General features: G+C 43.6%; 1 protein-coding gene across 1 annotated transcript; it reads left to right on the plus strand.

Moving 5' to 3' along the window:
* Positions 1-8755: 8755 nt before the first annotated feature.
* Positions 8756-46611, plus strand: LOC139226204 (myosin-4-like). Its single transcript, XM_070856834.1, has 39 exons — positions 8756-8956; positions 9064-9207; positions 9289-9445; positions 13466-13493; positions 14641-14755; positions 14871-14963; positions 15136-15199; positions 15308-15406; positions 15564-15667; positions 15985-16123; positions 24156-24274; positions 24376-24525; positions 24628-24798; positions 24886-25186; positions 25283-25353; positions 25536-25623; positions 25777-25894; positions 26004-26127; positions 26906-27042; positions 27156-27411; positions 27504-27746; positions 27860-28036; positions 28132-28277; positions 28793-28883; positions 28991-29380; positions 30250-30376; positions 30472-30590; positions 30901-31097; positions 31187-31370; positions 33007-33172; positions 33403-33527; positions 40587-40895; positions 41281-41484; positions 42122-42247; positions 42381-42557; positions 42705-42809; positions 42923-43018; positions 46291-46425; positions 46597-46611. The coding sequence occupies exons 1-39, from the start codon at positions 8756-8758 to the stop codon at positions 46609-46611; spliced, it is 5811 nt and encodes a 1936-aa protein (XP_070712935.1).
* Positions 46612-72089: the final 25478 nt, after the last annotated feature.

A 72089-nucleotide genomic window follows, 5' to 3' on the forward strand; every position in this document is an offset into this window, starting at 1 on the left:
ACCATCCTGGCTTGTAAATATATGCTTCATCATCACTGGGTCAAAATCCTGGAATTCCCTACCTAACAGCACTGTGGGAGCACCTTCTGCACGACTGCAGCGCTTGAAGAAAGCGGCTCCCCACCACCTCTTCAAGGGTAATTAAGATGGGCAATAAATGCTGGACTTGCCATTAACGCCTACATCACATGAATTAATAAAAAATGAAAAATCATGTACAGAAAGCAAAATAAAAAGACAGAAAAAGATAGGATTAAGAGAGAGAGATTCATGAGACATAAAGATAAAGTAAAAAAGTTTTCTCTAAATTTGTTTATTTTTTAAAAATCTCCAACAATAATTAACATCTGAAGCAATTAGACTCCACACTTGTATAATTAATTTTCAGTGCCAGAGAGGTTATTTGGCAGTAATTAAGATTTATCATGCCATTACAAATGTAATTACACTGGAATGGACAAGCCCTCACTTTTTCTGGTGAGTTTAGTGTGTATATATCAGGTAAATACAGCAGCTTCACGCTGTTCCATCTATTTCAATGGCGAGTCTCTCAGCGAGATACCATTCTCGGGAAGCTTTTGGAGGAGCAGGTCATCTCGGACAGTAACTTCCTGATTTAAACATTTAACTGCGCATGTACAGCCACTGGACGTTGCTGTCCGAGTTGCATGTTAATAATGGTGAGCGCTGTTAGCCTCACTCATATTTCCAATGCAAATTCTGGACCAATGATTCACTTTTGGAATCATGGGCTCAATTTTCCCCATTGACCAGAAACCTAACTGGACCAGCCACATGAATACTTTGGCTACAAGAGCAGGTCAGGGCTTGATATTCATTGTCAAAGAAAAATCTTCCAAGTTTCCACATTTGACTTATTCCAGCCTGTCCTTTAGTTTTGGGAGTGGAGCCTTGACCCGCGCCAAAAAGATTGGGTTACCATGGTAACCAGGGACACAATGCGGGCTGAGGCTGGAAAGTGAAACATACAGCCAGCTCGCAACATGCACAAGCACATCAAAATACATTGCAGCAACTTACCAAGCACAAGCACAATACAGCAACTTACCTCCATCAAATTATTAAAGTTTTCCCCCGCACCCCTACCCCCTCCTGATGCCGGTCTCTGCTCCGATCCCAGGCCGAATGGCCTCCTCTCTCCCGATCCCCGCACCTGTCCCAGACCAAATGGCCTCCCGGTCCCGGTGCCTGCACCTATCCCAGGCCAAATGACCTGCCGGTCCTGGTCCCCGCATCTATCCCTGGCTGAATGACCTCCTTCCCCCCCCCTCCCCCCCACCTATCTCTGACCAAATGGCCTCCTCCCTCCTGGTCCCCGCACCTATCCCAGGCCAAATGGCCTCCTCCCGCCCAGTCCCACACCTAACTATACCCAAAAGGCTTTCCCTCCCGCTCTCCCATTCTTTCTTGCCTCTCCTTTGCTGCTGTCCGGGCATCTGTTGCGCTGATTTACTTACCGCCGATTTCCTTTAGTCACCAGAAGGTTTTTCTACAGAGGCCACATACGCTGGCCTAAGAAGAACTGGAGTAACTCTGAGCTGGCCAAATTAGCCTAACTGGCCAGAATTGGCGTGGGTGGCAGGTTATGCCCCCTTTGACTGAAAAAAATCAAACGTAAAAAAGTCATAACTAACTGAGTTACGCTGGTGCAAATTGATTGGCGAAACTTGTAGTTTTTAATTTAGGCCAAAAAAAGCGACCTGCGCCAAAAAAACACCGTAAATCACTGGGGAAAATTGAGCCCCATGTTCTTTGCTTGCATACAATTTTTCAACAATTTGATTGAAGATACAAAAATCTTTGAAATCTTGCTTCATAACAGCAACTTGCAATTGTATAGCACCTTTAATACAGAAAAACATCCCACATCACTTCACAGAAACACATTCAAACAAGAATTAGCACAAAGTTAAATAAGGAGATATGAGGAGAAGTGAATAAAAATTTTGGTCAAAGAGGTAGGTTTTATGGCAGATTTTAAAGAAGAATAGAGATGGAGAGGCATAAAGATTTAGGGAGGGAAATCCAGAGTTTAGGGTCTTGACGGCTGATGGCACAGCTGTCAATGTTGGGGTGAAGGGAATGGGTATTAACAAGAGGCTAGGTGTTTGAGGCGTTGGGGGATTGGGAACTAATGTAGGTCAGCGAGCACAGCAGTGGTGAATGAGGGGGACATATTGCGGTTTAGGATATGAGCAATAGAGTTTTGGATGGGCTGAAGTTTATGGGAGCTGGAGAATGGACAGCCAGCCAGAAGAGAATTGGAATAGTTTGCTGCAGATGATGTAGCCTTGGATGAGGATTGCGGTAGCAGATTAGCCGAGGCAGAGATAGAGATGGGTAAAGTTACAGAGGTAGAAGTATGCGATATTTGTGATGAAGATGATGAGGTGTAGGAAGCTCAGTTCAGGGAAAATAGGACATTGAGATTGCCAACAGTAAAATTCAACCTAAAACAGTGGCTGGGAAATGAGATAGAATTGATTGTGATGGCTCGGAGTTTGTGTAAGTGGCTGAAGACAATGGCTTCAGTCTTCTCAATGTTTAACTGAGGAAAATGCTGCTCATCCGTCATTCAAGCAAGCCGATTATCATCATAGGCAGTCCCTCGGAATTGAGGAAGACTTGCTTCCACTCTTAGCATGAGTTCTTAGGTGGCTGTACAGTCCAATACGAGAACCACAGTCTCTGTCACAGGTGGGACAAATAGTCGTTGAGGGAAGGGGTGGGTTGCCGCACGCTCTTTCCGATGCCTGCGCTTGACTTATGCATGCTTTCAACGACGAGACTTGAGGTGCTCAGCGCCCTCCCAGATGCACTTCTTCCACTTAGGGCGGTCTTTGGCCAGGGACTCCCAAGTGTCAGTGGGGATGTTGCACTTTATCAGGGAGGCTTTGACCTTGTAACGTTTCCACTGCCCTCTTTTGGCTCGTTTGCCGTGAAGGAATTCCGAGTAGAGCGCTTGCTTTGGGAGTCTCGCGTCTAGCATTAGAACTATGTGGCCTGCCCAGTGGAGCTGATCAAGTGTGGTCAGTGCTTCAATGCTGGGGATGCTGGCCTGGACGAGGATGCTAACATTGGTGCGTCTGTCCTCCCAGGGGATTGGTAGGATCTTGCGGAGAAATCGTTAGTGGTATTTCACCAACGACTTGAGGTGTCTACTCTACATGGTCCATGTTTCTGAGCCATAAAGGAAGGCGGGTATTACTACAGCCCTGTAGACCATGAGCTTGGTGGCAGTTTTGAGGGCCTGGTCTTTAAACGCTCTTTTCCTCAGGCGGCCAAAGGCTGCACTGGCGCACTGGAGGTGGTGTTGGATCTCGTCGTCAATGCCTGCTCTTGTTGATAGGAGGCTCCCGAGATAAGGGAAGTGTTTCACGTTGCCCAAGGCCGCGCCATGGATCTTGTAAGGGGTAATCTCGGGGGTCAGGTTCACCTCTGATCTTCTGAGCGGTTCGAATCGCTTCCACTCCTTGGGTTCTAGACTCTGTATTTATTTGGGGGATGTGGTATCGTGCAAGAGACAACTGGTTTGGTGCAAAAGAACTTTGATTTTATTAAAGACAAGAACATGCAATGTCAAACTTATAACTACTCTAATAAAGAACAGTACATGACACATTCAAAGGGGTTACAGTGAATAATACACCTCCCACCTCCCAATACCTAACACTGACTAGATTAGACTCCAGGGCAAACAGGGACTATGCTTACCAATCCTTTATGGTCAGTTGGCGGTAGTTCGCGATTTCGGAGTTCGCTGGATTCTGTAGGTTCTGCTTGCTGTACCCCAAACGTTGGAGAAGACTTCCTACTGCTCAATCCTCAGTTGGGTAGTGTATTCTGATGCGGTAGGGCACGTTTTGGACTTATGGGGTAAGTACCCGTTTTCTTTCGTTAGAAATAGGTTTAAAGTCTCTTTCGGTAATGTTTTCACCTGTTGGTAGTCAGGACTTAGATTGTAGAGTGGAAACTTTCGATTCTTCGGTTTCTTCCTTGTGGAATTTTGTTTCGAATTTGGTCGATCATGGTGGTTTTGGTGGTATCACGTTGGCTGTGGCCGGTTGCTGCCGCGATGGTGATGTTCTTCCTTCCTTTTCCGATTTCAGGACGTCAAGGCTGGAGAAGTTAGTTACAACTGCTGCGGTGGTCACTCTCCCTTCTTGATGCTAAGCGTCCGTAGCAATGTCTTCTGAGGCAGTAGCAACTGCATAGCATACCCTGTGTTAAAACAGGGCCCAGTTATGCTCTTAGAGCTGTTCTAATCTTTGCACCAAATCAGCCCGGATTCTTTGTTTAATTTTTGGCGGGCTTGGTATTTCTTTGTCATATTTTGGTGGGCTCATCAAAATGTTAACTTGTCTCGCGTGTGTCGATCTTCTAAATCTGTTTCTTGATGAAGATATTAGCTTGGTATTTGCAATGTCTGTTTGTGCTTGGAATTTTTCATGTGGGCTGGATGGGTCTTTGTTTGTTATGCATATACTGAAATGGCTTTCCAGATTCAGGTTGATGGTTAGCTATCTCTGGGTTAATTGTTGCTATGTTAATGTCTCCTGTGGAGAAGGGTTTTCGAATATCCACAATTCTCCAGACAATTTACTTTAGTTTCAATACCCAGACAGCTTCGATACTCAAACTTGTTTCTTTGTAGGATAGTCATCCTTTAGTTCTCTAGCCCTGCCCACACAGACGAAATTTGTCTCGTAAAATCCCAAATTTGATTAAAGTTCATAGTTTTTTCCTTGTGTACTTTAGGATTTCAAACTTTCTGGTAGATAGTTCCAAATTAAATTTCCTTTCCAATGAGTCCAAACACTGGGCGGTGGGGGGGGGGTTCCCACGAATTTTGCCCCCTTCAATCTTGATGACTGAGGGGCAGTGCTGTGCGACGAGGACAGGCTGGTGGAGGATCTTTGTCTGACTGATGTTTAGCGTAAGGCCCATGCTTTCGTACGCATCAGTAAATACGTCAACTATCTCCTGGAGTTCAGCCTCTGTATGTGCACAAGTATACAGAGACAGTGGAGGAGTCAAGTGAAACTGTGGACAGGCAGAGCTGGGTGCCATCAGCATATATGTAGAACTTAATGCCATGAATGGATGGTAGGGTAGGTGTGCAAAATGTACAAGCATTCTTGACCCATCAAGTATAGAATTAGCTGGCCCGTCCATTATGATCAGAAACAGTGGAACTGCTTTCATAGAAACATAGGAATTGCTAGACGAAATATCGCCTTCTAACATCCTGCTAGTCACATGATAATCGAGTCGTTGACTAATCATAGCAATCCATCTCTATCAATTAGTGTACAGTAGACACAAAAATGACATGAGGAAATCCTCTATGGTGAAGGGCTTTGGGAACAATAATTTAAAGTCTCCTTTTTCCTCCCAAGCATGCTACACTTGCCTTGTCATATCTCAAATTATTCATATGCCATAATCCCAAAATTATTTTCAGAACAAAAGCTATCCAATTTGAATTTCTGAGAGTTGAAGCAGTTTGCATTCTGGAAATTATTACCTTCCAACATTAACAGGAGGTTGGATGATAACACTGACACAAATTACTGCCAAGACAGGTAAAAAGTTTTAAAACTCAATATAAACAATTCACTATCTGTTGGAGTGAGACTCCACAGCTTCATTGTTCCCTAACTGGGTCTCCAATGTTGAGTGTTATGTCAGGATCACAAATTACGTTATTAACAGCATCCTTACAACATGAATAACCAGTCATAAATGGCTGCTGTAAGATAAATTTGCATTAACAGCATAAATCCACCAATCTCATGACACCCAATGATATAAACTTACATAGAATTTATAGCACAGAAACAGCTAATGCAGCCCAGCTGGCTTTATTAGTGACGATCTTATATTTATGGCCCCTAGTTTTGGAATCCCCTACCAGCAATTAATTTCAATGCGAGGCTCACAACAAGTTTTTGGGGGTTTTGTCGAGGCTAATGGTAAAAAGCATCCAGCAATTTGTGGAGAACCAGAATTTCATTACCTATATTTCCTTTGCCTCAAAATTACTGGATTTTATATAAACTATGGTGAGCGCAGTTAATCCGTCATTATTTTTCCAGCAATTTCTAGGCCAATATGTGCAAGAGTTTGTAATAAAGATGCCATTTTCTGCTGTATGATATATTAGAAAAAATTAGTATCTCAACAGTTTTGCATTTTAATTTAAAAATAAACCCCGGCTAAATGTTATGTATTTGAGGTGTCGTGGCAGTACTTCCAAAATCTATATTAGCACCAAAAGAATGAATGGATTTATAAACAGCAAAGGTATTTTTTGGCAAGCGGATTTCTAAATTATAAATGCAGTGTGTGCTTACCAAGAAAGTGCCACCTGTTGAGCACAAGCCTCTTTTAGAGGTTCAGTTGATGAAAATTTTATAAACTGGACTTGTCATATGTCAGCTTTAAATGTTCATCTTATATGGATACACATGATGACAACTGGATTAATGCTAAAGAATTCAAAACCAAATTACTGACGTTGCTTCTCTAATTATATCTTGATATTAGAATACCAGTTAATGCAATCATCAGGCTTTTGTACACTAATTATAGGAACTGGACCTGCTGTGCCCACAAAATAGAGCTCATATATAAGTTGTCCAGAGAACACAGAAAGCTGCTGGTGTCCCACCATCAGGGTAAGTTTCTCACTAACTTTCTTTATCTTAATTAGAGTATTGATATTTTTTCTCAGTGAAGCAGAGGGAGAGAGGAGCTCAACTAGTTATGCAAAATATTAAATTATATACCAGAAGAAAGCAATCCAGAAAATTATCTCAAAATAAGGGCCAAAGGGCATAAATGTAATTGGGATACATTTAAATCCGATCCAAAGAACTAAAACGAATTTATCGATTTTGTCTTTTCTTTTGCTAGAATTGCTGTGGAGGATTTTCTCTTACCTGGGACTGATAAAGGTAACTGATGTTAAGTCAAGCAAATGTAAATTACATTTCTTAAATAGAAAACTAATCAGAAAAGTTTAATACCATTGTTTAAAATTGAGTTTGATCGTAAATGTTGGTTATCTTTCAGTCATAGGATGTCAAGTTCAATTACATGTTAATTAGATTTTAATGGCGCCCCACCGGTTGTTATCCAATACCGCACTACAGGCACTAGAGCCCACACTGCGATATGTGGCCCACACTAGGTCCGTGCAGCACAGCAGGTTTCCAGTGACCCTTGTCACTGGATAAAGGCCTAGCTCTGTCAAGCCGATGTGCAACGGTCACCACACGTTAAAAAAAATCCACACGCAGGCATCTTCCACCCCTTCAATTGGAGTTCAGGACTGGAACATCAGGTCCTTCATTGAAACATCTGTGAACTCATGTGGAAGCAAGTTATCCTCGTTCTCAAGGGACTGCCTATGATAATTATGATAGGCAGCTGGTTCAGCATCGATAATAAAAGACCACCGGATGTCTCAAAGCACTTGTCATCCAATGAAGTACTTTTGGAGTGTCGTCACTGTTGTAATGTAGGAAACTCAGTACCCAATGTGCGCACAAGCAAGCTCGCTCTCACAAACAGCAATGTGCTAATGACCAGATAATCTGTTTTTGTTATGTTGATTGAGGGATAAATATTGGCCAGGACACCAGGGATAACGCCCCTGTTCTTCTTCGAAATAGTGCCATGGGATCTTTTATGTCCACTTAAGAGAGCAGATGGGGCCTCGGTTTAACAGCTTATCTGAAAGACAGCACCTCCAACAGTGCAGCACTGCCTCAGCACTGCATTGGAGTGTCAACCTAGATTTTGTACTCAAGTTCCTGGAGTGGGACTTGAACCCACAACCTTCTGACTGGAGTGCTACACATGGAGCATGAGCTGGCAATAGTATATAAACATGGCATATAAATACCCCACACATTCATTACAACAGTGGCGGGGCGATCATCATTTCCTACAATTATAAAACACGTAATCCAGAAGTATTTAGTGCAATTGAAACGTAATGTGCCTTGTATTATTTATATTCCATGCTTGAATCACATCGGTATTCTAAACATGCCAGACAAATAAACATTACATTAACAAGATGTGATTCGAACTATTGTCTCGTTTGCAGCACTAAACTGAGCGGTACAATTGCTCTGGTTTTGAGCATTTAAAGTCACAGTCCGCCTTTTTGCAGTAATATGAGAGCGGTAGACCAAAGATGCGATTTGTTAAGATTTTTAACGAACAATTATGCTTTATATGAGAAGCTACACTGAATGTGATGCTGATATTCAGTTCATTAATGTTCTTTGAACAGTCTTACAGTCTTGATATATAAACTATATTTTGCATTCTGGTGTCAAGTAAATCACAAAAATACACCAATTATTTGAAAGAATTAAAAAAAACTTGCGCTAAATAATAAAGCATATATTTAGTGGATCGTTTAAATTTAAACCTGTTAATAACATGTTATAAATTCATTCTACTCCATGATTTACTGCGACACGAAACAAAATCAAGTAAAAGAACAAGTGATCATCACAATTCAGAAATAAAATGATAGGAATTAATTGACCTTTTCCGAAAAGCAATAGCTAATTAAACTAAGTTCAAATATGAGCTATCTTGCGTTCTGATAAACAAAGGAATTATTTATTCGTGTCAAGAAGTAATGTCCTATATGCTGGATTTGTTCGGGATCACTTTATGGATGTACATATTTCAGCAATAAACCGACGCCATGGGGGATGCGGAAATGGCAGTGTTTGGAAAGGCGGCGCAGTTTTTGCGTAAGACTGATAAGGAAAGAGTGGAAGCTCAGAATCGACCATTCGATGCAAAAACTGCCTGCTTTGCCCCCGACGATAAAGAATTGTACGTTAAAGGTATCGTCAAGAGCAAGGAGGGTGGCAAAGCCACGGTGGAAACCGAGGACAAGAGGGTCAGTTGAAAATTTAAAAACAAATAAATCATTCTGAAAAGTTTTGTTGCCTTCATGAAAGTCACATTTCGTTAAATAACATGTTAGGTCTGTCGATTATTTTTCAGACTGTAACTGTTAAAGAAGACCTAGTCCTCCCAATGAACCCTCCAAAATTCGATAAAGTCGAGGACATGGTCATGATGACCCACCTGAATGAAGCCACTGTGTTGTACAACCTCAAAGAGCGTTACGCAGCCTGGATGATCTACGTAAGTACAATAGCTTCAGATTGCAAAATGAAAACGATAATTGAATAATTAATAGACCTGAATTCCTTTCTCCGACTTTAGACCTACTCTGGGCTGTTCTGTGTCACTGTAAACCCCTACAAGTGGTTGCCAGTGTATGATCCCGAGGTCGTGTCTGGTTACAGAGGCAAGAAGCGTCAAGAGGCTCCTCCCCACATCTTCTCCATCTCTGACAATGCTTATCAGGCCATGTCAACCGGTAAGTATGTAGGTTGTGATTATAGATTTTTTTGCTGTCCAGACTCAATGGGCTAGACTTTCCACTTCACATCACCCATCTATGGCCCATCTATCGCCCAAAACGGACCTCTATCGTCCATTTTGAGCAAAAAGTGGAAACTAGGCCAGAAATATCGCCGGAAAAACAGGTGCCTAAGTTTCCACTTTGATCACCCAAATGATCGCCCAAATGATCGCCCACATAAGGCCCATCCCAAGTTTCGGCACCTAGCATGCACTTCGCTGGGCCGATGCAAGGCCCAAAATAGTGCTGAGAAATAGTTGCTTTTACTGGGCTTAAGAGAAGGAATGGCACTACGGACACCATTTTGAAGATCAGAGGAAGGGTGGAGGCATAGTTGTGAGTTATTGAGAGAGTTAATTTAAAGATAATTGTACTCAGAATATTGGAACAGGGAATATAAAGAGGTATTATCAAGTTATTTTGTAAATAGGCTATATGTAGTGAAATTATTTTGGGAATAGATTTTACATAGTGAAATAATTTACTGATATTATTGGGGCCTATCAAACTGACTGGTATACAGCGGAGAGTACAGAGATTGCAGAGTACAGTGATTAGAGAGTATAGAGTAGAGAGATTATATTAAATTAGTGAAAGTAATTATTGATAGTGATATGGGGCCTATGCTTTCTCTGCCTTTAATTGCAACTGCTCACACTGCTACTGAAAGGATCAATCGAAGAGGTGGCACAGTAATGCGTAGACGGAGATGAAGACAGAGGAGGAGACTGAATAGCCAACGAAGGTACTTGGAAAAACAATCTTACCTGAACTTGTCTGAAAATGCTTGTCTTCGGAGGCTGCGATTTCGGAAGGAGGTCATTGATGAGATATGTCAACTCGTCAAGGGTGATCTGCAGTCTTCCAGCACCATCAGAACCGCACTGTCCATTGAGGTGAAGGTTACTGCTGCCCTAACCTTCTACGCATCGGGATCTTTTCAAGCTTCATCTGGTGACATCTGCCATATCTCTCAGCACGCTACACACTACTGCATGCGACAGGTGACTGAAGCTCTTTACGCTCACAGGATGGACTTCATAAGCTTCCCAGTGACCAGGGAGGCACTGACCGAAAAGGCTTTGGGTTTCTCGAGAATAGCAGACTTACCCCAGGTGCAGGGAGCAATAGACTGCACTCACATTGCCCTGAAAGCACCCTTAAAGAACACGGAGGTTTTTCATAACAGAAAGGGGTTCCACTCATTAAATGTGCAGCTTGTTGTCGATCACAATCAAACAATTCTGACAGTAAGTGCTACATATCCTGGCAGCATCCATGATGCGCACATTCTACGTGAATTTGCTATCCCTGACCTGTTTGTCAATCAGCCGGAAGGTCACGGTTGGATGCTGGGGGATAAACGATATGGCCTTGCCAGTTGGCTGATGACCCCTCTGCGTAATCCCGTCACTGAAGCACAGAAACGTTATAATGAAAGTCACATAGCGACTCGCAACATCATTGAAAAGACAATTGGAGTCCTAAAGCAGTGCTTCAGAAGCCTGGATCATTCTGGAGGCAGCCTACACTACCACCCTGACCAGGTCGCAGAGTTTATTGTGGTGTGTGGCATGCTGCAAAACCTAGCTATAAGAAGAGGACAAGTAATGCCAGATAGGCTGTAGGTCCACCTCCAGAAGGAGGGGAGACAGAAGAATCAGCCGGCGAGGATGAAGAGGAGGAAGAGGCGGAAGAGGACGCAGGCAAGGACATAGGGGAGCGCAATCAGCCTGGCGATCTAGCACCGGGATGACCACCTGCCCCCCGAAGACCAGTAGCCAGGGGCAGTTATACGGCCACTAAGCTGTTGTGTCAGCAGCTAATTAATGAACGCTTTGCATGAACTATCATTGTAGATTTTCAAATGTTCATTTACAGTTATGGTTAATCAAAAGTTTCATTTGCATGGGGTTCTCATTGTTGTCTTGCCTGTACTGGCCTATCATCGGCATTAGTGGTTACTTTAAGTAAAGTTTAAGGAAAGTACTGCTACAGTAAGAGAATAAACAAATAAGGATGAACAACTGTAAATTTGTTAACTAATCAAAGCTAAAAGGCACAAAAACATTTGTTGAATTAAAAGTTTTTATTAACAAAGAAGAAAACTATTTTTAAAAAAAATAACACCCTCCCTCTACCAACTCCTCCACCCCCCAAACCCACCCTTTCCTTCAAATCCCAACGAATTAAACACAACGATAACGATAACGATAACAATTAACATTAAGACAACCATAACAATAACAATTAACAATAACAATTCAAAAATTAAACAAGTAAACAATGCTAAACAAACCCTCCCATCCTACCTGTGGCCACGTTTCCCTCCAGGTCCTTTCCCGCCCCGTGTTCTTACCCCACCCACCCGTTTTGGTCTACGCAGACCGATGCCAAGACGTTGTGCAGTGTGGGACGACAAGACTTCCTGCCGTGGTGGCGGTGAAGGAGAGGAAGTTGAAGCCTGATGCTCGACTTCTGAGTCCGGAGGAATGGTGTCCTCCATAGTTGCTTGCGTGCTGTGAGCTGACACGACACCTTGGGGTGCAGCACCGTGTGCAGCCAACAACACATGCCGAAGGGCATTGGTTGCGGCGATCGGCTCATTAATTGCCTCCAACGTCTCCCGTGCTGTCTGTGATTGCACGGAAGACCAGTTGGAGAAGTTTGTGCTGAACTCGCTCCAGGTTGTCGGAAACTGGCTCCAGTTCTCGGAGAACTTGCTCCAGCTTGCGAAGAATTGGTTCCAGATGGCGGAGAAACCTGCGAAACCCTGGATAAGGTCGCGACCGATTGTGACCATCTCCCTCCACAGGGATATTAAGCTCTATGTCTGGCCCTCCATGGCAGACGATTGCCCACCACACTGACCTGACCTCCATGGGGTTGGTGTTGGCAAAATTTCAAACCTTGGCGTCACCACCTGTACACCGTTTGTTCCCGGTGCCTCTTTCATCTCAATTGAGATGGCCGCAGATTGTTCCCCCCCGCCACCCCCCACAAAAACAAGGTCATCTTCCCCCTTCTCCTCCAATACATATGACTAATTTTCAATACCCTATATGCACAAAGGCTGACAAAACCTCATTCGTGAATCATGAATACCTCAAAAGTCATAAAGCATTACCATAAAGCATTATCATTGAAGGACATTACAAGAGATATTTTAAAGATGTATTTGATCATGTTTGATACATTGCACAGTTCCCATTACTCATGAGACTCGAGGGTGGGTTCGGCTACACCACGTGTTGTGACCGAACGGCTGTCAGGCCTCACTAGGGTGACCGCAAGCTCCTCGTATTCACTTAATATTTGGATCTGAGCCGAGCCACCGCCTGTCCTCCTTTTCACGGCTCTATTTAGTGAAATCTTTTTCTGTAAATGATAAGATAACTTTGCATGGCATAAGATAATTGACTTGGTAATAAACATTTCAGATTGACATAATTAAATGTTCGATTAGAACCTTGCATTGAATATGAACAATAGGAACAATATTCCACAATATAAAATTCAACTTAGTCTTAGGATGCATAAATTATTTCATAAATTAATTAATTAATACTATAACAAAATGACATTGAATATTCCAATTTAAACTTCCAAACATCATTTAAATATAAAATATGTATAATTTTAAATATAAAATGCAACTTACTCTGGCTGCAAACAGCAGGCTGTTCCATCTTTTGCGGCACTGGTCCGGTGTCCGCACTTCATTGGACATTGATGTCACCACGTTGGCAATCTCTGCCCATATTCGACGGTATGCACAGGGTGGTGGTTTCCCCTGCCCACCCCGGGTTAAGTCCGCCCACCTGCTGCTCACGATGCTCACTAGAGCCTCATTTGCCTCCTCGCTAAAGGGCTTATTTTTGATTCTCGATGAAACCAGAATCACCGAACAAATTTATGTAACATTCGCTCTGTTGTCTGAACTCAGCGTTGATCTTGTAATTATCTTATTTACAGATCGTGAAAACCAGTCCATCTTGATCACGTAAGTGTTGGTGGTTTAATATACCCTCCTAGAAGTTGGTTGTTATCTGATTCAATTGTAATCCACTCTGACCACATTTCCACTCCATCACCAAAACTGCTGACATGAACCTCTATAACATCGCCAGTCTCCAACCCTGCCTCAGCTTATTTGCTCCTGAAAACCTCTATCCATGCTTTTGTTACCTCTCGGCCTGACTATCCCAATGCTTTCATGACCGGCCTTCCATTTTTCACCCTCCATACACTTGAGCTCATCCAAATGTTTGCTGCCAAAGCCTAACTCGTACCAGGGTTCACTAGGGTTCACCGATTACAACTGTGCTCGCTCCCCTCCAACAATGCCTTATTTTAAAATTCTCATTTATGTTTTGAAATCCCTCCATGGTTTTGCCTCTCCTCATATCTGTAACGACCTCCAGCAGTACAACCCTCTGAGATTTCTGCACTCCTCCAATTCTGGCCTCTTGTGCATCCCCAATTTTAAATTGCTCCACCCTTGCTGGTTGCGGCTTTAGCTGCTGAGGCCCGAAGCTCTGGAATTCCCTCCTTAAACCTCCTTTAAGGCATTCCTTAACACCTAACTCTTTGACCAAGTTAACTGATAGAATTGTAATTAACTCCAGTATTATGCTTCATTCTTCTTCTCTTCGGCAGTCCCTCGGAGTCGAGGGTGACTTGCTTCCACACTAAAAATGAGTTCTCAGGTGGGGATGTTGCACTTTTTCAAGGAGGCTTTGAGAATGTCCTTGAATCGTTTCCTCTGCTCACCCAGGGTTCGCTTGCCATGTCGGAGATCCGAGTTTTGGGAGTCTCGTGTCAGGCATGCGGACGATGTGCCCCTCCAGCGGAGTTGATTGAGTGTGGTCAATGCTTCAATGCTGGGGATGTTGGCTTGAGTGAGAACACTAACGTGCACGGATCCTGTCAATGGAGTTGCAGGATGGTACGGAGGCAACGTTGGTGGTGCTTCCCCAGTGTTTTGAGGTGCCTGCTGTACATAGTCCATGTCTCTGAGCCATATAGGAGGGCGGGTATCACGACTGCTCTGTAGACCATGAGCTTGGTGCCAGGATTGAGGTCCTGGTAATTGCTTCATTAGGGCAGTAATTGTTGACTTCTTCATTTTCTACTCCCACCTCTTGCAGCGGAGAATCTGGTGCTGGAAAGACTGTGAACACGAAACGTGTCATCCAGTACTTTGCATCAGTTGCATGCACTTCTGACAAGAAGAAGGAGGATCAACCAGCTGGGAAGATACAGGTGAGACAAAACTGATACAAGGTACAATAAAACATGGTAACTTCTTGTTTAGCTGTAATTCATTTCTTCGCGTGGTAAATGCTCCAACTCATAGTAATCAAAAGTATTTCTGCAGGGGTCCCTGGAGGATCAAATCATCCAGGCTAACCCATTGCTGGAAGCCTTTGGTAATGCCAAAACAGTGAGAAATGACAACTCGTCTCGCTTCGTAAGTTTCTTGAATATGTCCTACAGTTGCATCTATTGCACCCTATAATGTGCACGATATTGATTAACAATCCAGTGTAACAATCAAGATTTTTCAATAACGCAATGATATTGTGCGCGTGTTGTGAAATCGTGTTTCAAATCTCTGACTTGAATAATCTTTACATTTCAAGGGTAAATTCATCAGAATTCATTTTGGCGCCACCGGGAAACTGGCTTCTGCTGATATTGAAACCTGTAAGTACCGTTGAACTTGATTTGCAAATATCAGCCGTAAATCAAGTTGTTGATATGTAGACTGGTTCTTCAGTAAATCCACATTTGTATTTCCACATGTCTCTCCAGATCTACTGGAAAAATCCAGAGTAACATTCCAGCTAAAAGCTGAAAGGAGTTACCACATTTTCTACCAGATGATGACAAACCATAAACCAGAAATTGTTGGTAAGGACGGAAGTTTTGGAATGTCGTAGCCCTGAATTATTTTTCTTGTTTGCTAAAATGGTGACTGTTAGTTATAACGGATTGTGATATGTTAATGTTTACAATATACCTTTATCTTACTCACAAGTCTTCTTAAAAAACATTTTGTTTTCCTCAGAATCTTGTCTCATTACCACCAACCCCTATGATTATCAATTCATCAGTCAGGGTGAAATTACTGTCAAGAGTATTGACGATACGGAAGAACTGGTAGCGACTGATGTGAGTATCAGTTGCATCTGTACCTTTATTTTTTATCGCCATTTATGCTTCATAAGGAATGTGCATATATGACCAACCATTACCAATTATCCATTTTGGTACAAACATGCATGTCTAGAACTTACGTGATATGGAATAAATAGGGATTATCAAAAAAGATCATCTACACTGTTAGTAAAAAAAAAAGTTACATTTTTAAAAATATTGGGGTACAAAATCTGGCATAAAACCGTTTTAAAGTAAATTTTTTAAATTTTTGCACAACTAAGTATATTAGTGTTTCTGTTGGATTCTAACTTTATCGTTTGGATTTAAAGACCGCTATCGATATTCTGGGCTTCGTTATTGATGAGAAATGGGGCATTTACAAATTCACTGGTGCAGTAATGCACTTTGGTAACATGAAATTCAAGCAAAAACAGCGTGAAGAGCAGGCTGAGCCCGATGGCACAGAAGGTAACAGTTTCATACGTCTCACTTCACTACAGCATTTACTAACATTTATATATTCAAATTAAAAAATGTTTACAGTGCTATATTTTGGAATTACATTATTCATGGAAACAGAATAATTTGTAGATTGTCTATATCCCCAATATCTGTATGATTAATGTCCTGCGTCTGAATGTGAGTTCTCGTGTGGGTCCTTACTCCATCCGTGGCACCTCCCAAACCTGATCTCAGCTCACTCGTTCGTTCGATGGTGATTGTTCAGTTATTTTTCCTGGTTTAAAATTGTAACTTTATCACCAGGAAAGGCCAACATCTTTGGATGGGTATTTAGCGTTTTTTATTCTTGCCCGTGCTAAAATCTACCTCTGGCACACCAACAGCAGCAGATAACATATGCACTGCGATTGAGATGCGGAGGTTGCTGTCGGTGGGTACCCTGCTCCACCACAGGGTGCGCTGTTGCAGTCTTCGTAGATGAAATCAACACAAAATCAGAAAATTCCGGGCCATTGTTTTTGCTGCCATTGTGAAGGGGGAACCATTTTGCAGCAAAGCTGTGGATGGTATGTAAATGGATCCTTAGAGTGTCTTAATTGCAGAATTAGAGACCACTGTTTCCTGAACCATTTATCCTACCAGGACACATTGAGCACTGCTTATCAAAAGATCAGAAGTTTCTGCAAGCTGAGGGCTACTGGGACTTCCTGTTGGTGATTTCGAGGCTGCTATTCCAAAGCAGCATATTCTGTGTTCACCACAAGCAATGCAACAGAAGATACTCTGGTTTGATACTCTGGTCATCCCCCTGCAAAACAGATACACCGCTTTGAGTTCTGTTGAGGGTGATGATTCATCAGGGGAGGGCAGCAGCAGCCAAGTTCATGGCACCATGGCTAGCTCTGCTGCACATGAGGGCAGAAAAAAGAGTGGGAGAGCGACAGTGATAGGGGATTCAATTGTAAGGGAAATAGATAGGCGTTTCTGCGGCCGCAACCGAGACTCCAGGATGGTATGTTGCCTCCCTGGTGCAAGGGTCAAGGATGTCTCGGAGCGGGTGCATGACATTCTGAAAAGGGAGGGTGAACAGCCAGTTGTCTTGGTGCACATTGGTACCAACGATATAGGTAAAAAAAAGTTCCTACGAGACGAATTTAAGGAGCTAGGAGCTAAATTAAAATGTAGGACCTCAAAAGTAGTAATCTCGGGATTGCTACCAGTGCCACGTGCTAGTCAAAATAGGAATTGCAGGATAGCTCAGATGAATACGTGGCTTGAGCAGTGGTGCAGCAGGGAGGGATTCAAATTCCTGGGGCATTGGAACCGGTTCTGGGGGAGGTGGGACCAGTACAAACCAAACGGTCTGCACCTGGGCAGGACCGAAACCAATGTCTGAGGGAGAGTGTTTGCGAGTGCTGTTGGGGAGGAGTTAAACTAATATGGCAGGGGGATGGGAACCAATACAAGGAGACAGAGGGAAACAAAATGGAGACAAAAGCAAAAGACAGAAAGGAGATGAGTAAAAGTGGAGGGCAGAGAAACCCAAGGCAAAAAACAAAAAGGGCCACTGTACAGCAAAATTCTAAAGGGTCAAAGTGTAATAAAAAGGCAAGCATGAAAGCTCGGTGCCTCAATGCAAGGAGTATTCGGAACCCAGGAGAGGGCTCTGAGCTAGTTAGAGTGGGTGAGAGCTCAGATGAACAGGAACCCAAGAAAGAATGCAAAAGGCAGGAGGCAACAGAGCAGAGTAGCACTGGGGTAAGTGTAAACCACAAGATGATAGGAAGGGACAATATGTATGAATATAAAGGGGCTGCAGGAGGGGTCAAAACTAAAACTCATGGTTTAAAAACTAGTTTAAAAACACTCTACCTAAACGCACGCAGCATTCGAAATAAAGTAAATGAGTTGACGGCACAAATTATTGCAAATGGGTATGATTTGGTGGCCATTACAGAAACGTGGTTGCAGGGTGGCCAAAACTGGGAATTAAACATACAGGGGTATCTGACAATTTGGAAAGATAGACAAGAAGGGAAAGGAGGTGTGGTAGCTCTGTTAATAAAGGATGATATCAGGGCAGTTGTGAGAGACGATATTGGCTCTAATGAACAAAATATTGAATCATTATGGGTGGAAATTAGAGATAGTAAGGGGAAAAAGTCACTGGTGGGAGTAGTTTATAGGCCCCCAAATAATAACTTCATGATGGGGCGGGCAATAATCAAAGGAATAATGGAGGCATGTGAAAAAGGAACGGCAGTAGTCATGGGGGATTTTAACCTACATATCGATTGGTCAAATCAAAATCGCACGTGGTAGCCTTGAGGAGGAATTCATAAGATGCATACGGGATTGTTTCTCAGAACAGTATGTTACAGAACCTACAAGGGAGCAAGCTATCTTAGATCTGGTCCTGTGTAATGAGACAGGAATAAAAAACGATCTCCTAGTAAAAGATACTCTCGGAATGAGGATCACAGTACGGTTGCATTTGTAATATAGATTGAGGGTGTGGAAGTAGTGTCTCAAACGAGCGTACTATGATTAAACAAAGGGGACTAGAGTGGAATGAGGGCAGAGTTGGCTAAAGTAGACTGGAAACACAGACTAAATGGTGGCACAATTGAGGAACAGTGGAGGACTTTTAAGGAGCTCTTTCATAGTGCTCAACAAAAATATATTCCAGTGAAAAAGAAGGGCGGTAAGAGAAGGGATAACCAGCCGTGGATAACCAAGGAAATAAAGGAGAGTATCAAATTAAAAACCAATGTATATAAGGTGGCCAAGCTTAGTGGGAAAGTAGAAGATTGGGAAAATTTTAAACGACAGCAAAGAATAACTAAGAAAGCAATAAAGAAAGGAAAGATAGATTACGAAAGTAAACTTGCGCAAAACATAAAAACGGATAGTAAAAGCTTTTGCCGATATATAAAATGGAAAAGAGCGACTAAAGTAAATGTTGGTCCCTTAGAAGATGAGAAGTGGGATTTAATAATGGGGAATGATGAAATGGCTGAGACCTTAAACAATTATTTTGCTTCAGTCTTCACAGTGGAAGACACAAAAACCATGCCAAAAATTGCTGGTCACGGGAATGTGGGAAGGGAGGACCTTGAGATAATCACTATCACTAGCGGGGTAGTGCTGGACAGGCTAATGGGACTCAAGGTGGACAAGTCCCCTGGTCCTGATGAAATGCATCCCAGGGTATTAAAAGAGATGGCGGAAGTTATAGCAGATGCATTCATTATAATCTACCAAAATTCTCTGGACTCTGGGGAGGTACCAGCGGATTGGAAAGCAACTAATGTAATACCTCTGTTTAAAAAAGGGGGCAGACAAAAGGCAGGTAACTATAGGCCGGTTAGTTTAACATCTGTAGTGGGGAAAATGCTTCAAGCTATCATTAAGGAAGAAATAGCGGGACATCTAGATAGGGATAGTGCAATCAAGCAGACGCAACATGGATTCATGAAGGGGAAATCATGTTTAACTAATTTACTGGAATTCTTTGAGGATATAACGAGCATGGTGGATAGAGGTGTACCGATGAATGTGGTGTATTTAGATTTCCAAAAGGCATTCGATAAGGTGCCACACAAAAGGTTACTGCAGAAGATAAAGATATGCGGAGTCAGAGGAAATGTATTAGCATGGATCGAGAATTGGCTGGCTAACAGAAAGCAGAGAGTCAGGATAAATGGGTCCTTTTCGGATTGGAAATTGGTGGTTAGTGGTGTGCCACAGGGATCGGTGCTGGGACCACAACTGTTTACAATATACATAGATAACCTGGAAGAGGGGACAGAGTGTAGTGTAATAAAATTTGCAGATGACACAAAGATTAGTGGGAAAGCGGGTTGTGTAGAGGACACAGAGAGGCTGCAAAGAGATTTAGATAGGTTAAGCGAATGGGCTAAGGTTTGGCAGATGGAATACAATGTCGGAAAAGGTCATCCACCTTGGAAAAAAAACAGTAAAAGGGAATATTATTTGAATGGGGAGAAATTACAACATGCTGCAATGCAGAGGGACATGGGGGTCCTTGTGCATGAATCCCAAAAAGTTAGTTTGCAGGTGCAGCAGGTAATCAGGAAGGCGAATGGAATGTTGGCCTTCATTGCGAGAGGGATGGAGTACAAAAGCAGGGAGGTCCAGGTGCAACTGTATAGGGTATTGGTGAGGCCGCACCTGGAGTACTGAATGCAGTTTTGGTCACCTAACTTAAGGAAGGATATACTAGCTTTGGAGGGGGTACAGAGACGATTCACTAGGCTGATTCCGGAGATGAGGGGGTTACCTAATGATGATAGATTCAGTAGACTGGATCTTTACTCGTTGGAGTTCAGAAAGATGACGAGTGATCTTATAGAAACATTTAAAATAATGAAAGGGAGAGACAAGATAGAGTCAGAGAGGTTGTTTCCACTGGTCGGGGAGACTAGAACTAGGGGGCACAGCCTCAAAATACGGGGGATCCAATTTAAAACCGAGTTGAGAAGGAATTTCTTCTCCCAGAGGGTTGTGAATCTGTGGAATTCTCTGCTCAAGGAAGCAGTTTAGGCTAGCTCATTGAATGTATTCAAATCACAGATAGATAGATTTTTAATCAATAAGGGAATTAAGGGTTACAGGGAGCGGGCGGGTAAGTGGAGCTGAGTCCACGGCCAGATCAGCCATGATCTTGTTGAATGGCGGAGCAGGCTCGAGGGGCTAGATGGCCTATTCCTGTTCCTAATTCTTATGTTCTTATGATATAGAATCATAGAATGGTTACAGCACAGAAAGATATCATTCGGCCCGTCGAGCCGGAGCCAGCTCTCTGCAAGAGCACTTCAGCTAGTACTACTCCCCCATCCTTTCCCCTGCAACTTTTTATCCTTCAGGTACTTATCCAATTCCATTTTGAAAGCCACGATTGAATCTGCCTCCAACCACTCTCTCAGGCAGTACATTCCAGATCGTAACCACTTGCTGCGTAAGCAAATTTTTCCTCATATCGCCTTTAGTTCTTCTGCCATTCACCTTAAATCTGTGTCCTTTGGTTCTTGACCCTTCCACTAGTTTCTCTCTTTCTACTCTGTCTACACCTTAATGATTTTGAACACCTCCATCAAATCTCCTCTCAACATTCTGTTCTGAGGAGAACAATCCCAGCTTCTCCAGTCTATGCACGTAACTGTCGTCCCTCATCCCTGAAACCATTCTTGTAAATATTTTCCGTGCCCTCTCTGAGGCCTTCACATCCTTCCTAAAGTGTGGTGCCCAGAATTGAACACAATACTCCAGTTGAGGTCGGACCAGTGTTTTATAAAGGTTTAGCATCACTTCTTTGCTTTTGTATTCTATGCCTCTGTTTATGAAGCCCAGGATTCCGTCGACTTTTTAACAGCTTTCTCAACCTGCCCTGCCACCTTCAACAATTTGTGCACATATATTGCCAGGTCTCTCTGTTCATGCATCCCAACTTTAGAATTGTACACTTTAGTATATATTGCTTCTCCTCGGTCTTCTTACCAAAATGTATCACTTTTCACTTTTCTGTGTTAAATTTAATCTGCCACGTGTCCACCCATTCCACCAGCCTGTCCATGTACTCTTGAAGTCTATGTAATCCTTCTCACTGTTCACTATACTTCTAAATTTTGTGTCATCTGTAACTTTTGGAATTGTGCCCTGTACACCCAAGTCCAAGTCATTAATATATATCAAGAAAAGCAGTGGTCCTAGCACTGACCCCTGGGGATCACCAATGTGTACCTTACTCCAGTCCAAAAACAACCGTTCACCATTAGTCTGTTTCCTGTCACTTAGCCAATTTCGTATCCATGCTGCCACTGTCCCTTTTATTCAATGGGCTTCAACTTTGCTGGCAAGCCTATTGGGCCCAAATTTCCACAAGAAAAAAAACGGGCGCCCCTCCGAGCTGGGCGCCCGTTTCTCGCGCCTAAAACGGCGCCTAAAAAAATCCTCGGCATTCTCCACCTACTTACAGGTCCCCTGGCCCGAGGCGCATTCCGCACGAGCTGTGGGGGGGCGGAGCCAGGTCCCGGCGCTGAAAACAGTGCCGGGACCTCTGCACATGCGCGCTACAGTCGGCACGCAAGTGCAGTAGCTCCAGGCGCCGAACTGTGTGGGAGGGGCCCGAAGCACGCAGCCTCTAGCCCTGGCTGAATGGCCTCACTGGGGCTGCGTCAATGAGGCTCCTCCCACGGCCAGCTCCTGCTCCCCACCCCGACCAGACCCGACACTCGCTCCCCCGCCCGCCGACCAGACCCGACCCGACACCCACGCACCCCCCCGCCCCGAGACCCGACACCCGCTCCCCCCTCCCCCCCGCCAACCAGACACCCGCTCCCCCCCCCGCCCCGACCCGAGACCCGACACCCGCTCCCCCCTCCCCCCCGCCAACCTAAGACCCGACACCCGCTCCCCCCCCGCCCCGACCCGACACCCGCTCCCCCCCCGCTGACTGACCCGACCCGCGCTCCTCTTCTCCAACCCTCCCCCCCCTCTCTCTCTCTCTCCCCCCCTCTTTCTCCCCCTCTCTCTCTCCCCCCCCCGCTCTCTCTATCTCTCTTCCCCCCCTCTCTCTCTCTCCTCCCCCTCTCTCTCTCCCTCCTCTCTCTCTCTCTCTCTCTCCCTCCCCCCCCCTCTCTCTCTCCCCCCCCCTCTCTCTCTCTCTCTCTCCCTCCCGCTCCCGCTCAGCGGCACGAACGGCTGCAGAATTCTCCCTGGCTGGAGCACTTTCACACAGGTAGGAAGATGGTTTATTTAATCTTTTCTTGGCTTATAAATGTTTATTCAGGTTGGATTTATTTGTATAATATTTGTAGAAATATAAATAAGGATCTATTGTCGAATTTGATGAGTTCCCTTCCCCCCCCCTCCCCCCCACCTCGTTCTGGACGCCTAATTTGTAACCTGCGCCTGATTTTTTAATGTGTAGAACAGGTTTTTTCAGTTCTACAAAAATCTTCACTGGCTCCATTCTACTTTAGTTTGGAGTACATTTTCACTGTGGAAACTTTCAAATCAGGCGTCAGTGGCCGGACACACCCCCTTTTGAAGAAAAAATTCTGTTCTAAACTAGAACTGTTCTATCTGACTAGAACTGCAGAAAAAAAAATGTGGAGAATTGCGATTTCTAAAATAGTCTGTTCTCCACCAGTTGCTCCTAAAAATCAGGCGCGAATCATGTGGAAACTTGGGCCCATTATGTGCTACTTTATCAAATGCCTTTTGGAAGTCCATATACACCACATCAATCACAATTCCCTCATCAACCCTCTCTGTTGCCTTATCAAAAAACTTGATCAAGTTAGTTAAACACAATTTGCCTGTAACAAATCCATGCTGGCTTTTCTTAATTAATCCACACTTAATGTTGTCCCAGATTAGCGCTTCTAAAAGCTATGTTCGACTTATCTTTCTCTCAATAGTTTCATTGGTAGTGTGAGTTATCAGTGTACTAAAAACTGCATGTGTTATGCGTGATGTGAATGGGATATCACATCACCCCACGAACAATTAGCCCTTAATTAAAGTATAACAAGAATCTTACCTCACTTTTCTATTTAACTCCAAAATGCAATAAATACCATACTGTCAGGCTGTTATGTTCAGTCTATAGCTAAATCAGATTTACAAGTAAGATGCACATGAGCAGAAAATACAGCAAAATAGTGTTGGAAAAAATATTTATAAAACAAGAAAAATAAAGCCAGTCCACAAAGGCTTAAATTATCTTCTGTAGAATGTATTTCTTGTAGAGACTGTTAATGTGCAAGATTTTTGGGAGGCAACAATCTTTCATAAATATTGTTCTTTCACCCTTAATACCTAAAGTCATATAAAAAGAATCTACTTTTGCCATCTGTATGGTATTATTTATCTGAAACTCAAAAAGTGTTTGATGTTCAACTAACACTCCATTTTATTAACTGACAGAAAACTGTATTTAATGTTTGTTTCCCCATGCATCAATTCATACATAGTTCATAAATATAATCCATTTCCCTTTATGTTTTGTTAGAAGCCGACAAGGTTGCTTACCTGACTGGCCTTAACTCTGCAGATTTGCTAAAGGCTTTATGCTATCCACGAGTAAAGGTTGGCAATGAATTTGTGACCAAAGGTCAGACTGTTCAGCAGGTACAGTTTCCAAGAATTATAGTAAAATAACATGTCTAAATGTTTAAAATATTTAATTTAGGCTGCTGCTTTCAACTAAACTGTATATTGTATTCTTTCAGGTATACAACTCAGTTGGTGCCCTTGCCAAATCAGTTTTTGAGAAAATGTTCTTGTGGATGGTTGTCCGTATCAATCAGCAATTGGACACTAAACAGGCCAGACAGTTTTTCATTGGTGTGCTGGATATTGCTGGATTTGAAATTTTTGATGTAAGAATCATAAATATCAACAAAATAAATTACTTAAAATTAACAGTATTAAAAAGGCAATCCAATGATTAAATAACACCTTAAATTGCTCTATATATTCAGTACAATAGCTTGGAACAGTTATGTATCAACTTCACTAATGAGAAACTGCAGCAGTTCTTCAACCATCACATGTTTGTTCTGGAACAAGAAGAGTACAAGAAGGAAGGAATTGATTGGGAATTCATTGACTTTGGTATGGATCTGGCTGCCTGCATTGAACTCATTGAAAAGGTAGGTGATACAGTGCACTTTGTTAATATATATCACTTTATCAATTGCAAGAATGTCTTGATATTAATATATGTGTGGTAACCACAGCCCATGGGTATCTTCTCAATCCTGGAAGAGGAGTGCATGTTCCCCAAGGCCTCAGACACTTCTTTCAAGAATAAACTGTATGACCAGCATCTCGGTAAGTCAAACAACTTCCTTAAACCGAAGCCTGTCAAAGGAAGGCCTGACGCTCACTTCTCACTGGCCCATTATGCTGGCAATGTGGACTACAACATTACTGGCTGGCTGGATAAGAACAAGGACCCTCTGAATGAAAGTGTAATTGGACTGTTCCAGAAATCATCAGCAAAACTTTTGGGCGTTCTCTATGCTGCACCTGCTGAAGGTAAAACCCTATTACGTTCAAATATTAATATTCCTTTTTGTTAACATTGTATTCTTTCCTTTTCCTAATCAGTTTAGACCTGTTGTTTTTTTGCAGCTGAATCCGCTGGCAAGAAAGCTGGCAAAAAGAAGGGTGGTTCCTTCCAGACAGTGTCTGCTCTGTTCAGGGTATGATTTTCTCTTACATGTGGATTTATCAATCTGTCGTGAACTAAGGTTTAATAAATATCAGTGGGTTAGCAAAACATTGATAGAAGTGTGCCAAATATGAGTAATACATAAAACAGTGTCATATTATTGTTACAAATACCATGGGAAGGATCTATAGTACTTTCTTGTTCACCTCACAGGAAAACTTAGGCAAGCTGATGGCTAACCTGAGAACTACGCATCCACATTTTGTGCGTTGTTTAATCCCCAACGAGACAAAGACACCAGGTAAGGGCGATTCCTTTTCTATACATTACAATTTTGAGGAAATAAATCACAAGTGAAATCAGTAATGGATGCAATCCTCTGTTTTTAACTTAATAGGACAGGAAAAAAATCATTTGATGTGTTGTATTTTAATGTTTATGTTGTATCCAACAGGTATTATGGAAAACCATCTTGTTATACACCAGCTGAGGTGTAATGGTGTGCTTGAAGGCATCAGAATCTGCAGAAAGGGATTCCCAAGCAGAATCATCTATGGTGACTTCAAGCAAAGGTAATGAAGCTCAAACTCTACATTTCATTTTTTTATCCTGTGAAAATTTTGAATATATTCCGTTCTAATGAGAAAAAACAATAACCTGATTAAACCTCTAATACAACAGATACAGGGTTCTTAATGCAAGTGCCATTCCAGAAGGTCAGTTCATTGATAGCAAGAAGGCTTCTGAGAAGCTATTGGGATCCATTGATGTAGATCACACCCAGTACAAATTTGGACACACTAAGGTAATTATATTTAAAACCTAAATTTTTACTGTAAAATAATAGGCTGGATGAACCTGTAAATATAATTTAAGTTTAACTTGAGAAGCATCAGAATTGTCAATCTGCTTCTGTGTTATTACGTAACTAGATATATGGAGCAATTCCAGTCCCGCTAGATTGCTCCATTCGGGTGGGGACAACCAAATCGCGCACAGTGCAAATAATACACAACAGCCGCAATTTCGCCAACCGTGGCGAGTCCGGGGCGGCTGAGGTAGGTGGCAGGTTGCGACCCCGCTCCTGGCTCCATCCCGCACTGTGAAAAGAATTTGATGGGGCTTGTTAAGCACGTTGTGCGAGGTTTCCGGCCAATTAAAAGGAAGCAGGTCCAATGTTCTGCAGCATTGAGGTGCTGCAAACATTGACAAGCACTGCACAAAAGTGCAAGGCTGCTCCCAGACTTTCCATCATTCCTCTATATGCAAATTTGGACACACCAAGTTAATTTTTAACCGATGTTTCTCACTGAAATAATAGGCTGATGTACCTAGGAATATTGCTTTCAGTTTAATTGAGAAGTATCAGAATTGTCTTACGTCTTATGTTAATATTGAACTAGATTCCAGACCCCCTACACACTGCTCCAGTAGCATGGGAACAACTCAACTGCAAAAGTGCAAATGCCACACAAACTTTCTAGTATCAATTCAACAATGCAAAAACAAATTGTGTCATGTATTTACAATTGATATTTGCTGCATTGATCATAAAAGTTAACGCTTACTATAATTTATTAAAGGTGTTCTTCAAGGCTGGTCTCTTGGGTGCACTTGAAGAGATGAGAGATGAAAAGTTGGCACAACTCGTTACCGGCACCCAGGCTCTTTGCCGTGGATACCTAATGAGGGTTGAATTTAAGAGAATGAATGAAAGGAGGTAAATATCCTAAAATATTTTTGCCAGCAAAAAATATTGTATCATTTTACTCATAAAAAAGCTATAGAAGGATTGTTATGACCTGTGTTCCCCTGTCTAACTGTATCCTTTAGGGAAGCACTGTATACTCTACAGTACAACATCCGTTCATTCACGAATGTCAAACATTGGCCATGGATGCAATTGTATTTCAAGATCAAACCTCTTCTGAAAAGTGCTGAAACTGAAAAGGAAATGGCGAATATGAAAGATGAGTTTGAGAAAACTAAGGAGGCACTTGCCAAATCTGAAGCACGAAGGAAAGAATTAGAAGAGAAAATGGTGGCTTTTGTACAGGAAAAAAATGATCTCCTACTCCAAGTTCAATCGGTATAAACATTTGCTGCATTAACATAGCAAAAATTGTGTACAACTTATAAAAACCATAGTCTGGTATAATTCATTGTATAATTTTTTTACAGGAAGGTGAAACTCTGGCAGATGCGGAAGAAAGATGTGAGGGACTGATTAAAAATAAAATTCAATTGGAGGCTAAAGTGAAGGAAGCTAATGAAAGATTGGAAGATGAAGAGGAGATAAATGCTGAACTCACAGCTAAGAAGAGAAAATTGGAGGATGAATGTTCTGAACTGAAGAAGGATATTGATGACTTGGAGCTCACTTTAGCCAAAGTTGAGAAAGAAAAACATGCCACTGAGAACAAGGTATGAATAGGTGATTTTTATGTACAATAATATACAACTCATGGAAAGATTTTCATACCTGTTGATTACACTTCATGACATTTGTCTCTATGTTTTGTTTTTGGTGAACATAGGTTAAAAACCTAACTGAAGAGATGGCTAGTCTCGATGAAAACATCGCTAAAGTAACAAAGGAAAAGAAAGCCCTCCAAGAGGCCCATCAGCAGACTTTGGATGATCTCCAGGCCGAGGAAGACAAAGTCAACACTCTAACCAAAACAAAGACGAAGTTGGAACAACAAGTTGATGATGTTAGTATTCTTAAACACAACTAGGTCAAATGGGTTTGAGAATACGGTCATTGTTTGCAGCAAGTTCTGATAAAGTCATTTGTTTTCCTTAAAAGCTCGAAGGTTCTCTAGAGCAGGAGAAGAAACTTCGCATGGATCTTGAACGCGCTAAGAGGAAGCTTGAAGGTGACTTGAAGCTGGCGCAAGAAACCACAATGGATTTGGAGAATGATAAGCAGCAACTGGATGAGAAGCTAAAAAAGTCGGTCATCTTATTCTTTGTTCACATCCTTTTGCTTGAATTTTTAATCCACCTGTCCTGTTGATTAGCATACAGAACTTGGTATTACCAACATTGATTCTTCAGTCAGCGGATTTTCATTAAGTTGAGCATGTGATCTTGTGGAACTTTTGTGATTGAACTAGTACAAGAGCACTCCTCATAGAGAGTAATATGGTGTTAGCTTGGGAATTAAGTTTTGATTTTAAATATCCCCTAGCTGTGACATAATTTATTGAAAACCAAAATACTGCACATACTGGAAATCTGAAAGAAAAACAGAAATTGCTGAACATACTCAGCCGGTCAGGCAGTATTTGCAGAAAGAGAAACAAAGTTAACATTTAAGGTCGATGACCTTTCATTAGAACTGCATTTTCTGTTTTTATAACATAATTTATTGTATCAGCAAGTCAGTGAAAATAAATAGATTTCTTGTGTGCATTCATTAATCATATAGCAGTTCATTAATTGAGTGGTTTAAATGCTTATTAAAGGAAGGAATTCGAAATCAGCCAGCTTCAAAGCAAAGTTGAAGATGAGCAGGCTTTGGCTGCTCAACTGCAGAAAAAGATTAAAGAATTACAGGTGATTTACATGTCCAGTGAAATTATCAATGCTATCTTTGTAAATGTTACGTGCATGAACTGATGTTACTTGTTCTAAGATTATAATCAACACAAATTTATTTTAAGGCTCGTATTGAAGAGCTTGAAGAAGAAATTGAAGCTGAGCGTGCCTCTCGTGCTAAGACTGAGAAACAGAGAGCTGATCTTGCTCGGGAACTTGAAGAGATCAGTGAGCGACTAGAAGAAGCTGGAGGTGCAACTGCAGCACAGATTGAAATGAACAAAAAACGTGAAGCAGAATTTCAGAAAATGCGCCGCGATCTGGAAGAATCTACCCTGCAGCATGAAGCCACAGCCGCTGCTCTTCGTAAGAAGCAGGCTGATAGTGTTGCAGAACTTGGGGAACAAATCGATAACCTGCAACGTGTGAAACAGAAACTTGAGAAGGAAAAGAGTGAGTTGAAGATGGAAATTGATGACCTTGCTAGCAACATGGAATCTGTATCTAAAGCCAAGGTACTTTTCTGAATTGCTAAACTCTACTCGTTTATATATTAGGTATAAAATTCTGATGTCCCCGGGCCCGTACGAAGTTTCTACGGACCCGGGAACACATCAGAAAAGCCGATTTTCAGCACACATTGCGCATGTGCTGAAAACTGGCTTTTCTGATCTGTCAAGTTTCTGGCTTGACAGATCTCGCGCATATCGGGAGCGAGGATATTTATACATGCAAATTTGTGATATTTACGCATACAAATGTCCTCAAAAATTTTGCGCATGAAAAAGCATGCGCACACCCTACTTTTACAGGCACAAGTTTTTTAAAACACACAAAAACATAAAAAAATAAAGTTAGGAAAACATATTTTATTGTTAAAACCCTCCCCACAACAGTAAGTTTATTTTAAGGCATAATTAAAAAAACTTTTTTAAAAATCGGGGAAATATTTTTTTTATAAGACATTAATAACTTTAATTTAAATTAATCTTAAATATGTAGTGTATATTTTCTGTTTTATATTGTGTTTTGGATGTTTGGGGAGGGGGTTCATTCATAGTAATAGGTGTTTCGGACTTACAAAACTCCTATTACTATAAATGAGAATATATTATACCAGATTGGCTGCCCAGAGCCATTTGACTCCAGTTCCAGGCCTGCGCACGTCCCGACGTGCATGTGCTGCGATGCGCAGCAAGAGAAGGCCCGTGCATCGGAAAGTCGAGCAGGGGCAGCAGCTTCAGGTAAGTGCGTATTTTTTCTCTAAAATCTAGTCGTGCGCCCGCGGGAAGAAGAAAGCGGAATTTCTGGGTCATTATCTTTAGTTAATAATCGTTGTCCATTTGGTTTCACATATTTTGAGAATTGGACATTTTGGTTTCAGGCGAACCTTGAGAAGGTGTCCCGGTCTTTTGAGGACCAGGTCGGCGAACTGAAAACCAAACACGATGAGCATCAACGTTTGATCAATGATTTATCAACTCATAAAGCACGTCTTGGAACGGAAAATGGTATTTATCAATTCTATAACTATTTATTGTTCAATGTCTAGAAAATACTATGTTATTTTGTAACCTTTTTGCTTGCAACCTCTTCTAATTTGCAGGTGAACTGAATCGCCAGGTAGAGGAGAAGGAAGCCTTGGTATCTCAGCTGACAAGAGGTAAACAAGGATATACTCAACAGCTTGAGGAGCTCAAGAGGCAGCTGGAGGAAGAAACAAAGGTACCAGAATAATTTAAGTAAATCGTCCCGATTAGTTTTAGAACTAAACAGTTACAATAATGTAAAATGATTTCCATGTGTCTGAGAATTTATTTTCTGCAACAGTTTAATTTCTTCAAATTGCAACATTATTAAATATTACATTTTGCAATGTGATTGCCTCATAATTAACTTAAGATGTTACTTTTGGAAGTGGAGCTATTTCCATTCATTGTGACCATAAGCAAAGTATCACATTTCAGTAATATGCTAATAATAATCACAGATACATTAACAATTATTTCATCATCCAACTTGGTAATTATTTCAGGCTAAAGGTGCCTTGGCACATGCTCTGCAATCCGCCCGCCATGACTGTGATCTGCTCCGTGAGCAATTTGAAGAGGAACAGGAGGCAAAGGCTGAGCTCCAGCGTGGCATGTCCAAGGCCAACAGCGAAGTTGCTCAGTGGAGAACAAAATATGAAACTGATGCAATCCAGCGCACAGAGGAACTGGAGGAGGCCAAGTATGTGATAATAAAATGAGAATTTTGCTTCATACAACATGTTCAGTGGGATGATGTTATTACAACGTCTTTGGTTTTGTACTTTTCAGGAAAAAACTTGCTCAGCGTTTGCAGGATGCAGAAGAGCACATTGAGGCTGTGAATTCTAAATGTGCTTCATTGGAAAAGACAAAACAGAGATTGCAGGGTGAAGTGGAGGATCTTATGATAGATGTGGAGAGGGCAAATTCAGCAGCAGCAGCTCTTGACAAAAAACAGAGGAATTTTGACAAGGTAAAAGTATGCTTCCCCATTGTCTCCCTTTCTCTGTTATTCTAAAGACAATTACAATACCAATTTCATATTGATATTAAGTAATTTCAGCTGTGGATGGATGCAAGAATTGCAGTATAACTCTGTTAGGATTAGAACTAATTCTTGAATGGGCTAAAACCAAGTGGATGATGCCCCTCCAGGACCCTTTCTAATCACATTTAAGTTTCACATTGGGTGGAATGAAATAGCCTCTCCCACAGAAGGGTGTGGAATTTTCAACACTGAGATCAATAGAACTTTGTTTGGTAAAGTTATCAAGGGATATGGAGAAAAGGTGGGTAAATGGAGTTGAAGTACAGATCGTTAAAAAAATCCACGTTCAGGCATCTTCCACACCTTCAAGATTTAGTTCGGGACCTGGAATTTTAGGTCCTTCATTGAAACACCTGTGAACTTTGTGACATGGAAGCAAATCATCCTCGATTCGACGGACTGCCTATGATGATGACAGATCAGCCATGATCTAATAGAATGGCAGAACAAGCTCAATGGTCTGAATAATCTGCTCTTCTTCTATGCATGAAAACAAGTTTAAACTATATTCAGACTGGGCATTGGATCTCCTAGGCACTTTAAAATTCAGTACTTAATCTTTTTAATATAAGAAAGCAAATGCTGTCCCTATTCTGTCCAAATAAAACATAGGCCCTGAAATTCCGATGTCCGGGTCCGTACGAAGTTTCTACGGACCCGGGAAGGCATCGGGAAAGCCGGTTTTCAGCACGCAATGCGCATGCACTGATAAACCGGCTTTTCCGATCTGTCAAGTTTCTGGCTTGACAGATCCTCTGTATCGCGGGAGCGAGGACACTTGCAGGACAAGATTTCTGATATTTACGAATATCTTGCCCTGCAAATCTCCTTTAAAATCTTGTGCCTGAAAAAGCAGGTGTATAGTCTATTTTTACAGGCGCAAGTGTTTAAAAATACACAAAAACATTTTAAAATAAAGTTATACAAACACATTTTATTGTTAAAAACCCTCCCCACTATGGTAAGTTTATTTTAAGGCTCAATTAAAAAAACTTTTTAAAAAGTCGCGAATATTTTTTTTTATAACAACTTTAATATAAATGAATGTTATATGTCATTTATTTTCTATTTTCTATTGTGTTTTGGGTGTTTGTGGGGGGGTTTCTCATTCATAGTAATAGGAGTTCCTATTACTATGAATGAGAATCTATACTACACCCGATTGGCTGCTGTCTCCAGCTCCCGGCCTGCGCACGTCCCCACGTGCATGCGCTGCGACGCGCTGTCATGAGAGGCCTCGGGCTCGGAAGGTTCAACCGGCACAGCAGCAACAGGTAAGTGCGCATCTTTTTTCTCTTTTTCTGTCGTTTGCCCGAGGGAAGAGCTCGACCGGAAGTTAAGATCCATTGTCATTCGGAAACAGACCTTTGTGCATCCAATTAAATACGCATGCATGACATTCTGTCATGACAGGCAGAGTATGAGTTGCAGCCCAAAGTGTAATTCCAGACTTGAAGTTGAAGTCTGTACTCCATACTCTCCAGCTATCATCTCACGTTGATATTGAGGTATAACTACATCCTCATATTTTATTTGTAACTGTTGCAATTGTACAATAAAGGTTCTGGCAGACTGGAAACAGAAATTTGAGGAAAGCCAGACTGAACTGGAAGCAGCTCAGAAGGAATCCCGCAGTCTCAGTACTGAGATCTTCAAAATGAAGAATGCATATGAGGAGTCTCTGGAGCAACTTGAAACTCTTAAACGAGAGAATAAGAATCTGCAGCGTAAGTCCTAATCCTTTCTTGTCATTTAAATATGTTGATATTATTACATTGATGAATATTTACTTGGGAGTTAAAAGAAAAATTCCATTCTTGCCTACTGTACTTCATACTCTCCAGGAATCAGTCTCACAACAGTAATATAATTAATTGCATTATACACATTTCTTTTATAATTTTAGTTTCATCACTACTAAAATAGGTATCATTTGCAATTTTGTTTCATAAAACAGAGGAGATCTCTGATCTGACTGAGCAGCTGGGTGAAAGCAGCAAGGCCCTCCATGAGCTAGAAAAGGCAAAGAAGACAGCTGAGCAGGAGAAGAGTGAAATTCAGACAGCTCTGGAGGAAGCAGAGGTAAAACGAATAATTATTTTAGCAGTACATGTTAGAAATCAAAATTTAGATCAATAGTATTTGTCAAATGGTGTAACAGAGTTGCAACAATAGTCGAATGCATTGGATCGCTTTAAAATTGCCGATCGGCCGGCAAAATACTGCCCCAGGTTCAGCCGGGTCACCAACGGGAAGCCTGGCACCCCCTCTTGGGTGTCAGGCTGCTGGCCTGGCTGAACCCCTCCCTGGTGGTCCAGTAGCCAAAGATAAAAAATGATAGAATCTCTCCCCTTTAACGGAGGGGAGGGAGCATGGTGACGCACATGCGCTGTGATGTCACCATGACTCCACCGCTGATTGACAGTGGCGGAGCCCCGTCTGACCCATTTTCAGCCAGTCAGCCTGGCTTTCAGTCTAAGGTCTGCCCCCATTATGAGTCACTTTCTGTGGAACTTTGAAAAAGTTTCAAAGTCCTGAAAATGGCTCTACCTACCATACCCAGGATTTCAGCGGTAAGTACCACTCTAAAAATCATAGGTGGGCCAGCTTTCTGGCGCACCTGAATTTCGACCCCTGTGTGTGTGGAGGCGATATGAGCATCTGATTTTAAGGTGAGATTGAAATGAGAATTTATGGCCAGATCTCTGCCAGAAAAAAACACAGTTGTGATACAGATCGTCTTCAGAGTGATATGCAATTACTGCAGACAAACTGGCACATTTATGAATTATAAATACAACATTTCTCCACACATTCGAGAATAACAAATATTTGAAGGGAACAGATGCAACACTTCTCCCATTGGGCTTTCTTCTATGGGGACTAAAGCTATGGGGTGTAGTGAAGGCCGGAAAGGAGACAAAAGTTTTCATACTGCAGGTTAAACAAATAGATTTTAAAAAAAATTTAGTGTGTGTTGTGATAGTGTGGTTGTGATTAATGCTGTGTACTGACATGCCTGTTCCTGTTCCAGTTCCTGTTGTCAGGATTATTACTGATTATGTTAAGTCCCCGCATCCATCCGGTTTCATGAAACCAATCACAGCCAATTTAAAAGCAGCATTGTCAGATGCTCGGACTTGACCTGTCTGTTGTCTCAGGGGAAGAAATGGTGTGAAACACTGTGGCTGAAAAACAGATATATTAAGAAAGTACCTTTTTTGTGAGGCATATTATTCCTACTGGGAAGGTTTAAACTGCAGAGCCCCAAGCAGAAAATATGGGATTTAATTAATACATTCATCGTCCAGTTTCTATCAAGTAACATTCAAATAAAGGTAGCTTTCACACCCTTCATGATAACATAAGCCACAGAATTAAGAAGTCAAGGATAACATCCATTAGAAGAGATTTTTAGATTAACAATCTCCCCACGCAGGGCAGGAGTTTCACCAGATCCTGCATTACATACAGGGCAGGGCTGCAAAGCTTTTCAGAAAAACAAGCCATTACCACCATCTATTTTAGTGAGGGAAATCACCAGCATCATTAGCATCGTATGCAAGGTGGCAATTGTCATGTATTCAACTGTCATTGCAACACATGTATAAGCTGACCTAAGTTGTACACCTTGAGAACACTGACCACAGGGGGCGCACTTGTGGGAGACACTCTTAACCTGGACTTTTCGGTATAAAAGGGGAAGCTCCACCCATCGTCTGTCTCTTGAGGTCTTGGTAATAAAGGTAACTGGTCACTGAGTGATCTTCTCTCAATTATGGGTCTCGTGTGCATTTATACTGTATAGTAAGGACATATTATTGGCGATGAGAAACTGGGATTTCAACCATGCGAGCAGGGCTACTAGCAGCACAGAAGAGAGGTACTGTGTTGGTGATGATTGGGACGGCTTTATTGAGAGACTATAGCAAAGTTTTGTCACTAAGGAATGGTTGGGACAGGATTTGGCCGACAAACGCAGGGCTCATCTCCTGAAGATTTGTGGATCCAGAACGTAATCCCTGATGAAGGACCTTCTAGTGTCAGAGAAGCCGGCGGACAAGACGTTCGAAGAGCTCAGTAAGTTGATCGGGGAACACCTTAAACCGGCGAGCAGCATGCACATGGTGAGACACCGGTTTTACACACACCGGTGGCGAGAAGGGCAAAGCATTCCAGACTTCATGGCAGATCTCCGGCGACTGGCAAGCCTATGTAAGTTCCCAGATGCATGCAGAGCGGATATACTGCGAGACTTTTTTATTGAGGGCATCGGGCACGCTGGGGTTTTCAGGAAACTGATTGAGACCAAAGACTTGACCTTGGAAGCGGTGGCTCTGATAGCCCAGACAATTATCTCAGGAGAGGAAGAGACCAGAATGATTTATGGCAAAAATCTTGGCTCAAATGCGGAAAACGACCAGGGAGTCAACATTGTTAACGCGGCACACAATTCCCTAGGCAGACAAGGGCAATCGGACATGCCCCAGCATGTAGTCGAACCCAAAGGGGGAATTCAACAGAGACAATGGCTAGCTGAATGGCGATTCATGCCATCGCAATGGACAATGCGGCCAGTAATGGGGCCATCAACACCTGTTAATGGTGCGCTTAAGGACAGTTACAGAGACAGTCAGAGACGATCGACTGGTAATGCACCTTTTGTTTCCAACAATGGGGCCTCTAGCTCATGTTGGAGGTGTGGAGGCAAACACCCAGCCAGAGCTTGCAGGTATCAGCAATATACCTGCAGAAACTGCAACGTCAGTGGTCACTTGGTGTGTATGTGCAGGAAGCCTGAGCCAGGTTGATGTACGAGGAGGATGGGCCCGATGTAAGACCTATGAGGCCAAATGAATACTGGGGGAAATCGCTGGAAGCTGAAGTTCAGCGAGTTCATGTGGAGCATATATACAGTTCATATACCAGGACGCCACCGATGATGATGGAAGTGCTCCTCAATGACATCCCAATATTAATGGAGCTAGACACGAGGGCCAGCCAGTCCATGATGAGTATCAAACAGTTTGAAAGGTTGTAGGTGTCCAAGGCCAGGAAGCCAAAATTATTGCCGATTGACGCACAGCTACGGACATATACAAAGGAGATCATTCCGGTGCTAGGCAGCGCCACGGTAGTTGTGACCCACAAAGATTCGGAGAACAGGTTGCCACTCTGGATTGTCCCAGGGGACGGTCCCGCACTACTGGGGAGGAGTTGGCTTGCTGTCATGAACTGGAAATGGGACGATGTCAATGCAATTTCTTCTGTGGAGCTCACAGGTCCTGGAAAAATTTGACTCATTATTTCAACCCGGCATTAGCACTTTCATGGGGACCAAGGTAGTGATTCACATAAACCCGAACGCCAGGCCAGTACACCACAAGGCCAGAGTGGTGCCGTACGTGATGCGGGAAAAGATAGAAGGCGAATTGGACTGCCTGCTGAGGGAAGGCATCATCTCGCCAGTCGAATTCAGTGACTGGGCGAGCCCGATCATGCCGGTGCTCAAGGTGGATGGGTCGGTCAGGATATGTGGCGACTACAAGGCCACCATCAATCGGGTGTCACTCCAAGACCAGTACCCACTACCGAGAGCGGAGGACCTCTTTGCGACGCTATCTGGTGGCAAACTTTTTTCAAAATTGGACCTGACCTCAGCTTACATGACCCAGGAGCTGGCGAGTGAGTCGAAGAAGCTGACCACCATCACTACACACAAGGGGTTGTTTGAGTATAACAGATGTCCGTTCAGGATTCATTCGGCCGCCGCGATCTTTCAGTGAAATATGGAAAGCCTCCTCAAGTCGATTTCAAGGACGGTGGTTTTTCAAGATGACATCCTCATCACGGGTCGTGATACTGAAGAGCACCTCCACAACCTGGAGGAGGTGCTACACAGACTCGACCGGGTAGGGCTGCGACTGAAAAAGGCGAAGTGCGTCTTCCTAGCTCCAGAGGTAGAATTCCTGGGGAGGAGGGTAGCAGCAGACGGGATCAGACCTACTGCGTCCAAAACGGAAGCGATCCAGAGAGCACCCAGACCCCGTAACACGACGGAGCTGCGTTCGTTCCTGGGGCTCCTGAACTATTTTGGTAACTTTCTTCCCAAATTGAGCACGCTGTTAGAGCTGCTACACATGCTCCTACGCAAAGGTTGCGATTGGGTCTGGGGGGACAGCCAGGAAAGGGCTTTTGATAGAGCACGCAATTTGTTATGCTCCAACAAACTGTTAACGTTATATGACCCGTGTAAGAAACTGGTTTTAACATGCGATGCATCGTCCTATGGGGTCGGGTGTGTGTTGCAGCATGTGACTGCCAATGGTCAGTTACAGCTGATAGCTTATGCCTCCAGAAGTCTATCCCAGGCAGAAAGGGGCTAGGGGATGGTAGAAAAGGAAGCGCCAGCATGTGTATATGCAGTAAAAAAAATTCACCAGTACCTGTTTGGCAGGAATTTTGAGCTGGAGACAGATCACAAACCCCTAACGTCCCTTTTGGCCGACAACAAGGCCATAAATGCGAATGCATTGGCCTGCATACAGAGGTGGGAACTTACATTAGCCGCCTATGACTACACAATTCGGCACAGACCGGGCACTGAAAACTGCGCCGATGCACTCAGCAGGCTACCACTAGCCACCACTGAGGGGGCAGCTGAACTTGATGCTGAGATGGTCATGGCTGTTGAAGCTTTCGAAAGTGAAGGCTCACCTGTGACAGCCCGTCAGATTAAAGTCTGGACAAATAAAGACCCGCTACTGTCTTTAGTTAAGAAATGTGTCCTGAATGGTGACTGGGCAGCCGCGTACGGGGCATGCCCTGAGGAGTTTAAACCGTTTCATTGACGCAAGGATGAACGCTCGATTCGGGCTGATTGTTTTTGGTTGTAGTAGATGCCTACTCCAAATGGATTGAGTGTGCCATTTTAAATTCAGGCATATCCTCTGTCATGGTAGAAAGTCTACGGGCAATGTTCGCCACCCATGGTCTACCGGACGTCTTGGTCAGCGACAATGGCCCGTGCTTCACAAGCACTGAATTCCAGGACTTCATGGCAGGCAATGGAATCAACCATGTCAGAACGGCCCCGTTCAAGCCATCCTCTAACGGCCAGGTGGAACGAGCAGTGCAGATAATCAAACATAGGATGCTCAGAATCCAAGGGGGTTCCCTACAAAGCCGCTTATCACGCCTCCTGTTGGCCAATAGATCCCGACCACACTTGCTCACAGGAGTTCCACCCGCTGGGCTGCTAATGAAAAGGATGCTCAAAATCAGGTTATCCCTTATACACCCTACTATGAAAGAAATTGTTGAGAGCAGGCGTCAGTCACAATGTGACTACCAAGACAGGAATGTAAAGGCGCGATGTATTGATGTCAATGACCCTGTTTTTTCCTTAATTATGCTGCAGAGCCCAAATGGCTTGCAGGCACTGTGATTGCCAAAGAGGGGAATAGGGTTTTGGTAGTTAAACTTACCAATGGACAAATCTGCCACAAACACGTGGATCAACCTAAAAGGAGGTTCAGCAACCCCATAGAAGAAGCAGAGGAAGAACACGACATAGAGTTTACTCCACCACAGGTGAACGAACACCGGAACCAAGTGGAGGAGAGCCCAGTCACTGTGGGCAGTCCTGACAGGCCTGAGGCACCGCAAACAGCAGACACTCAGGCCAGCGCCCAACAACCGGAGCCCCAACTCAGGCGCTCTACAAGGGAGCGTAAACCCAGAGAGACTTAACCTGTGATCCCAATTAGACTTTGGAGGGGGTGGGGAGGTTATGTCATGTATTCAACTGTCATTGTAACCCATGTATAAGCTGACCTAAGTTGTACACCTTGAGAACACTGACCATAGCGGACGAACTTATGGGAGACATTCTAACCTGGACTTTCCGGTATAAAAGGGGAAGCTCCACCCACCGTCTGTCTCTTGTGGTCTTGGTCATAAAGGTAACTGGTCACTGAGTGACCTTCTAGCAAGTATGGGCCTCATGTGCATTTATACTGTATAGTAAGGACATATTAGCAATCATGGTAAGAAACCATGCAGCAATGTTTAGTGCCCAAATTTGGATCAACTCTTGCTGTTCCCTCATTAAAGTGGCCTCCTCCTCCTCCCTCTCACTCTCCTCTTGCGCTGCGATGGTGGCAGTTCCCGTTGGTGGGTGGCTGGGTGGAGCCGACGGCAGCCATGCTGCAGAGCTGCTGAAATCTGGCCACTTGGTTGGGATCATGCAGGTAGTCGACCAGCCGCCGCCAACTACTGGCTTTCAACCCCCACTTTAGGTGCTGCTTTTCAGTCCTCCAGTGGGCACTCAGTCAAATGAAGCTTCAAACATTTTCTCGCTAATGACAATAATAATATTTTCAGAAATACAACAGCTTATTACATTATGAACGTGTCTCAAAGTGATTAACACAATGAATTACATTTTGGAGTGCAACAACTTATTATTTAAGCAAATGTGGCAGCCATTCTGCACCAGCAATGTTTTAAAAATAACAATGGGACGAATGACCAGGTACTGATCGAAGCAATCTGGCATTTTTACACAAGTACTGACTTTATATCCGGACCTCAAAAGAAAATTAACTGCCTGACCTCATCTTTAACTTCATAATCCTGTATGATGGCCCAGATTGTCTTTATCATCGGGGTTCTCGCCAGAATTGGTGCAATATGGAATTTCTGACACCTGGTCCAACACCACTTTGAAATTGTTTTATTTTTCTGGGATGTGGGTAATTATCTATTCAAGGTGATCTCCCAAGACTTATATCGATCCGCACTGGGCATCTGTTTGGGCCGAATGGTCTCTCTCTCTCTCTATAGATATATATATATCGATATAGACTTAAGGATTCAGAGGAGAGCTATTCATTCTCCTTTCCTCTACTATCTGCCCTGGTTCTGTCCATTTCTGGTTGGTATTAAAGAGGATAATCACTGCTACCATTGTGAGCAGAATATAAGAATTTTTGTAGTTGTTACTTAGGTGGTTGCTCAATAAGTAATGTCATAATGTAATAGTCTAGAAAGATGGATGAAATCAATGCACACCAATATCAAAGAGTGCAAGCAACTATTGTGTGAAATGTTCACAAAATTGTGTGCTGCCTTTTGTAGGCATCTCTGGAACATGAAGAGAGCAAGATGCTCCGTATTCAGCTAGAACTGAACCAAGTAAAATCTGAAGTTGACAGGAAAATTGCTGAGAAAGATGAGGAGATTGATCAGCAGAAGAGGAATCAACAGAGGGTTGTAGACACAATGCAAAGTGCCTTGGAATCTGAAGTCAGGAGCAGAAATGATGCTTTAAGAATCAAAAAGAAAATGGAGAGCGATCTAAATGAAATGGAGATTCAGTTGGGCCATGCTAACCGTCAGGCTTCAGAAGCTCAGAAACATCTCAGGAACCTGCAGGGTCAATTAAAGGTCTGTATAATAGTGTATTTATTTCTGATTTACAGCTAATTTTAAAGTAGCTCTAAATATTATGCAATCATCTGTCAATTATGTACGTGAAATGGCATTTCTGGAACATGAAGTTCTATGATGGTATAATTTCTGATTTACAGTTAATTTTAAACTAGCTCTAAATATTGTGCTATCATCTGTCAATTATGTATGTGAAATGGCATTTTCCTGTGACCTAACTTAATAGAAAAGTGCAGGAATTATAATTTGTCAGCACTTTTATATTATTCAATCTACTTAAGATTTCACTAAAAAGTTTATTTTTCCAATATAGTCTAATATGATATGGCTATTAGAATTTACTATGATGTCTAATTACAAAATATTTCTACATTCTAAATAGGATACCCAATTACAGCTGGATGATGCTTGCAGAAGCCAGGAAGACTTGAAGGAGCAATTGGCCATGGTTGAGCGCAGAAGTGGCCTGCAGCAGGCTGAGATTGAAGAAATGAGAGCAGCACTGGAACAGACAGATAGAACTCGCAAAATTGCTGAACAAGAGCTTACCGATGTCACGGAGAGGGTACAGCTGCTGCACTCTCAGGTTTGTCTACACATCAATGTTAATTTGCACCAAATATACATGGCTCCTCTACGGGGAGGCTGAGAGGGTGCGAGTGAGGCTGAAATTGACCGAAAAACCTCAAAGCCAGGGAGGCAGAGGTCATGCTGAACTTAATAGCTAGACCTCAAAAACATTTATTAGCTAAATTTCCTGCCGAGCAGCCTGCCAAATGGACAGCCTTGCAAGTTGGCGGGAGGGATCACCAGTGACAGGACCACTGGGGTCCAATGGTGGGAAGAAGCCCGTGACCAGGAAGGAGGAGATGCCCGTGACCTGGAGTGGGGAGAGGTCGGCAGTCTAGGCCGGTGGAAGACTGCAATCCGGTCTCGGGTAGGGGGGAAAGGAAGGCTGACAATTAGGGCTGGCGGAGACCGAAATCTTCCTTGAGGGATGGGGCGAGCACTCCTGCTCTTTCTGGCCCACAAGGTGTGCTGAAAAAGGCACTTGTGGAGCCGACAGCTCCTGCCTCCCTTTCACTACCGAGTTTTTGACCTCTGGGAAGCCCACGCAGCAACAGTAAATTTTAAATTGGGCTCCCAATTGCCCATCGTGGTGTTTAATATCAAGGCTGTAGTCTTTTTTGCAGTTTATACATCTTGCAAATTGATTCCTGCAGAACACAAGTCTCATCAACACGAAGAAGAAGCTGGATTCTGACCTGAATCATCTCCAGTCAGAAATGGAAGAAACAATTCAGGAATCAAGAAATGCTGAAGATAAAGCAAAGAAGGCTATCACAGATGTAAGTCAGAAGATATGTTAATTATTTATTCATATTATTACAAATACTGATTGTCTCAGTTCGTGTACTTTTTTGATATTATTTCAAGCTTGAGCTTGAATAATGATTTGCCCAATTACCTCACCGTTATAAGGCTGCCATGATGGCGGAAGAGCTGAAGAAGGAACAGGATACCAGTGCTCACCTTGAACGAATGAAGAAGAATCTCGAGCAGACAGTGAAGGACCTGCAGCATCGTCTGGATGAGGCTGAGCAACTGGCAATGAAAGGAGGAAAGAAACAGCTCCAGAAACTGGAGTCTAGGGTAAGCGTCAAGATTGTGTTATTATATGCTGCATGCTGAAGCTTGTGAATATGTTGAAGCTTTAACAACAAAGTAAGAAACATAATAATTTAAAAGGCAACATGAAACTTGCATGGATGTAAAACAATTAATACCAATTGGTGACTGGTTTAGGTACATGAGCTGGAAAATGAACTGGAAGCTGAGCAGAAACGAGGTGCTGATGCCATCAAAGGTGTTCGCAAATATGAAAGAAGAGTCAAGGAACTGTCCTACCAGGTATTGTACAGTTTATAAGCTCATTATTTGGAGTGGCACACCATTGTAGGAACTAGTAGTAATCATTTTTACAAAATATCAAATAAATATTGCCTCTTTTGCATTGTTTACAGTCAGACGAAGACAGAAAAAACATGCTGAGACTGCAGGACTTGGTTGACAAGCTGCAGTTGAAGGTTAAGGCCTACAAGAGACAATCTGAGGAGACTGTAAGTAACTGAGGACACTATCTACATTAATAGAAAGTCAGGAACATCATCAATTTGTTTACACGGAAAGCATAGAAGTTAATTTAGTCTATCAGGCCATCTGCTATCACCTATGGTCTAGAAATTCGGGTTGTTTGCACCTCTTGATAGCACCCCCGAGGGGGGCAGTAACGGGGTGCAATGCCGCTAACGACTCCCGCTAAATTCAAAAGGGGTTTAGCGGCGGCGGTAACCTGTAGCGCCCCACCCCGCTGTGCCGGTGATGACAATGTCGTTACCGTGCACAGTGCCCCGTTTTTGCTCCGGACCCTAAATAAGGTATCCTCCCTGAAGTCAAGCCGGACGATGCCAGTGACAGCTTTAGAGGATGCAATCCAGATAGCTCGTGGGGTGCTACTTAAAGGGGAGGTGTCAGCTATTACAAAAAAATTGTCCGATTTTGTCCAACACGGGGTCCGTGCCACTATCTGTCAGCCCGGCAATCTCCTTGAGTACTGGACTGTTGGCACAGCACCCCGCTCCATGGTGGTCCAGGTAGGACCCTGCAGAGTTTGCAGCTTAGGCCCTTACCTTTAATTAAGGGAAGAGCCCCTCGTATGTGGCAGCGCTATGTGGCTCAGTGTGTAACGCTGCGCCCTTCTCCCTCCGCTTCCGCCTCGTTAGCGCTCCGGAACGGAAGTGAAGTGTGTTATTTTGCGCTCCACTTTCTTTCGGGGGCGGTAACCCCAACTTGGAGAGCGGGGCAGGATTTCCACGACAGGCGCAAAGTGTTACCGACCCCAGTTGGGGCGCAACAACATTTTTCCCCATATGTATCCTATCCTATTCAATAAGAATATATTCAGCTTTGTAAGCTTCTACGCATAACATATGCTCAGAACCCAGAACTACGGTATAGAATCATTATTTTCGCTCTTAACTAAACTCTCAAATGGATCGATAATCTTTAGAAATAAGACCAAAATTTGCACATGGCATTATAATTATGGGATCATCATCTATGTAATATTACAATAACTTTGTTACACTCAAGTGTTTTGTGACAAGTCTTAGAATTCCCTTAGTTCTTTTTTAATATTAAATTGAGCAGAAGATCAGTTACAACAACTTGCATTTATATAACTCCTTTAACATAGTAGAAGGTCCCAAGGCATAGTGCAGGAGTAATTATCAGACAAAAATTTCCACCAAGCCACAAAAGGAGATATCAGGACAAAGGTAAGCTTTAAGGAGTGTCTTAAAGTAAGAGAGTGAGAGAGGATGAGAGGTCTATGAAGGGAATTCCAGAGTTTAGGCTTAGGCAGTTAAAGGCATGGCCACCATTGGATTGGAAGAGCGCAGAGATTTCGAAGGCTTGCAGAACTAGAGGAGACGACAGAGATTGGGAGGGCACGGTCCAAGAATGGATTTGAAAACAAGGATGAGAATTTTAAAATTGAGGCGGTGCTGGACCAGGAGTCAATGTAGGTCAGCGAGTACAGGGGTGATGGGTTAACAGGACTTGATGCAAGTTAGGATAAGGTCATCAGAGTTTTGAAAGTGCTCAAGTTTATATCGGGTGGAAGATGCGAAGCCGGCCAGGAGAGCATTGGAATAGTCAAGTATCAAAGGTATGGAAAGCAGATGAGCTGAGGCAGGAGCGATGTTATCGAGGTGGAAGTAGGCGGTCTTCGTGATGGAGCGGATATGTAGTCGGAAGCTCAACTTGGTGTCAAATACAACAACAAGGTTGCGAGCAGTCTGGTTCAGCCTCACACAGTTGTCAGGGAGAGGGATGGAATAGGTGGCTAGGGAACAGAGTTTGTGGTGGGAACTGAATAGAATGACTTTGGTCATCCAAATATTTAGTTGGAGGAAATTTCGGCTCATCCAGTACTGGATGTTGGACAAGTAGTCAGACATATCAGAGACAGTGGAAGAGTTGAGAAAGGTAGTGGCGAGGTAGAGCTGGGTGTTGCCAGCTTACATGTGGAATCTGATATATTTACGGATGGTGTCACCAAGGGGCAGCATGAATTTTAATCACATCAAAATTCTTCACCTTTCAGGTTAACTCTTTTTACATTAAATTCCATGTGCCATTCCATATCGCAACTAATTGGCCGAGCTCTTTGTGAATGCTTTTAATCTCCCTTATATTTGTCATCTGATTACAAAGCTTATTATCATTATTTGACTATTATGACCAGAAGGAACCCTAGAATATGGCGTTCAGAACTATAATCATAAGTAACAGAGTTCTTCCATTTATTTTCATCTTCTGACTTTTCCAACTGCCAAGGACATTTTCAGACGAACAAGTGAATTTATTATTTTCAATGGAATTGGCTGTTTTAAAAGACACACACACTCTGAAAATCAAAATAAATTATATCCACTGAGTAGTCTTCATCCACTACATTTCAAAGAATTCTAGCAACTAGTGGGGTCTGACCTGTTGTTCTTCAGGGCAGCACTGGTAACATCCTGTGTGATGTTCTCAAGCACTTTTCCCAGTATAGATGTTAATTATAATTTCCAGATTCATGCTTCACTCCTTTGAATATCAGGATTGTATTTTCTATCATCCAACTCCAAATGCAGCTTTTATGGAACTTGTGAAGCTATTTATGAAGTCTCACCTATTTCCTCTTTCATTTCATGAAGAAATATATGTTGTCTCTCATCTAGCCTGTAGACATTTTGGGGTAGAAATTACACCTCATAAAACGGGTGCAGAATAGCCCATTTTCAGTGACCAATGTACTGAGCCCCAAGGATGCCTGTAAAATGTTGGTGCCAAAAACAGACAACAGGTTATTTACCTTGGCTAATAAGGGCCTCAACAAGCAATAAGGTTTCAGGCAGCTCAGAAAGTGAATATGCTCTTCTTGTCCAACTGCATGTAAACTGAAGCCCCAAATATAAAGGATAATATTTAAATGGAATGCACCCCAAAATGTCCAATCAATGACAGAGACCTTCATACAATCTAGGCTGGATTCAAACCCAGGTGTCAAACTCAAAAGGACAACGTGCTAAACTAGTCCACCATCCAATCTTCTCTCACAAAGAAAAAAAAGCTGATTAACAGTTGGACTGTAAACCTCAAAATGTGTGGATCACAGTATTACAATTGTTAGTCAACCCTCCAAACACATAATGGCTTTTGGCTAAAGTCCAAACCTTTGTGAACAATTCAGACTTTTACTATCCTAGTAACAATTTACATTTTCCTATGGTCAACATGCTTGCCTACAATCTGATCATTTCTTTTACTATATTCCCTTTAGGAGGAGCAGGCCAATGTTCACCTGTCCAAGTTCAGAAAGGTGCAGCATGAACTGGAGGAAGCTGAGGAACGCGCTGACATTGCAGAGTCTCAAGTCAACAAACTTAGAACTAAAAGCCGTGACATAAATGTCAAGGTACAGTACATGCAACTGATTTTAAAATTGAATAAATAATACAGCTCAAGAAACACTGACAATAACTAAAATTATTGGAGAAGATTTCCATTGTCAATCAGAATATAAATAATATTTTAAAAGCAGTAATTTCATTATATTGATTTAACCATTTGCATTTTCTTCTATTAGACCGCCGAAGAGTAGATGACAATTTGAAATGGTCGAAGAAGAAATCCACATAATGTGTGTTTCTTTGCAACATTGTTTTATAAATGTAGTGTTGTCCACAGAAATAAAAGTGCAATTCTGAAAAATGTCCCTTTGTCATCTTATTGCATTGTGAACAAAAATGTTGGTGTGATTATAATAAGGAGAAACTATGAGAACGGTGCATATAGAACCCTTGTCAATCAAGAATCTGCCATATCTTTATTATAGCATTGAAATTATGGGGTGCAAATTTGTCTGGGTCTACAGGCAGCACACACCCTAACTGTAGGGTAACCATACATCACCATTTTCCAAGGACAGTGCTTGGATGAGGGATTGTGTCCTCGGGCAGATAATGTCCCCTGAAGTGGTAACGTAGAAAACATAGCAGCCAATTTAAAACAGTAAGGCCCCACAAATAGTAATATGATAATGACCAGATAATCTATTTTTTAATGATGTTGGTTATGGGATAAATATTGCCCACTGGAAAACTCCCCTGCTTCTTTTTAAAATAGTGCCATGGGATATTTTATGTCCATCTAAGATCGCAGACAGGGCCTGGGTTTAATGTCTCATCTGAACAACAGCACTTTCAACAGTGCAATACTCCCTCAGTACTACACTGGAGTGCCAGCCTAGAGTTTGTGCTCAAGTATATGGAGTGGGACTTCAACCCACACCCTTCTGACTCAGAGGTGATCATCGTTAGAGGCAGTCCCTTGAAACATAAGAACATAAGAACATAAGAATTAGGAAGAGAAGTAGGCATCTAGCCCCTCGAGCCTGCTCCGCCATTCAACAAGATCATGGCTGATCTGGCCGTGGACTCAGCTCCACTTACTCGCCCGCTCCCTATAACCCTTAATTCTCTTATTGGTTAAAAATCGATCTATCTGTGATTTGAATACATTCAATGAGCTAGCCTCAACTGTTTCCCTGGGCAGAGAATTCCACAGATTCACAACCCTCTGGGAGAAGAAATTCCTTCTCAACTCGGTTTTAAATTGGCTCCCCCGTATTTTGAGGCTGTGCCCCCTAGTTCTAGTCTCCCCGACCAGTGAAAACAACCTCTCTGCCTCTATCTTGTCTATCCTTTTCATTATTTTAAATGTTTCCACAAGATTACATCTCATCCTTCTGAACTCCAACGAGTAAAGACCCAGTCTACTCAATCTATCATAAGGTAACCCCCTCATCTCCGGAATCAGCCTAGTGAATCATCGCTCTACCCCCTCCAAAGCTAGTATATCTTCCTTAAGTAAGGTGACAAAAACTGCACGCAGTACTCCAGGTGCGGCCTCACCAATACCCTATACAGTTGCAGCAAGACCTCCCTGCTTTTGTACTCCATCCCTCTCGCAATGAAGGCCAACATTCCGTTCGCCTTCCTGATTACCTGCTGCACCTGCAAACTAACTTTTTGGGATTCATGCACAAGGACCCCCAGGTCCCTCTGAACCGCAGCATGTTGTAATTTCTCCCCATTCAAATAATATTCCCTTTTACTGTTTTTTTTCAAGGTGGATGACCTCACATTTTCCGACATTGTATTCCATCTGCCAAACCTTAGCCCATTCGCTTAACTTATCTAAATCTCTTTGCAGCCTCTCTGTGTCCTCTACACAACCCGCTTTCCCACTAATCTTTGTGTCATCTGCAAATTTTGTTACACTACACTCTGTCCCTTCTTCCAGGTCATCTATGTATATTGTAAACAGTTGTGGTCCCAGCACCAATCCCTGTGGCACACCACTAACCACCGATTTTCAACCCGAAAAGGACCCATTTATCCCGACTCTCTGCTTTCTGTTAGCCAGCCAATTCTCGATCCATGCTAATACATTTCCTCTGACTCCGCGTACCTTTATCTTCTGCAGTAACCTTTTGTGTGGCACCTTATTGAATGCCTTTTGGAAATCTAAATACACCACATCCATCGGTACACCTCTATCCACCATGCTCGTTATATCCTCAAAGAATTCCAGTAAATTAGTTAAACATGATTTCCCCTTCATGAATCAATGTTGCGTCTGCTTGATTGCACTATTCCTATCTAGATGTCCCGCTATTTCTTCCTTAATGATAGCTTCAAGCATTTTCCCCACTACAGATGTTAAACTAACTGGCCTATAGTTATCTGCCTTTTGTCTGCCCCCTTTTTTAAACAGAGGCATTACATTAGCTGCTTTCCAATCCGCTGGTACCTCCCCAGAGTCCAGAGAATTTTGGTAGATTATAACGAATGCATCTGCTATAACTTCCGGCATCTCTTTTAATATCCTGGGATGCATTTCATCAGGACCAGGGGACTTGTCTACCTTCAGTCCCATTAGCCTGTCCAGCACTACTCCCCTAGTGATAGTGATAATGCTTATCTCAAGGTCCTCCCTTCCCACATTCCCATGACCAGCAATTTTTGGCATGGTTTTTGTGTCTTCCACTATGAAGACACGAGGATGACTTGTTTCCATGCCAAAAAAGCATGAGTTCACAGGTGTTTCAATGAAGGACCTAAGATTCTAGATCCCGAACTACATCTTGAAGGGTGGTAGACGATGCTTTTAACGTGTCCTGGCTGTTGCACCCCAGCCACCACCCGGACTTGACAGAGTTAGGTCTTGGTCCAGTGGCAAGGATTAACCAAGACGACTGGAGACCAGCTCCGCTGCACTGAACTAGAGCACACACATATCGCAGTTTGGGCTGGCCCATGCTGCCCCTGGGCCCTCGCCTCTTCTAGGCCCCAAACTCTCGTCTCTCTTGCGCCCCAATCACATCCCTCTATGAACTGTTGCCGTTCCTTTGCCCCGACCTCGCCACTCTTGCTGTACCTGCCCGCACTGCAATCAGCTGTTGCCCTCCTGCAGCAGCATGCGCTGCTCCCTGCAGTGGCCCGCCACCGCATGCTACTGATAGTCTTGTAGGCCGGGACCGCGCTGATTTGCGGGCCAGGCCGCCACACGCTGCTCCCTCTAATGGCCCTGGCCTGTGAAGACTTCTGATAAAGTAGAATCCTCATCAAACTCCTCCGTCCCAGCCTGAGTGGCGTCCCGTGTCTTGCTGATATGCCAAGCACGTCAGTCCACAGTCAGCGGGAAGAATTGGAGAGAGAATCGGGGAGGGTGGCTTTTCATTGCGGTGATAGCAATTGACTGACAGCTCTGCGTCTGTGACCCTGTTTAATTGTAACGGTGGGGGTTGTAGGTTATGAAACATATGTGTTTTCTGTATTGGGAGCCTGGTGATTTGAGCTTTGATCAGAGGTGATAGTGCCACATCAGATGTGGGGAAGCTACTAGAATCTGTCACTAAGGATTAAGTGATTGAATACGTGAACAAATATGAGTTGATCAGAGAGAGTCAGCATAGTTTTGTTAAGGACAAAGTCAAATCTGCCTAATTTAGTTGAATTTTTTAAGAAGGTCACTAATAAGCTAAAAAGGGAATGTCTATTAATGTTATCTATGTGGACTTTCAGAAGGCACTCAATAAGGTCCCACACAAGAGATCATTATCAAAAATAAAAGCTCGCGGAATTGGAGGTAGCCTTTTGACTCGGGTTAGAAATTGGTTGGGAAGTAGGAGACAGACAGGGGGAATAGACGGTATGTACTCTAATTGGCGAGATGTGACAATTTATGTTCCCCAGGGATCTGTTCTGGGGCCTCAAATTTTCAGCATATTTATTGATGACTTGAATGAAGGAAAATAAAGTTGTATATCTAATTTACAGATCTGGGCTGGATTTTCCAGTCTTCTGCGCTCCGGGTTTTGCCCCGGAGCAGCGGCAATGGTGGCGGTGAGGGCTTCAGTGCTCTGCTGCGATACTCTGGTCAGGTTTGCGGCAGCGCTGAGCAGCACTACCCCTGATTGTGTGTTTGAGGTCCTGCCCGACCCGTCTGCCTGGAAGTGCGACCGCAATGATCGCCTGGGAAATGAGGGTGATCCTATGATCCCAGCGGCGGAGGTAAATAATGAACTCCAAAGGCAAGTGTGATTATATTTTCTTTTAATTTTTTTTTAGCAATTTGTGTTGTGGTGACGTGGGCAATGTTTTGGGAATGTATTTTGTTTCCCCCAGCCCGCCCCGCGCCCCACCCGCAGGCATCTCTCGGAGTGTTCCCAGCCCGGCTCTTTAGCTCGTAAGTTTCCCATCCTTGTGCCGAGAGGTGTACAATACCTACCTCAGCACTGCGCCTCCCTGATGCAGAGCCCAGATGCCCAAACTTAAATACTAAAGCGCAAGCTATTCCCAGCCACAACTTTCCCGCCCACCGCCATTATTGCCCCAAAAACATAAAAGCCTAAAATCCAGCCCTAAGTTAGTAGGGACAGTAATTAGTGCAGATGGGAGCAGGAGGTTGGACAGGGAAATAGACAGATTAAGTGATCAGGTAAAAGTATGGCGAATGGAGTCCAATGTGGGATACAAGAAAGATAAATCAGAGTATTTTCTAAACGATGCAAAGCTAGGAACTGTAGAGGAGTGAAGGGTTTTGAGAGTCCAAACATACAAATCATTAAGAGTTAGTAGACAGGTACAAAAAGCAATCAAAAAGGCTAATGGAATGTTGATCTTTATCTCAACAGGGTTGGAATACAAATTGGAGGAAATATGCTTCAGTTGTATAGAGCATTTGTCAGACCCCATCTAGTGTATTGCATTCAGTTTTGGGCACTGCACCTCAGGAAGGATGTATTGGCCTTGAAGGCAAATTTAACAGAATGATACCAGGGCTTAGAAGGTTACATAGAAACATAGAAAATAGGAGCAGTAGTAGGCCATTCGTTCCTTCGAGTCTGCACCGCATTCAATATGATCATGGCTGATCCTCTATCTCAACACCATATTCCAGCTTTTTCCCCATACCCCTTGATGCCCTTTATTTCTAGAAATCTATTTATCTCCCTCTTAAATGTATTCAGTGACTTGGCCTCCACAGCCTTCTGTGGTAGAGAATTCCACAGGTTAACCACCCTCTGAGTGAAAGCATTTCTCCTCATCTCAGTTCTCAATTTCCTACCCCGTATCCTAAGACTGTGACCCCTTGTTCTAGACTTCCCAGGCAGAACATAAGAACATAAGAATTAGGAAGAGGAGTAGGCCATCTAGCCCCTCGAGCTTGCTCCGCCATTTAATAAGATCATGGCTGATCTGGCCCTGGACTCAGCTCCACTTACCCGCCCGCTCCCTATAACCCTTAATTCCCTTATTGGTTAAAAATCTATCTATCTGTGATTTGAATACATTCAATGAGCTAGCCTCAACTGCTTCCTTGGGCAGAGAATTCTACAGATTCACAACCCTCTGGGAGAAGAAATTCCTTCTCAACTCGGTTTTAAATTGGCTCCCCCGTATTTTGAGGCTGTGCCCCCTAGTTCTAGTCTCCCCGACCAGTGGAAACAACTTCTCTGCCTCTATCTTGTCTATCCCTTTCATTATTTTAAATGTTTCTATAAGATCACCTCTTATCCTTCTGAACTCCAACAAGTAAAGACCCAGTCTACTCAATCTATCATCATAAGGTAACCACCTCATCTCCGGAATCAGCCTAGTAAATCGTCTCTGTACCCCTTCCAAGGCTAGTATATCCTTTGTTAAGTAAGGTGACCAAAACTGCACGCAGTACTCCAGGTGCGGCCTCACCAATACCCTATACATTTGCTGCAGGACCTCGCTGCTTTTGTACCTCACACTCTCGCAATGAAGGCCAACATTCCATTCGCCTTGCTGATTACCTGCAAACTAACTTTTGGGGATTCATGCACAAGGACCCCTCTCCTTTTATAGGGAGCACTTGGAGGGGGGGGGGGGAAAGGGAAAAAAAAGCCTTGTAAATGGTTGGTGTTTCCCCCAGATCGGGGGGGGCACGGTTTAATGTTTTTTGTTTACTCCCAAAAAGAGTTTCATGCACAAGGACCCCCAGGTCCCTCTGCACCTCAGCATGTTGTAATTTCTCCCCATTCAAATAATATTCCCTTTTACTGTTTTTTTTTCCAAGGTGGATGACCTCACATTTTCCGACATTGTATTCCATCTGCCAAACCTTAGCCCATTCGCTTAACCTATCTAAATCTCTTTGCAGCCTCTCTGTGTCCTCTGCACAACCCGCTTTCCCCTAATCTTTGTGTTATCGACAAATTTTGTTACACTACACTCTGTCCCCTTTTCCAGGTCATCTATGTACATTGTAAACAGTTGTGGTCCTAGCACCGGTCCCTGTGGAACACCACTAACCACTGATTTCCAACCCGAAAAGGACCCATTTCTCCCGACTCTCTGCTTTCTGTTAGCCAGCCAATTCTCGATCCATGCTAATACATTTCCTCTGACTCCGCGTACCTTTATCTTCTGCAGTAACCTTTTGTGTGGCACGTTATCAAATGCCTTTTGGAAATTTAAATACACCACATCCATCGGTACACCTCTATCCACCATGCTCGTTATATCCTCAAAGAATTCCAGTAAATTAGTTAAACATGATTTCCCCTTCATGAATCCATGTTGCGTCTGCTTGATTGCACTATTCCTATCTAGATGTCCCGCTATTTCTTCCTTAATGATAGCTTCAAGCATTTTCCCCACTACAGATGTTAAACTAACCGGCCTATAGTTACCTGCCTTTTGTCTGCCCCCTTTTTTAAACAGAGGCGTTACATTTGCTGCTTTCCAATCCGCTGGTACCTCCCCAGAGTCCAGAGAATTTTCGTAGATTATAACGAATGCATCTGCTATAACTTCCGCCATCTCTTTTAATACCCTGGGATGCATTTCATCAGGACCAGGGGACTTGTCTACCGTGAGTCCCATTAGCCTGTCCAGCACTACCCCCCCAGTGATAATGATTGTCTCAAGGTCCTCCCTTCCCACATTCCCGCGACCAGCAATTTTTGGCATGGTTTTTGTGTCTTCCACTGTGAAGACCGAAGCAATGTAATTGTTTAAGGTTTCAGCCATTTCCACATTTCCCATTATTAAATCCCCCTTCTCATCTTCTAAGGGACCAACATTTACTTTAGTCATTCTCTTCCATTTTATATATCGGTAAAAGCTTTTACTCTCTGTTTTTATGTTTTGCGCAGGAGAAATATCCTCCCCGCAGTCTATTCGACCCAGTCTCATTCTTCTAAACTCTCGTGAATATAGGCCTAGTCGACCGAATCTCTCCTCATACGACAGTTCTGCCATCCCAGGAATCAGTCTGGTGAACCTTCGCTACACTCCCTGTCTGGTAAGTATATTCTTTCTTCGGTAAGGAGACCAAAACTACACACAATACTCCAGGTGCGGTCTCACTAAGTCCCTGTATAAGTGTAGTACGACATCCTTGCTCCTGTACTCAAATCCTCTTGCAATGAAGGCCAACATACCATTTGCCTTCCTAACTGCTTGCTGCACCTGCATGTTTGCTTTCAATGACTGGTGTAAAAGGACACCTAAGTCCCTCTGTAGTTCGACACTTCCCAAGTCATCACTATTTAAATAATACTTCGTCCTTATGTTTTTCCTACCAAAGTGGATAACTTCACATTTATCTACATTATACTGCATCTGCCATGTGTTTTCCCACTAACTCAACCGATCTAAATCGCCTTGCAGCGTCTTTGCATCCTCCTCACAACTCACAATCCCACCTAGTTTTGTGTCATCAGCAAACTTGGAAATATTACATTATGAGGACAGGTTGGCTTATCTTCCCTGGAATTTAGAAGATTGAGCAGTGATCTGAATGAGGTGTTTAAAATATTAAAAGGCTTTGATAAGCTAGATATAGAAAAACTCTTTCCTCTGGTGGGGGAAATCAAGAACAAGGGGACATATTCTTAAAATCGGAGCTTGGGCATTCAAGAGTGAAATTAGAAAGCACTTTTTCAGGCATAGGGTAGTAGAAATCTGGAACTCTCTCATCTAAAAGGCTGTGGATGTGATGCAAGGACAATTGAAGCTTTTGAAACTGAGATAAGATAGATTTTTGTTAGGTAAGAGTATCAAGGGATATGAAACAAAGCGGGGTAAAATTGGATTGAGGTACTGATCGGTCATGAGCTAAGAGAATGGCAGAGCAGGCTTGAGGGGCTGAATGGCCTACTCCTGTTCGTAATATTCCTATGCCACCACTGAGCCACGGCTAACAAAGGATTTTCAACATCATACTGATGCTGAACTTAAGAGATATTGGTAAAGCAGGAAAATATAAATAACAAAAGATGTAACTAAAGTTTAATATATATATATCTTGCCCTTCACTATAAAAAAAACCCTGAACAGATGGAGAGCACAGAGTTGTTGTCCCATATTATATGCAGAAATCTCTTTATGGAACTGCGATATTTATTCATGCACCTTCAGTCCATCAATAAAACACGATTTAAATTTTCCAAGAAGCAATCAAAAACTTCACTGTGGAGGGGTGGGTGGGTCTCTTACAAATTTTCTTCCAAATTTACTTATTGAAGGTGTGTACCAATCCTTCAATTCCACATGCCAGGGACCTTTCTTGGAGCAGAATAAGCCACAACTGACAATTAGCAAACCTATTGGACATTGCCTAGTCTTTTTCCAAAAAAATTGCTTCTACTGTGGTCCTGCATCGCAGTGCTGAATGTAATGCAGTTACTGCCAAGTGGAAACAGAACATCTGTGACTGTGCTAATGCAACAGTAAATTGCAATCTAGCTGAACCGTGCCAAGCCCTCGTCAATTAGTTGGAAAGATACTCTGGCAAAAGAAAAGTTGAGGCATTCTCACTTTCAGGATGACTAGCAGCATGTCATAGAATCATAGCAATTTACAGCACAGAAGGAGGCTATTTGGCCAATCGTGTCCGTGCTGGCCGACAAAGAGTATCCAGCATATCCCACTTTCCAGCTCTTGGTCCGTAGCCTTGTAGGTTATGGCAATTCAAGTGCATATCCAAATACTTTTTAAATGCTATGAGGGTTTCTGCCTCTACCACCCTTTCAGTCAGTGAGTTCCAGACCTCCACCACCCTCTGGCTGAAAAATGTTCTCCTCAAATCCCCTCTAAACTGTCTACCAATTACTTTAAATCTATTCCCTCTGGTTATTGACCGCTTTGCTAAGGGAAATAGGTCCTTCATATCCCCTCTATCTAGGCCCCTCATAATTTTATACACCTCAATTAGGTCTCCCCTCAGCCTCCTCTGTTCCAAAGAAAACAACCCCAGCCTATCCAATCTTTCCTCATAGCTAAAATTTTCCAATTTAGCCAAAATCCTTGTAAATCTCCTCTGTACCCTCTTTAGTATAATCACATCTTTCCTGTAATGCGATGACCAGAACTTCGTGCAATACTCTAGCTATGGCCTAACTAGTAAGAGCATAAGAATATAAGAAATAGGAGCAGGAGTAGGACATTTGACCCCTTGAGCCTGCTCTGCCATTCAATAAGACCATGACTGATCTGATCTTTGCCTCAACTCCACTTCCCTGCCCGCTCCCCATAACTCTTGACTCCCTTATCATTCAAAAATCTGTCTATCTCCACCTTAAATATATTCAATGACCCAGACTCCACAGCTCTCTGGGGTAGAGAATTCTACAGATTCACAACCCTCTAAGAGAAGATATTCCTCCTCAACTCCATTTTAAATGGGTGACCCCTTATTCTGAAACTATACCACTTAGTTCTAGATTCTCCCATGAGGGGATACATCCTCTCTGTATCGACCCTGTCAAGCCCATCATAATATTATATGTTTCAATAAGATCATAAGATCACCTCTCATTCTTCTAAACTCCAATGAGTATAGGCTCAACCTGCTCAACCTTTCTTCATAAGACAACCCCTTCATCTCAGGAATCAACTGAGTGAACTTTCTCTGAACTTCCTCCAATGCAAATATATCCCTCCTTAAATAAGGAGACCAAAACTGTACGCAGTACTCCAGGTGTGGCCCCACCAATGCCCAGTACAGCTGTAGCACGACTTCCCTACTTTTATACTCCATCCCCCTTGCAATAAAGGTCAACAACATTCCATTTGCCTTCCTAATTATTTGCTGTACCTGCATGCTAACTTTTTGTGTTTCATGTACAAGGATCCTCAGATCCCTCTGTACCGCAGCATTTTGCAATCTCTCACCACTTAAATAATAATTTGTTTTTTTATTATTCCTACCAAAGTGGATAATCTCACATTCCCACATTATACTCCATTTGCCAAATGTTTGCCCACTCACTTAGCCTGTCTATATCCCTTTGCAGATTCTTTGTGTCCTCTTCACAACTTGAAAATAGTGTTTTATACAGTTCAAGCATAACCTCCCTGCTCTTATATTCTATGCCTCAGCTAATAAAGGTAAGTATGCCGAATGCTTTCTTAACCACCATATCTACCTGTCCTGCTACCTTAAGGTTCTGTGGCACTCCAAGGTCCCTCTGTTCCTCGACACTTCTCAGTGTACTACCATTTATTGTGTATTCCCTTGCCTTGTTAGCCCTCCCCAAATGCATTACCTCACACTTCTCCGGTTTGAATTCCATTTGCCACTGTTCTGCCCATCTGACCAGTCCACTGATCAACCACACGGGCAATTTTTGTATCATCTGCAAACTTCTTAATCATACCCCCTATATTCAAGTTTAAATCATTGATATATAGCACAAAAAGCAAGGGACTTAGTAGCGAGCCCTGCGGAACGCCATTGGAAACAGCCTTCCAATCATAAAAACACCCATTGACCATTACCCTTTGCTTCCTGCCTCTCAGCCAATTTTGGATCCAGCTTGCCACTTTGCTTTGGATCCCATGTGCTTTTACTTTCATGACCAGTTTGCCATGTGGAACTTTATCAAAAACCCTGCTAAAATCCATATACATCACGTCAAATGCACTATTGACCCTCCTTGTTACCGCCTCAAAAAATTAAATCAAGTTAGTCAGACATTACCTTCCCTTATCAAATCCATGCTGAATGTCCTTGATTAAACCGCATCTTTCTAAATGAAGATTTATCCTGTCCCTCTGAATTTTTCCCAGTAATTACTCGGTCTATCCCTTTCTCCCTTTTTAAACAATGGTACACGTTAGCAGTCCTCCGGTCCTCCGGCACCACACCTGTAGCCAGAGAGGTTTGGAAAATTATGGTTAGAGACTCTGCTATTTCCACCCTTGCTTCTCTTAACAGCCTGGGATATATTTTGTCCGATAGTGACAATATTGTTCCTTGGATGTGAGTCTGACTTTACTAGATCGCACAAATAATCTACGGGCTAGACTTTGCACTTCACATCACCCATATATCGCCCATTTATCGGCCAAAATGGCCGCCTATCACTCATTTTGAGCAAAAAATGGAAACTTAGGCTGGAACATTGCCGGAAAATTAAGCCCCCAAGTTTCGGCTCACATTGCTGAGATGATCGCTGAGGTGATCGCCTGCACATCGCCGAGTGGAACTTTTGGCACATCGTCGGGCTGATCGCTCACCGAGAACATCGCTGAATAACAGTTGCGTTTCCCGGGCCTTCCTCCCCAAACTGGGCACTATGGACGCCATTTTAAATTTCGGAGGAAGGGAGGAGGCAGCAAAAAATTCGAGCTTATATATTGTGAGTTATTTAAGGGTCTCTTACAGATAAATACATTCACATTTATACTTATAGTTAATTGTACTAATAATAGCTTGGTAGATTAGGCATTTTTTTACTAAAAAGTGCATTTATAACAATCAGCCTGGCGATGTAACCATGGTCCCACTACCACCCCTCCCCCACCTCTCCCCCCAGAAGACAAGTACCCCGTAGGAGTTACGCGGCTGCAAAGCTGTTGCATCGGCAGCTCATAAATGAATGCTTTGCATGAACTTACATTGGGGACAGTCATATATACAGTTACAGTTATGGTTCAACAAAAGTTGCATTTGCGTTGAGTTACGTTTTAGCCTTGCTTGCACTGGCCTGGCCTGTCCATTGTTGTACAACATTTGCATTAATGCTTAGCTTAACTAAACTTAATAATGTTATTATAAGAGAATGCACAACAATTGTTAAATTCAGTAAAAAATTTTATTGCAAACTAAAGAGTTAAAAAAAAAATTACAACTATCCACCCACCCACCACTATAAATGCACATTAGCAATAAAAATTAAAACATTTAACACTTTAACACTTTAACATTAACATTAAAATTTAACATGAACATGAACAGAATAAGGTAACATTGCAAATACACCCCCCACCCACCCCCCCCCTTCCTGAGGCCACATTTCCCTCCAGGTCCTGTACCTCCCCATGTCTTAGCACCACCCGCCAGTTTTGTTCCCTGCAGATCAAGACGATGCTGGTGTGCAGCGGGCGACGGAAAGACTTCCTGCCATGGTGGGGGTGTTAGAGTGGAAGACGAAGCTGGCGGTTCGTCTTCTGAGTCAGGAGGAAGTGTATCCTCCGTACTTGCTTGAGTGCTCGGGGTTATACTCAGACCCAACACGACACCTTGGGGTGCAGTGCCGTGTTCAGCAAGCAGCGCATGCCGAAGGGCATTGGTTGCGGTGGTCTGTTCACGCACCCCTTCCAGGGTCTGTCGTGCTACCTCCAGTAGCTCGACTTGCACAGCAGACACCTGTGAAAAGTCACGCGCAAAACTGAGTAAACCCCTGGAGAAGCTCGCGACCTATCGCGATTGTCTTCGAGCACAACGAGATCAAGCCATCTAACTGATCGTCCGAGGGAGACAATTGCTGACCTCACTGACCCGGCCTCCGTGGGGTCGGCATGCGCAATATAATGCGCCTTGGCATTGCCGGCTGCACGCCGCTTGGTCCCGGTGCCTCTTCAGTCTCAAAGGAGATGACCGCAGGTTCATTTTCCTCAACATTTTTCATCTGCTGCTGCTGGTGCTCCTCCTCGGGCTCAGGTGGTGATGGTGGTGTCACGCTCTTCCTTCTCCTCCTCCTCCTCCTGTTCACCAGATGCTGGTGCAAGGCTAGTTGCACCTCGACAATCGTCTCAGGATTACCTTAAAAGCACATTTGAGCTTATTACAGAGCTTATTAGAATATAATGGTACACATTAACGAGAGACGTTACATATCAGTACATTTCACTACCCCAGAAAGCTGTAGCGGCTGCATCTCCTGCTTCTTATGCACAAAGGCTGCATGCATGACATGACATGACATCATTCATATATTGCATATTGCATTATAATTACAGGACATTACATTACTTTTTAATACTGTTTGACACATTACTCACGAGATGCATAGGCTCTCGGGCTCCACCAGACCGCGGGTGGTGGCCGAACGGCTTTCATGGCCCACCAGCATGGCTGCACGCTCCAAGGTCCGTCAAAGGTTGGGGCTGAGCAGAACCGACCCCCCCACCCCGCCGCCCACCCCCAGTACACCTCTGCTCAGCACGATTGTTAGATATCTTCTTCTGCAAACGAGAAAAGAGCATAGCATAAGCTAATTGACTTGGTAGTATCATGGAGTCACAACAGTTTAAAACGTTACATGCTACAGCTTGATACATTTACATCTCTCTATACTGCAGCAGCCAGAGAGACTTCATCCCGTCAAACACTCCAGGGCAGGTACAGCACTGGGTTAGATCCAGAGTAAAGTTCCCTCTGCACTGTCCCATCAAACACTCCCAGGGCAGGTACAGCACGGGTTAGATACAGAGTAAAGCTCCCTCCACACTGTCCCATCAAACACTCGCAGGACAGCTACAGCATGGGGTTATTTACAGAGTACAGCTGGCTCTATGTAGTCCCAGGTTCAGAGCCCCGTCCGGATCTTAACATGCAGTTTATGTAATATATTTAACTTAAATTCAATCCCGGAGATTCATTATTATAATTAAAATTTGCATCAGTATAATATAAAATGCAACTTACTCTTGCTGCAGCTATCAAGCTGTTCCAGCGTTTCCGGCAGTGGTCCGACCCCCTCACCTCAAGGGATGCCAAGGATACCATGTCCACGATCTCGGCCCAGATTTTCCGATATACGGGCTGGGGGTTTCCCGTGCGCACCCCAAGTCAGTTGTCCCCACCAGGAATATACTTTGTCGACGAGGGCCTCATCACTAAAGGGTTTTGCCCTCTTCCTCTCCCCCTCAGCATCACGATGCATATGCATATGCATTTCAGACATTACTTTAAACTATTATAACGTTTTATAACATTTAAATTGTCTGCTCTGTTCTCTTTTCTGCTCTTCTCTGCTCCACTGCCTTCTCAGTCTCTCCTCTCTTTCTTTCTCTGCCCCTCCCTGTGCCTTCTGTGCATGTGTGGATGACCCCTGACCTCTCGAAACGCGGGAAAACCAGTCACCAAAAAATAATTGCATGCGCAGTAAGCTGTTGCTAGGGAAGCTTTTGCCTTCCAAGTCGCTGGCCGTTTGTTGGGCACACATCACATCGTTGAACTTTCACATCATCTATTTCACATTGCTGGTCTAGCGCCGAGAGGAAAATTGCGATCCAAGAAATGGGCGATGTTCCAGCGATCGGTAAGGCTGAGACATCGTACATCGCTGGAATATTACCCATTTTTTGGGCGATAGCTAGCAAAGTGGAATGTCTAGCCCTAAGGCTTCCTTGGTGCAGTTTAGTGTCCTTGGTGAGGTCAGGCCATGGAGCACACTGCCGGACAAGGGGATGATCAGTGCACTCCCTTCTATGGCCTCTGACCTCCCTGGTCTTCCACTTCTGCTCAACTTCTTTAGGCATTAAAATTGATTACTGGGGGTGAGCAGAGAGGGGGAAGGGGAATTTCTGATTGTTGTGAAAAATAGAAAATGACACTGTGCACTGTTATTTATGTGGAAATCAGACAGCATCTTTCGGCGACTGCACATGTGCAGTTAAAGGCGTAAATCTGGAAGCTGCTGTCCGAGTTGTCCTGCTCCTCCAGAAGCTGCACGATAACAGTATTTCGTCAAGAGACTCGGCTTTGAAGTACGTGGAATGATGTGAAGTTGCTATACTTACCTGATATATACCCACTAAACTCGCCAGAAAAAGTTTGGGCTTATCCATTCCAGTGTAAGTACATTTTTACCAGTGTGATAAGTCTTAATTACTGGCAAACAACCACTCTGGCACTAAAATTTAACTTTTACAAGTGTCTCATTCCTTCAGATTTTGATTATTGTTGGAGATATAAAAAACATTTTTAAATTATTTTTTTTACTTGTCGTTCCCGTCCCTTTTATCTCTCTCTTAAACTCATATTTCTTTCCCTTGTTTTATTTTGCTTTCTGTATCTAAATTGACATTGAATTTGATATTCTAACTGATACTTCTTGGTTCAGATCCTGTGCTGCTTCATAACAATTGTTCAATCTGCTGGGCTAATGAGATACATAGTTTCTTGCCCTGTTCACTTGGTTTCAGATCCTCTGTAGAAAGACCCGCACCATTTTGGCATGATAATTTACAGTAAGTTCCAGTGCAAAATTGCACAGAAATTCTATGGACAAGTGCATCATCATCATAGGCGGTCCCTCGAACGAGGATGACTTGCTTCCACAAGAGTTAACAGATGTTTCAACGAAGAACCTGATGTTCCAGTCTTGAACTCCAATTGAGGGGCTGGATTTTTTTTTTAACGTGTGATGACCATTGCACATCAGCCACCACACGGGCTTGACAGAGCTAGGCCTTTATCCAGTAGCAAGGGTTGAACCACGACGACTGGAGACCTGCTCTGCTGCACGGACCTATCGCAGTGTGGGCAGGCCCGTGCTGCCTCTGGGCCCTCGGCTCTTCTGGCCCTCATTCGCCGCACCTTTGCCCACAATGTTCCAGGGCCCAGCGTTCCAGCTCTATTTATAGCCCCGACCTGCGGTGGTGTTCTCACACAGTTCGGGGCAGCCCACGAGGTTCCAGGGCCTGGTGCTCCAGCTCTATTTATAGCCCCAGTGCAGTTCGTTTGCTGTTGAGAGCAAAATCTGGATCATTAAAGGTAAACCTCATCCATGCCATAAATGTAAGGCTGCATATAGTGACACCACAAGTCCTGCTGAGAATGGAGATGATTGGGTAATTCTCCATCAATCACGCCTGGAGACAACACTGCTGTAAGTGGAGTGGGTTTGATTTTACACACACAATTTGTATTTTGTAACTATCCTCCAATCCTCCAATCACTGCATTTTGCTGGCGAGACAATCCTGCCTTTATTGGGACACTTTGCTGTAGTTTGATCATGAGTTGTGTTTTCTGTAGTTCATAGAGATTTTGTTTAAATAGTCTGCTGAAATAAATAGACTTTTTGATGAGTAAATAGACTATTTGCTGTAGTTCGCTGTTTAAATAGATTCTGTTTGCTGTTTGCTGTAAATTCTGGGCTAAGTGGTTCCCCCACCTCCAACTCATTGGCTGACACAGTGGTGTCAATACAAACTTCATAACTTGAATTCACAAAAGAATTCAGCACAATTATTGAAGTGGGGCTTTTGAGCTCTGTTATAATTAAAGTGTTAAGAATGGATCTCAGAACTAAAATGAGTTGACATAGGCTTTTGTAATGGTCAACTTTCTAAAGGTGTTTAAAGAGAAATAACATGTCGGAATTATTAATTGTTACAAGCTATGTAACCTGAGGACAATTACAAGTTGCTAAACTGTTGAACCACAGGAGGACCAGAGGGGCAGTTAAACAGGGCAAGGGGTCAAAAGTAACACGTTTGAAAAACTCTTATTTGTTATGAGATATCGGCGAATGATTGTGTGGTTCAAAAGGGAATTCGTCAAGCAGCAATTGTGCAAGCGGGCTTTTGGGCCAATTAAGCAGTATGGGGGGCCATGTACGAGGCTGACATGCATCATTAAGTGTATAAAAGGTTGCTTAGAACTTTGTATCATTGGAGAGGCCTGGCTACAGACAACAAGCAGGCAAGCTCCCCACCGGTACAAAATAAAGACTACTTGAATCTTCGAACCCAGACCTGGTGTTGAGTGTTTATTTTAAATACTCCTGTACAGTTCTTAATGTCTAAAAGCAGAAAAAAACTAAATAAATCAAATCTCTTACTTGAAATGGGTTAAGCAGATACAAAGTTGCTTACCCTGTTCACATAGCTCCAACATTTTGCAGTAAAATACAAAATATGAATTATAAAACATTTAAGATTTCACTGCAAACTACAGGGAAATAGAGGATTGCATTTTATGGTAGTTATATCAGCACTTTCAAGTCCATTATCCCATATTTGAGTTTTTACACAAGGTATTTTTTTCAGGTTCAGCATTACTGGCCACTCCTGTAGCATTCCTTGAATCTGCATAAAATCAAGTGTGTACTTATTTCTGCCCAATATCTAGACAGATAATAGTGAGACCCAATGATCACAACAAAGAACCCTTATGCTGCACTGTGGCTCCTGGAATGTATCATACGCCACCACATGATTCTCCTCTCTTGAAAAACTTGGTGCACACTTTTATGAAATTGAGACATAGGCTTTGGACCAGTGGCTTTATTTACACAAGATAGATAAATGAACAAAAAACAGTATAATACAATATAAAATACATATTCCTCCATGATTTGTGATACATAAAAATAATAAAAATACCACTCACTTTTTCTCTAGACTTTGGGGGCTAAATTGGATAGCTCTGAAAACGGGCGCAAGGATTGAGATGCGCCATTAACCCACGTCTGTTGATTGAAATGTATGCAGCACACCAACTTCATGCTGCATTATAATGATTTCTGTGTGCAGCCAGTGCTAACCATTTTGTTCATTGGCTGCATGCATCAGCAGAGGGCCCAAAAGAGTAATTTCCCAGTACCACTTAAAGCTAGCCTGCACCTCTTAAAGGGGAGGTGCATTGTAGCTGGAGCAGCTGCTGGGAATCGTGCAGAAAGTGAATCTGTCCTGGGAAACAGTGAAGAATGGCACAACATGGGAGAAAGTGGGCTCCAAGGTTATCAGATGCTGCACTGGAAGTCTTACTGGAGGAGGTGGAAAGGCAGAGAAATGTCCTGTATCTGCAGGGGGGCAGTTGGCCCTTCAGAGTCAAAAGGCAGTGGGAACAAGTAACCATGACAGTCAATCTCATGAGTCAAGCCCCGAGGACCAGGATGTAGTGCCGCAAGAAGTTCAAATAACCTCACACGAGTGGTCAAGGTCAGTGAATACATCCTCAAATGCTATATCCTACCAACTGCACCACTAGGCACAACCATTGCTTAATTCATCACACCCCCATCACTCACCTACCAACAATCTCTATCAATCAGGATTCATACCTAACATTTACCTCACTCTCACACACTTAACACTGCTGCAAGTCTCACACCCACATCTCACAGCTACACAAACTTCCAGCTATTCAAGCTTGACAGCAATATCACCAAAACAGATTGCAGGACGCTCACTGACACAATTCCCTCTCTTGCAGGACAAGGTGACGCACAACTGGAGGCAGCAGGAGCTGACCGGAGGGGAATAGGTGCACCTGCATGTCTAAACTCCCATGGAGGAGATGGTGCATGCCATCATTGGAATGGCCATTGCTGAGGCCATAGTCAGTGGCACGGCCGAAATCATCGAAGATGGCATTATCCTCGTACCTAATCTTCCTTCTCACATCCGAATTACCCCTCATTACACAATCTTACCCCGCAAACTTGTTCCTGACCTTCTCTCCCTGAATTCCTGACCTCCCCCTCCCCCCACTGAGCTACTGACCTTCTCCACTCTTTCCTAGCTCCTCTCTCCGAGCTCATCTGTCCCCAAGCTCCTCTTCAAACCCCTCTCCTCACTCTCTTCAATCCGCTCTGCTCTCTGATATTGTGGATCTGACAGGGGTTACAAACTCCTGTTGGGTTTCAGTTATGACTGACTAAGATAGTGAGGCTGGAAAAACAGCACCGCTGAAGGGTTGCATTGAATCATTATTCTCTTGTTCTTTTGAGCTCTGGTTACAAAGCTACAAAATTTGGGGTAAACGCACGGATGCCCACCATTCAACCAAGGATAGCAGTCAAAGTTTTTGCCTCCCAATATCATTTTCCTCTGCAAATGTTCGGGCCCGCTGCAACCCATGGCCCGGAACTCCTACTGGCTGACCCATTGCGCCATTGGCAATTAGAACCAAATTCCAGCGATACGCATGCATGAAGACTTGGAACTTGCAATCTATCAAGTTTCTCCTTGACAGATCATACCCATCCGCTGGAAATTGACTTAGTATGGTGTAGAGTTGGGCTATTTGCCCAACTACTGCCAAGCTTACGCCTGGTAAAAGCAGACGTAAGGCTTTCTTTTACTAGCGGAAGGGTTTAAATAAATGTTAAAATAATTTTTTTTTAATGATTTACACATTCACTTACATTTAAAATTAGTACAGGTCAATTTTGTACTGGTTAAAAATATTTAAATGTATTTTTCAAAAACTTAATTTATTATTTTAAATGTTTAATTAAATGGTATTTTAATTAAGTTTGAACCTGTGATTATTTGTTTTTATTTCAGTGTTGTGAAATTGTATATTTTAGGTGATTTCTATTATGCTTATGGGGATTCCGTACATAAATGAAATACCCATAAGCATAATAGGAATCCCCCTTTGTCATTGGTTGGGCTGGCCTACATGCTCCCAGGAATGCATGTGTTCCTGGGATCCGTGGATCTTTATGCAGGTGTACTCCTGCAGGCCCAGGACTACAAAAGTGAGGCAGCAGGTAAATACGTGCTTTTCTTGCGGTTCGGAGGCTTACATGGGCAGCAAACCTCCGAACGCAATTTCCAGGCCATTGTTTCTCGCTGCGGTTCAGGTAGGAGAATTATTCCTTTAACACCCTTTATGACTATGGCCACCTGCTGAGAGCCCTTCTCCCCACTTTCCTCCTCTCTTCTATCAGGTTCTCCTGCTCTGCATGGCCTCTGCTTATTTGCCCGGTCACGCTGTATTCCAAGGGGAATTCTTACTAGTGTATCCATGTCTGGGAGCAGCTTGTTATGTATGAACAAAGAGTCTGACTGGATACTGTGAGCTCAAAGTAAAGTGTGTCTTTTACTGCAGGTCTCCAGAGTGCCTCTCCAGCCTGTGAAGCCTCCTTAAGTACCTGTGCTCCCAAGCGATTGTGGGATAAGTTTACATATATAACACATCTGATGTGTGCAGAAGCCTTGAAGTCAACCAAAATTCCTTCAGCACCGCCACACCATTCTTTGTAGACTGTTGCAACTTAAAATAACTATGGAAACCTTTAAACACTTGTAGATTCATAGCAACAGTCAGAAGAAATGAACAAGCAAACAAACCTGTAAGTAGTTGATGATCCCTTTAAATAGCGCTGGTGATGGGTCCTGCCTGCTGCTTAATGAGTGTTCAGCTGTGCGAGGTTAAGGGCGGGCGCTAGAGTGTTGAGCTCCAAAATGGCACCACTAGCGACAAATCAGCATTATATGCTGATTGACGTCATGATCTGCCTCCTCTGCATACTTCCGGTGGAAGTTGGCTGTGCGTGCACTAATGCCCTCACCAAGTTGGCATCCAGCACGATTCATGGCAGAAGTGTGCGCGTGCATTCATTGGATGCCATTTTGGTCCCCGAATGGAACCAAACACATACACCCAAACAACGGAAACTGCCAAGCCCATTTTCACGCCCATAGACTTTAAATAAAAATTCACTAACTATAATGTCAATCTAACGTACCAATCCTAGCTTTGCTGATGCTGCCTTTAAAAAGCACATAGGTTTGTAGCTGTTGGCTTTGAGACTGAAAACCGATGGCAGACTGACAACTGGTACCAATGATATTATGTCAGAAGAGGTCCCTGACCGCCGAACTGTCAATCAACAAGGATTCCTCCCAATCAATGGTTTCAGAAACAGATATCTATTAAACCACTACCCGAAGCTGGAGCCCATTCAATCTTTCTCCAGGTGGCATGGATCACTAACACAGCTATTCCAAAATAGAATGCCTTATCTACCAAAGAAACATTAAATTAAATAGACATTCATCAATACTAAACATAGGTAATCTTTTACAATGGCAAATATATTTGCCCTGGTTTGATTAACTAATATATACTATCATCATAGGCAGTCCCTCGGAATCGAGGAAGACTTGCTTCCACTCTTAACTTGAGTTCTTAGGTGGCTATACAGTCCAATACGAGTACCACAGTCTCTGTCACAAGTGGAATAGATAATCGTTGCAGGAAGGGGTGGGTGGGACTGGTTTGCCGCATGCTCTTTCTGCTGCCTGTGCTTGATTTCTGCATGCTCTCGGCGACGAGACTCAGGTGCTCAGCGCCCACCCGGATGCACTTCCTCCACTTAGGGTGGTCTTTGGCCAGGGACTCCCCGGTGTCAGTAGGGATGTTGCACTTTATCAGGGAGGCCTTGTGACATTTCCGCTGCCCACCTTTGGCTCGTTTGCCGTGAAGGAGGTCCGAGTAGAGTGCTTGCTTTGGGAGTCTCATGTCTGGCATGCGAACTATGTGGCCTGCCCAACGGAGCTGACCAAGTGTGGTCAGTGCTTCAATGCTGGGGATGTTGGCCTGGTCGAGGATGCTAACGTTGGTGCGTCTGTCCTCTCAGGGAATTTGTAGGATCTTATGGAGATATCATTGGTGGTATTTCTCCAACTTGAGGTGTCTACTGTACATGGTTCATGTTTCAGAGCCATACAGGAGGGCGGGTGTTACTACAGCCCTGTAGACCATGAGCTTTGAGGGCCTGGTCTTCAAACACTCTTTTCCTCAGGCGGCCGAAGGCTGCACTGGCGCACTGGAGGTGGTGTTGGATCTCGTCGTCAATGCCTGCTCTTGTTGATAGGAGGCTCCCGAAATATGGGAAGTGGTCCATGTTGTCCAAGGCCGCGCCGTGGATCTTGATGACTGGGGGGCAGTGCTGTGCGGCGAGGACAGGCTGGTGGAGGATCTTTGTCTTACTGATGTTTAGCATAAGGCCCATTCTTTCGTATGCCTCAGTAAATACGTCATCTATGTCCTGGAGCTCAGCCTCTGTATGTGCGCAGACGCAGGGATCGTCCGCGTACTGTAGCTCGACGACAGAGGTTGGGATGGTCTTGGACCTGGCCTGGAGACGACGAAGATTGAACAGGTTACCACTGGTTCTGTAGTTTAGTTCCACTCCAGCGGGGAGCTTGTTGACTGTGAGATGGAGCATGGCAGTGAGGAAGATTGAGAAGAGGGTTGGGGTGATGACGCAGCCCTGCTTGGCCACGATCTGGACGTGGATTGTGTTTGTGATGGATCCATTGGTAAGGATCACGGCCTGCATGCCATCGTGGAGCAGGTGGAGGATGGTGACATACTTTTGGGGGCATCCGAAAAGGAGGAGGACGCTCCATAGACCCTCGCGGTTGACAGTGTCAAAGGCCTTTGTAAGGTCGAAGAAGGCCATGTATTGGGCTGGGGCTGTTCCCTGCATTTTTCCTGCAGCTGTCCGTTGTGCCCTGTATGGGATGAAATCCGCACTGCGATTCCAGGAGAAGCTCCTTGGCCACAGGGAGAAGACAACCACTATAGACAACTGTCATGTATGTAACCACAATGTAACACTACTGTGTTACTGTATACACTCAACCTAAATGCACACCTTGACCACAAGGGGTGAACTTGTGGGAGATACTCCTTACCTGATCTCATAGGCATTAAAAAGGGAGGTCCCACTCAGGGTCATCACTTGAGGTCCTGTGAATAAAGAGTCAAGGTCACAGAGTGACTTTGTTCCCAGAATGTGCCTCGTGTGGTTTCATATTGTAGAGTAAGGACTTCACATTGGCGACGAGAAATGGGAATTCACGACCCACGAGAATGGCCACCGGTAGCACAGAGGAACAGTACTGTGTTGGGGAAGACTGGGATGATTTTGTCGAGAGGCTTCAGCAAAGCTTCGTTACGATGCAGCAGCTGACAAGCGAAGGGCTCATCTTTTGACGAGCTGCGCTCATGAAGGACTTACTAGCACCCGAAAAACCAGCGGACTAAGCCTTTGAAGAACTTAGCAAATTGGTTGGGGAGCATCTCAAACCGGCGAATAGCATACATATGGCCCGACACAGATTCTACACCCACCGACGTCAGGAAGGACAGAGCATATCGGACTTCGTAGCGGACCTCCGACGTTTGGCCAGCCTCTGTAAGTTCACAGATGCCTGCAGGAGGGAGATGCTAAGGGACTTCTTTATCGAGGGCATCGGTCATGCGGGGATTTTTCGCAAATTAATTGAGACCAAGGATTTGACCTTGGAAGCGGCGGCGTTGCTAGCTCAAACTTTAATGGCAGGGGAGGAAGAGATGAAAATAATATACGTGGCAATTCTGCCTCTAATGCGGCGAGGGATCAGGGAGTCAACATCATCAATGCGACTCAGAGCCCTGCAGGCAGGTTAGGGGCAATTCGACACCCCCCCCCAGGCAGCAATAGACCCCAGAGTAGGAATTCAACAGAGACAATGGCAGGCTGAACGGACATTCACGCCATCACAGCAGAAAATGCGGCCCGGGATGGGGCCATTGACACCCACTAATAGGGTACTTAAGAACAGTCCAAGGGACAGTCAGCATGGAATGCCGAGCCATAGTCCCTTTGTTCCCAACTGGGGCCATTGACACCCACTAATAGGGTACTTAAGAACAGTCCAAGGGACAGTCAGCATGGAATGCCGAGCCATAGTCCCTTTGTTCCCAACAATGGAAACTTTAACTCATGCTGGAGGTGTGGGGGAAAACACTCAGCTAGATCTTGCAGATTTCAATAGTTTGTCTGCAGGAACTGCAATCTCAGTGGCCACTTAGCTCGAATGTGCAGGAAGTCTACAACCAGACTAATATATGAAGCAGATGGACCAGAAGAGGGTTCTTTGAGGCAGGATGACTTTTGGGGCGAATCGATGGACGCCGAGGTTCAGCAGGTCCATGTGGCGAATATTCACAGTTCATACACCAAAACACCACCCATGATGATGAGGGTTTTGTTAAATGGTATCCCTGTACGCATGGAGCTGGACACTGGGGCCAGCCAGTCACTCATGGGCGTTCAGCAATTTGAGAAGCTATGGCCATTTAAAGCCAGTAGACCAAAATTAGCACGTGTTGAGACATAATTACGGACTTACACTAAAGAAATCATTCCAGTGCTAGGCAGTGCAATGTTGGCTGTCACACACAACAGGGTAGTGAATCAGCTTACGCTCTGGATTGTCCCGGGCAATAGTCCCGCATTGTTGGGGAGGAGCTGGTTAGCCGAGATGAACTGGAAATGGAGGGATGTTCATGCAATGTCATCTGTGGAGCGAAGTTTGTGCTCACAAGTTCTGCAACAATTCGATTCATTATTCCAACCTGGCGTCGGGACTTTCAAAGGCACAAAAGTAGTGATACACATCACCCCGGACGCCAGGCCAGTGCACCACAAAGCCAGAGCGATGCCGTATGTGATGCGGGAAAAGATTGAGAGCGAATTGGACCGCCTGTTGAGAGAGGGCATCATCTCGCCTGTTGAATTCAGCGACTGAGCGAGCCCCATCGTTCCCATCCTAAAAGCGGATGGCTCTGTCAGAATCTGTGGCGACTACAAGGCCACCATCAATCGGGTGTCCCTACAAGATCAATACCCGCTCCTGAGAGCGGAGGTCCTTTTCGCCATGCTGGCAGGAGGCAAGCTGTTCACCAAGTTGGACCTACTTCAGCCTATATGACCCAGGAACTGGCCGACAAATCTAAACTACTGACCACCATCACTATGCACAAGGGACTGTTCGTTTATAACAGGTGCCCGTTTGGCATTCGATCAGAGGCCGCGAATTTTCAACGAAACATGGAAAGCCTGCTTAAATCCATTCCTGGAACGATCATATTCCAGGACGACATCCTAATCACGGGTCGAGATACCGAGGAACACCTCCACAACCTGGAGGAGGTGCTACGCCGACTGGACGGGGTAGGCCTGCGACTCAAGAAGTCTAAATGTATGTTCTTAGCTCCTGAGGTTGAGTTTCTGGGCAGGAGGGTTGCAGATGGGATTCGGCCCACCGAATCCAAAACAGAGGCGATTCAACATCGGAGTTGCGTTCATTCCTGGGACTGTTGAACTATTTCGGGAACTTTCTGCCGAACTTGAGCACGTTGTTGGAGCCGCTACACATGCTCCTGCATAAGGGTTGCGATTGGTTTTGGGGGGACTGTCAGGAACAGGCTTTTGATCGGGCGCGAAACCTACTTTGTTCAAACAAGTTGTTGACCCTGTACGACCCCTGTTTAAAAAATTGGCTCTTACATGTGATGCATCGTCCTATGGGGTTGGGTGCGTGTAGCAGCAGGGCAATGCTGAGGGTCAACTACAACCTGTGGCTTATGCCTTCAGGTCGCTCTCTCAAGCAGAACGGGGATATGGCATGGTCGAGAAGGAAGCGCTTGCATGTGTCTATAGTGTAAAAAAAATGCATCAGTACCTCTTTGGCAGGAAGTTTGAATTAGAGACGGACCACAAGCCATT

This window comes from Pristiophorus japonicus, chromosome 16 (assembly GCF_044704955.1).
Source record: "Pristiophorus japonicus isolate sPriJap1 chromosome 16, sPriJap1.hap1, whole genome shotgun sequence".
Taxonomy (NCBI): Eukaryota; Metazoa; Chordata; class Chondrichthyes; family Pristiophoridae; genus Pristiophorus; species Pristiophorus japonicus.

What these genes read in the sequence shown, in the direction of transcription:
- LOC139226204 (XM_070856834.1), top strand. Translation starts at nt 8,756, where the DNA reads ATGGGGGATGCGGAAATGGCAGTGTTTGGAAAGGCGGCGCAGTTTTTG. An exon ending in CTGGATGAGAAGCTAAAAAA is followed by an intron (nt 28,278 to 28,792) that starts GTCGGTCATCTT and finishes TGCTTATTAAAG; the next exon opens with GAAGGAATTCGAAATCAGCC. An exon ending in CAGCTCTGGAGGAAGCAGAG is followed by an intron (nt 33,528 to 40,586) that starts GTAAAACGAATA and finishes TGCCTTTTGTAG; the next exon opens with GCATCTCTGGAACATGAAGA.